At 40.0% G+C, this 72,089-nt stretch overlaps 3 protein-coding genes across 6 annotated transcripts in view; all 3 read right to left on the bottom strand.

Annotated features, from left to right (window-relative positions):
- Positions 1-18,665: 18,665 nt before the first annotated feature.
- LOC127354552 (vasorin) lies at positions 18,666-51,106 on the bottom strand. The gene is made up of 2 exons (XM_051384520.1): positions 50,846-51,106; positions 18,666-23,639 (listed from the first exon to the last, which is right to left on the bottom strand). The coding sequence occupies exon 2, from the start codon at positions 23,618-23,620 to the stop codon at positions 21,497-21,499; it is 2,124 nt and encodes a 707-aa protein (XP_051240480.1). The 5' UTR covers positions 23,621-23,639; positions 50,846-51,106; the 3' UTR covers positions 18,666-21,496.
- A 12,958-nt stretch (positions 51,107-64,064) lies between these two features.
- LOC127354565 (beta-1,3-galactosyltransferase 2) lies at positions 64,065-68,289 on the bottom strand. 3 transcript variants are annotated; one of them, XM_051384539.1, is made up of 2 exons: positions 68,139-68,289; positions 64,065-66,353 (listed from the first exon to the last, which is right to left on the bottom strand). In XM_051384539.1, exon 2 carries the CDS (start codon positions 66,346-66,348, stop codon positions 65,392-65,394), a length of 957 nt encoding a protein of 318 aa, XP_051240499.1. In that variant the 5' UTR covers positions 66,349-66,353; positions 68,139-68,289; the 3' UTR covers positions 64,065-65,391. The 3 variants fall into 3 exon arrangements, with proteins under 3 accessions (XP_051240499.1, XP_051240497.1, XP_051240498.1); XM_051384537.1 differs by lacking the exon at positions 68,139-68,289 and adding an exon at positions 67,046-68,090; XM_051384538.1 differs by lacking the exon at positions 68,139-68,289 and adding an exon at positions 66,714-67,039.
- A 1,534-nt stretch (positions 68,290-69,823) lies between these two features.
- LOC127354564 (beta-1,3-galactosyltransferase 2) overlaps positions 69,824-72,089 on the bottom strand; it is a 9,362-nt gene continuing 7,096 nt past the window's right edge. For both annotated transcript variants that reach the window (XM_051384536.1, XM_051384535.1), the window contains exon 2: positions 69,824-72,089. This exon is cut by the window's right edge and continues 1,361 nt beyond it. The gene's annotated coding sequence lies outside the window, so the exon portion shown is untranslated.

The raw sequence follows: 72,089 nt of genomic DNA, 5'->3' as shown, positions 1-72,089 counted from the left end.
TTGAGTGATGAAACTAGTCATGGAAGTGACTGTGGTGTGTATGTGTGTGTGTGTGTGTGTGTGTGTGTTTAAGAGACAGAGAGACCTGTGACCTCCTGTGTGTGGGAAGGGGAGCATGTTACAGTCTCACTGCAGTGAAGTAACATTCTGAGTTGCAGATGAGGCGTGACCAGACTGACAGCAGTGGGAGTCTTCGTTATTAACAGCAACCAATAAAGTTTTAGGTTTATTTTTTTCTGTCCTTCCTCGTGGAAGCTTTGCATTCACACCTTTACATGCTCACATATATTATACTCAAGGACATTTGTCCATCCGTTCAAGTTACGGACATGTGAAACTTTCTATGACTAACCTAAATAGATCAGTGGGGAAACATAGCGAATGCAGATGGTTTGATTTGTATGTGGGCCCACAAATTGTGTTTAAGTGACTTTAAAGTTGATAACTTGAGGTTTTTCTGAATTAATCCATTTACGGGTTAAAGTGGTTATATTGATGTGTATATAAGGTACAGTATTTACAGTGTTTTCCTGAAAAAATAGGAGATTTCATTTATAGTGTTTTTCTTTAAAAAAGAGGGACAATTCATGTGAAGTATTTTCCTGATGAAGAGGGACATTTTATTTTGAAGGTTTAAAAAAGAACATTCATGTGTTTATTGCATTTTCTTATTTCCTTTTAAACAATCATTTCTTTATTAAGTAAATAATTGAGACATATTTTTCTAAAACCTTGGGTTGTGTCATTTTCTTACTTACCTGGAAAGAGGTTATCATTTCATTCTGAGAGAGATATACAGACGCATAGGGTTATAAATATAACTTAAAGGGGAGTTCATAAGTAGGTTAAAAAACGTCTCAGGTGTGTAGAAATCCAAGATAATATTTTAACTGAGTTAATCAGGGTTAAAACTATTGGATAGATATCTGTAAAGAACCCAAAAGCCCTGCCCTTATTCATAGGACTATTGAGGGGAGCACTACATATAAAATTCATGTGAATCATATGCTATGGCCTTCACAGTCAGCAACACAGTTATGGGAGCTTTTAGACCAGACTGTTAGATGCTTATTCAATTTCTTGCAGAAAGATGAGAAGATGGTCACCGCAGTCATTTCTGTGTTTTAAGTGCTTAGCTGGAGCCATGATACAGTAAGCCAAACTTAACATAAAGACTATAAGCAGGGGCAAACAGCTAGCTAGCCTTTGTGAGCTTTAGAGATGTCAGTAAGCATATTTCTAAACACTGGACAAAGCCAGACTAGCTGTTCCCACCTGCTTCCAGTCTTACAGCTAAACTAAGCTAATCTCTTTTTAATTCTAACTTCATACACAGACAATACTGTTGTACCTATTTGCCCATACATGCCCAGATACATATCTTTATACATACATGCACATATACTCACATAAACACATGCTTTACATTCTATACACAATGGTTCCTATGGGAAAGGTGGTGGAGGTGGGAAATGGGGGGTTAGGTCTTTTGAAGTGGGTGGCCCTGTGTGGGGGTCCTGTCAGAAACAGAGGGACAGAGGTGCTGTTGGTGGTGAGGAGTGGCTGTTCGTCACACTGCCTGTCTGATTCAGGTTGTCAGGGTCATGTGACGGCTTGACCTGGCTGTTTGCCTTCACAGGGTTGACTGGGACTTGACTCCGTCTCCCAGACTGAAATTGATCCCCACCTCCGTAATCAGTGCCTCACACACACACATTCTCCCTACTGAACTTTCCTTCTCACCCTTCTCTTGTGTTTTCTCAATTTCTTTTTTTTTATATATATAATTTTCTTTTTTCATGTCTAAACAAATTTAAGAAAAAAAAAAGTTAGATGACTGGTTTTTAGTGCACTGCAAATATCTGGAGCTTTTTTTTTTACACAAAAAGTGTTTTCTGCTTGCATACAGACTGCAAGGGACAGCATCATATTTGCTGCTTGGAAATTGTCAAGTCTGACAGGGCTGTCACAGGTTCATACATGGGTAGGAAAATGGGCATTAGTATCATTTGAAAGGTGCCAAAATGAGAGGCATAATCTCATGTCACAACTTTAGTGAAACACATTCCAGGTTCTCTGGTAAAAAGTTAAAAGCACATGTTTGAACTATGCTGCCAGCAAGCAGAAGCAAAAGGTTATTCTTTGATATTCAGAAGTTCAATTCAATGCACATGTTTAGATTTTAGTTTAACCACTCTCATTTGTGGCTCTGACAGGTATCTACCCCATCACAAAGCTTGCTGAGCCTAATGGGTATTGTACAGTAGTACTTAGAGCCACTTGCTTAATGCTGAGAAAACATTTAAACAGGCATTAACATAAAAACCTGAACCACAATGACGTCTTTTCTTCATACAGAATATGCAACCGGTGGGTGTGGAGCCTTCTGAGCTTTCTTTTTTGATCAAGTAACAAAAAATACTGCAACCAGTTGTACTGTATCTTTTGCTCCTATCATTGAAAAAGCAGTCAGTAATGTGATTATTTGAAATAAACTACGAGCAACAAGTAAGTAATTCCATTAAACAAGAAACTTGCCCACTACATTTTTTTTTTTTAAATTGAGCTGATCTATAAATAACCATTGAAATTCAGTTTTAAGTGATTTTGTATTGTCTTTTCTGCAGCTTTTTTCTCTGTCACTTCGCTCTTCTCCTCTCAGCTTAAATCACGCACACAGATGACGTCTCTGGCCTCAGGCTCTAACAGTGGTGAGCCTTGAAGAGAGCTGTTTATGTTTATATATACAGTAACACACGCATATGAACTCATATTCAGAGTCCGTTGCTGAAATTTTGTCATGTTTTTTCCTCTCTTTTTGAATACACTAAACATGAATTACAGGAAGCCCTACAAACTTCAATGTTTGCCATGGGATTTAGGAGGGAAAAAACTGAGGAAAACAATCCAACGGGGGAAAAGCGCCCAACCCAGAGAAGCCATAAAAACTTAAGGATATGAACTTGAAGGAAACAGAAATATGAGTTTTAGATTATGGGGTATAAATTTAACAGGAATAGGCTACAGACCCAGGAATTGTTTCGTCATCTCTATATAAAACCTTCATTCACATGAACAAATTATGACAAGAACCTTGGATCACTGGGCAGGGTTGCCGTAAATCCATCAGCCTTTACACCTTAGATTTACAGCAGGAATACCCGGTGGAAAGCTGCTTCACTCCATCAATAAAACTGCTCAGTGCACTTTTTTTATTATTAATCCCAGGAAGGTTTCTTGTATGTTATAGCTGCTTTCACTATATGCTCCACTTTTACACAGTTTACACGCATTTACAGCTTTTAGGTGCCCTATTTTGATCTCTTGAAAACTCCTGACTAAATAAGAAAAGGATACTAACACACCATACTGTAGGAACACTGGCTCGCAGTTCCACATGCATCATTTCAAGTCATCATCCGTCCTTTTGGCGTACGACTAGATAAGAAAAGCTTACTAGGAGTAAAATTTAATTTGTGGGTGTCCTCATTTCTCTGTTATAGACTTTGGATAGCACTGTCCACATATTTGTGGTATTTTCTGTTAGATGGTACAGAAGTCTTCCTTTCCTATTTTCCATTTTCTTTGATTGTCTTCAGACGGCAGCATGGCCGAGTTTAAAAGAATAGTTCAACATTTTGGATAATACGCTTGTTCGCTTTCATCCCAAGAGTTAGTGGAGAAGATTGATACCACTCTCTCTCTGTGTTTGTACGGAAAAAATGTCAAAAACATAAGCTCGAGCCAACAGCCGGTTAGCTGGGCACGAACACTGGAAACACAGAAACAGCTACTGTAGCCTGTCTCTATAGGCTGTAAAGCTCACTAATTAACACGTTATATTTCCCAGGACTATTTCTTGGCCTGTAACATCAGTCAAGGAGCAGTTATTTCCATAGAGTCTGCCTTGGCTGCCTTGCGACTGGTCCCAGTCAAAAATAACTGAGCTTAATAGGAGCTAGTTGGTAAATTTTGTAGGCTAACCTTCAGATAGAGCTAGGCTAGCTGTTTTCCCCTCGTTCCAGTATTTATGCTAAGCTATGCTAACTAGGCTGTTGTCTTCAGCTACAGATTTTCCAGACAGACACAAGAGTGGTATTGAGCTTCTCATCTACTCTTTGCAAAAGAAAGCAAATGTGCATATTTGCCAGAAAGTCGGACTATTCCCCAAATCTGAGAATGAAAGCAAATAAGCCTTTTCCTGAAGAACGGTTTCGTTAAAGTCTAGGTTTTAGAGACTTTAGTGTAAAGATCCAGAGCTTATTGGCAGCTCTGCTGACTCTAAATCAATTGAAGTTTCTTCTCTGCAGCTGATCTTGACCTTTTACCTCCAAGGAAGGAGGAAGAGTAAGCTAAGAACTTTCCCCCATGAGCATCAACGTTTTATATAAAACCAGTTTTCTGTGTGATTTTGGCACCTTGAAAATGAAACATGTGCTCAAACAACTTTTTTTCCCTTTTTTTCAAGCTCAAGTTTCAGTCAGGTTTTAGCTTGTTTGTCTGTGGTTAATAGGAAATCAGCAGTCACATGTCCCAAATACCAGAAATAAGTTATTTTATTTGTGGCTTTGATGCAAAACAAACTTACAAATTCACAATACGTGTACATTTAAGGATGTTTAAACTTTGTACTGTATTTTCTAGAGTCTCTTATCACCATTTTTTACTATATGACTTAGGGTTGCCAGAAAATTTTAGCTGTGTTCGTCATCTGCTAAGAATGCACCATCCATCTACACAGTATCTTACCTGTTCCAGCTTCCTGTATTTTCTCTTTTGGCAAAACCCTTTATTGCTTCAGTCTTCTCCCATGAAATCCCCTTGCATTAATTAAGACCTGTATCATACACTGACGCCCACAGAATGATGGCTGATCCTCTCCCGGAGAGTTGGAAAGCTGGACTGATCTGACAAGCTCAGAGGAAGGGGGGAGGGAGAAAGAAAGAGAAAGAGGGAGACTTAAAATGTAATTTTCAAAAGCGAGTTTGATTTCATCCTGCAGGTATTTGGAAAGGAGAGAGAGCTCCAGGGATAAGGCTCTCCTTTGTATAAACTTTCCACTGTTTGAAAAAATATCAACCAGGAAAAAAAGGTCTACTTTAATTTCTGTTTAAGAATACTGGAGGAGCTGCGGTGGAAAGTCGGGGGCAAGTGCCGGGCATGGTTTTGATTAAACATTATGAGGTACTGCAGGGAGGTTTGCCAGAGCGTTTGCACGTTCCTAATTCCGGCCGTCAGTCACCACTCAGTGCTAGTATACCTCAGAGAATCCACAAATATACCTCTTATTCAGTGTCTTAATGAGAAAACCAGATAACAAGAACATTACTCGCAGAGTGTATTAATCTCATTGTTGAATTTAAACCACGCTGGGTGGAACAAAAAGCTCTTGTAGAGCACATGAACACAACTCTCAAAAGGATAGATAAGAAAGAAAGATGGCACTATCCTAGGATAGTGAATAGCTAGCTTATACAATTATAACATTAAAAATAGGTTGGCCAAAACAATCTCACAACAAGGTCCATTTGTAAGCTACTGTTCTAGAGCTTTCTAATGTGGAGGTTCTTGCTCAGCTGGTGGAGTTTGCCCAAATGTAATATAATTGTAACCAGCTAGGATAACTCCAATCTTGCAACACAACTCTGTTGTCCAGATTGTGAAGGTTCCCCTTTCATTGGCTAACACACTCTTCAGAGTAATGTATATGCACAGTTTTGTATCATCTTACCTGGAAAATAATCTTCATTCTGCCTTCAAATTATTGAAAGTTATACATTTGGATGTTTTTTTGAGGAGCTGTCTCATAGGATCTGGATCTAGATAAGAAAAAATGCATGTCAATGAACATTTGTAAATGCAAGCAGAAGGCATTGCAATTGTAAGGTCAACATCAGTCAAACCACATTTGGAGGTGATCTGGCTTTAATTGGATCTCTAACTAACTCTGTTGGATAAAGAGACCACTTACACCCATTTATACCTGACATTAACACGTAATAGCCTACCTATCTGGACATCCAAACTGGATAAGTTAATGAAGATGTAAATAAGGCCCTGGCTTTAATATTACCTCCTCTGACCTGGGACAAATGTCTGTTGGCAAGTTCACAAGTATTGCAATCTGATCACAATGTAGGCAGAATTGAGATAACGTGATTATTAATAGGGTGGTCTAAGGCCCCTGGATCAGATATTATCCAAATAATGTATTATACAGTGTGTAGTGGAGAGTGTGGAGAAATGAAGACTTATTTAATGTATCTGTATTTCTGGTAGCTTTTTTCAGAATAACTTCAGACTAAAGATAAAACATGTGGTTGGTTGTTGTGGATTTCCCCAAAAACATTGTGGACCAGACTTACCAATATACCAACAATGTGGCACAGATTATTAGTTAGTATGGTGTTGGGCTTCTTTCTTTATATAAGTCAGACATTCAATATAGCAGTGAGCAGTAGGAATAGTAGGGATTATAAGAGAGCAAGAGAAAGCAGTAGACAGTAAGGCAAGAATAAAGGCAAGGCATGTGAGTCACATCGGTTTTATATTCACTAACATTCAACAGTCCTCTCCATCTCAGAAGATTGCATCATGGGAGTTGCTGTTGCAGCAGTGGTCTTGATTAGCGAGCCTTGTGCAACACTGGCCCATATCCCTCAGTTAGCGCTCTAATCCATCTATTCATAATGCAATTTTCAAACGTAATTAAAATGTTACATAATATACCCTTTAGCTATTATAAAATGGTAGGTAATTAAGAGATCTTGGCTTACTGAGAGCAATGAGATAAATGGCACATTTAACACTGACAGGACCGGTTTTCTGTACGCAGTTTTTCAGTTACTGACATAAAACGGCATCCTACATGCAGAATGTGCACAAAACATCTATATCTGTTTGAGTGAACTCTGATGATGTCATGGGAGTTGTCTCAAATTGGGCTTGAGGCATAACATATTTTTCTGTATTTTTGAAAAAGCCTCCACTGTTTTTGGAGCTAGATTCATGCTTGAGATTAAAAGTCGGAACATCTTGGCCTCTGGTTTTGGGTTTTGATATTCACCCATCATCATTGCATGAATTTTTCCCTGAAAATGTACAGTTGAAACTTTTGCATCATTGACTCCTCAATATACATTTGATTTATTATTATATCTTGATTCTTGCACATTTATGATATCCTTTTGGATTTTATTTCGAAAATCCTCTACCTTGTAAAAAACTTAAACATGCTTAAATTTCCAGTCCAGAATTTAGTGGCAGTGGTGTAGTTGCAGATGTGATGTAGTTGCCTCGCCTCACCCTCCCATTCCAAGTGCGTATGAGAAACTACGATGGCTGTGAAACTCGCAAAAGAACACAAAAGATCCCATCTAGAGGCAGTGTTTGGTTTGTCCATTATGGACTACTGTAGAAACATGGTGGTTCAACATGGCGGCGTCCATGGAAGCAGACCCACTCCCCCTGTAGATAAAAACAGCAACAACAAAAGGTCTATTCTAATATTGCCTAGGTTTGCAAGTCGGATTCAATACTTGAAATGTATTCAGCGGGCACCCAGTTAGTTCAGTTGGTAGAGCTGGCAACCCATGTACTGAGGCGGAGTCCTTGCTGCAGCAGCCCAGGGTTCAAATCCGACCTGTGGTCCTTTGCTGCGTGTCATCCCCTCTCTCCCTACCCACCTTTCCTGTCTATCTTCAGCTGTCCCTATCAAATAAAGGCAATAAAAAGGCCCCAAAAAATAACTTTAAAAAAATAGATGTATTCAGGAAGTACACTGTAAAGCCATTTATGTACCTCATATTTTTCACATTATGACACAGATTTGTCAATTAGAAAACAAGATAATATGGAACAAATTTGAGAACTTGCAATCTGTAACAAAGCCTGGAGACTCTGTGGCACCAACACAAAGGAAGCAACTGTTTTCACTGAGCTGTCATGGATGATAGCATAACGAACATGTGCTGTGTGTCTTCATGTGTGTTGAAATCGCTGCCAAACAGTTTTGACTTCCAAAGAAGAAGCAGGAGATTTCCACTGAGCTTTGCTATAGTCTTTAAGATTAGGTTGTTAACATAGATCTGGTTTTAGCTCATGTCTGATGGAACAAACTTCTGTTTTTCCTGTTTGACTGCTTCGGTTTCTTTCACTGTCTGTCAGAGCTGAATTACACAGGTTTTGCTTATTGAGAATGACAGGCTGACAATCAGTGGAGGTTTTTTTTCAGACATGTGTTTACATGAGCCTGGCAGGATGATGTAGCTTGGGTAGGGCAATGAAAGGAAATTAATTTAAGGTCATACAAATATAGAAACCCACATGTGACCTAAAATGAGGTAAACCTATAATTAGTACGAGGATTATTTAAAATGCACTTATGTTTAGACAACTGTGGAGTTTTATACAATGTTTAAACCAAAATTTTATTGTAAAAACGTCTCACATAGCAGTTGATATCGGCATAAAGGGATACATGTTTTGAATATTTGAACACATTCACCCACAAATACACTCCTCTTCTCAAAAACACATCTGCTTCGTTGCTCTTTGTCCTGTGCAAACATTTCCTCGCAGATTTCTCCCAGACAACCCATCACCACACACAGATCTCACAACACATGAGGCCTGATTGTTTCTCAGTGTGACACTCACTCATATCTCCTCTCAGTGGGCTCCACACGGCCTGCTGCTGAGTTTTAATATTCAATCTCCCACCTGCAAGCTTTTCACTGTTCACACAGCTCACTGCTGATCCCACACAACCCTAATCTCCCTGTGTGTTAGGAGGGAGAGTGATGCAATGTGATTAGTTTGACCAGAGATGTTGAATGTGTGTGTGTGTGTGTGTGTGTGTGTGTGTGTGTGTGTGTGTGTGTGTGTGTGTGTGTGTGTGTGTGTGTGTGTTTGGCCTAATGCATTCAGAGAGAAGTTCAAAGTTTGTATCTAAGACTTATTTTGGTGAATTATTATTTATTGCATTAAAAAATAAAGTTAAAAATGTTAAACATTTTAAACATCACTGTGTTGGTTTTTGCACTCTCTAAATTTACTTCCACAATCTCCTACAAATTTTAAACCTGAGGCCCCTCAAAGTGAAGTTTTATAAAGCTAAATGCCTTTTTGTTTTCTGATCAAAGATAAGCCAAAGTAACATTATACCTTATTGTCAGATTCCTTTTAAATGTGTCTTAATGCAAAATAAAGAGAACCAATATGTCTTTTGGGTGCAACAGTAAATATGTTTTGAAAGAAATGTAATTGACCAGATTATGTTTTTAATTAACATAATAAAGAACCACTTTTAATGTATGTATCTTCCAAATCCCAAAATATTCATAGTATCTGCAAAAGGTTCATGGATTTCATTCATTTTCTTTATAGTGTCCTTTCATGTAGCAACTTAACAACAGTTTTTACGCTTGTTCAGGCATAGGTTAGACAAATGTTCTGGTTAAATACTAAAAAATAAAAAGAACCAAATAAAAGTGTTTTTGTAACCTAAATTTAACCAAACACAATCATAATCCATAAAGTCATCCACCTCTTACTTACCACATACTTTATTGGTTTATCAGTGGATGAATACCACTCCAACTGACAACTGAAAAATGAACATGAAATAAACACTTAAACACAGCAAATAAAAATCCATCTCCTGTATTTTTTTCCCCCTATATTCAAAAAATGGCATTAACTTTTGTGTAACTATTATATATGAGAACATAAACACAGTAACAGAGAAGAACACACAAATATATGTATGTGTGCATTCAGTGTGTGAGCATTCTTGTATCGTGTGTTTCTCTCACAATGGGAGCATAGCTGACCTTGTCTGTCTGGTCTCCGAGGTGAAATCATTGTGCCCTCGCCAGCCTGCACCTGCTAACCAAATCTGTTCCACACAGACTCTCACAAGATTAAACATTTCATCACACTCAGTTGCTTCAATAGAGACGGACACAATATCTTTTGTTTGACGAGAGAAAACTCATAACTGAGAGTGGAGGTCACTTGTTTGTTTAAAGGCTCTTGGGAACTTATCTATGTGAAAGGAAATGAGCTGCTGTATGTCAGTCAACAGGCTCAGAGTAGAACATGACATAAGTGCAGGTGTGAAATCTAACAAAATGTATATAAAAAGTGAATTATATTTTCTTTTTCTTGGTGATGCTCTCTTAATGTTCTCAACACCTCTTTCAGGATAGTTCAGACATCCTCAATTTTAAACATACAGGATAACATGGGAGGAATTACTGCAGGAAAGAGCTCTTTTTTTTCTCAGTAGAAAAATTAAAGACTATTGGAGACACGAGACACACTCCACCCAATATGAAACCTTACATTTCCTGCTTTCTCCTTAAGCTAAACTATTCCATTTTGAGATATGATTCATACACTAAACTTATATTCCACTGATTTTGCAAATTGTCACTCATTTTCCTCTCAACCTCAATTAACAACCATTCACCAGAGCCACGAAGAAACAGCCCAAACCATCTCCAGTAGGAAACAGTGAATCTGGAGAAGACAGGCCCAAAATCTGGTTGCAGAAACCACACTGAAAAAATATAATCCTCCCTGAGTTAAAAACTAATAAGGATTATGATGGCTGCCCCATCTCAAAAGCCAAAGTGCATAAAACAACCTGACAGGAGCTCATGAGGATGACTGCTCACATAAGACTACCCTGCACTCTCATTCACATTCTATTCCCTTCTCTTTGGGAAATACCATTATTCACTTTCTTAAGAGAGTTAGATTAGATCAACACTACTCTCTTATCTGTCTATTAAATGTGAAGCTACATCCAGGAAACAGTTAATAAATTACTTGATTAATTTAAGATTTATTTACTGTGCCCATGACCCTGTCGCTGGTTCACCGCTTTTCCTTCCTTGGAGTACTTTTGATAGGTACTGACACACCCCACAGGAGCTGCAGTTTTGGAGATGCTCTGACCCAGTCATATAGCCATCACAATGTGGCCCTTGTCAAAGTCGCCCAAATCCTCACGCTGCCCATGTTTCATGCTTCTAACACATCAACTTTTAAGACAAAACATTAATTTGCTGCCTAATATATCCCACCCACTGACAGGTGCCATGATAACCAGATAATCAGTTTTATTCACTTCACCTGTCAGTGGTCAAAATGTTATGGCTGATCGATGTATATATATATATATATATATATATATATAAATACTGCAAGCATCATCTTTCACTGGGATACAATCTAGTGGTGTCAGTAACGAAATAAAACTAGCTTTAAAATAAGTATGCTGAAACCTAAATGAAAGTTAATGTAATAGATTTTGTCAGTCCCTGCTCCATAACTGAACAATTGGCCAGTAGTCCAACACAAGGTTTGTGAGCAGCTGTGAGGATTCTACATAAAAGCTCTGCTTCATCTACTTTTGTCAGTTAATGGAACTTTTTGGGTCAGTTTTGAATGACAAGAAAAGAAAAGCTAAGAAAAGTTAAAGGGTCGTATGTGGCTTCAACTGGCAGAAGATGTGTGTGAATCAGTGGGGATGTTGGAGAAGAAATGAGAATCTAAACTCAAAGCCAAGTAGAAAATGTGAACATTAAATCATTCTTGAAAAAATCTACTGGGTTGTATCTGTCAATAATCTTCTCTTTTCCTACCATTACCCTCAAAAATGTGGAAAGAAAAAAGGTTGGGACAATAAAATGTGAATGTGGGTGTGACATTTTAATCAAGTTCAGTCTTTGGTGAAACAATAACTCAGTCCAGTGTAAAGGTCCACTCTTGTTGGTGCATAACACTTTAAAGTACTACAAAATATCCTAAAACTCTAATATAATGTAATATCACACTCCCAAACTGGAATCTGTTACAGAACTATTTCACTTTGATCAGCTAGTTGTCTTTGCTACAGTAAATAATTAAATATTGAAATACACCCCTTACAAACCAACAAAGACCATATCAAATGACAAATCATGTCTTATGTCCGTACCCCTCCTCCTCCCTGTCCTCCTTTCCCCTTTTCCTTCCTGCCAGGTCATGTCAAAACCTGCTTCACATCTGGCCTGACAAACACCAATAAAACAGGGTCCTTTGTTACAGGGGTGGCACTTCAATAACTCAATTGGTATCAATTTGACGAGGGGAGGGGAGAAGCCCCAGAGGCTTACCAGACATTTCCTGAGGAGGAAAAACAGAATGAGCTAGGGGAGGCGAAATAAGGGAGTGATAGAAGATAAAAGAATGAAAACTGAAAGGTAAGAAAACTTGGTCAAGTTTGATGTAACTTGTGTGTCACGCTGTTGTTGAAATGACTTTGGAAGCCCAAGAATGAGCAAGATTTAAAGAATGTCTCATAAAATGAAATAAAAACAAGCTGACTGGGATGACGAGTGGTAGAGAAAATTAAAAGCAGCAGAGAGGGAGACACAAGAAGGAGAAGGATATAAAGCAAGTAATTAAAGCTGACAAGGGGATGGGAGGAGTTACTGAAAATAGCTAAACACTCCAAACACACCCTTTCTTGTTGCTATAAGTGGGCCTAAAGAGGCTGGCCATGGCCTTTTCCTACCAGCGGTCAAAGGTCACCTGTTGAGAGGTGAAAGGTCAAGGGGAACAAGCCCTGCAGCAGTTACATGTTTAGAGAGGAGCTTTGTAAGATAAAGCTAAGATGGAAAGACTGAAAGGACTCCTTGAGAAGTTCTGAGTGCAACAGTTTGATAAAATGCTAGCAGGAAACTGGTCTGAATGCAGCTAGGTGACATATAGCAGTGTGGACGTTGGGATTGTCTTTCATTCAAAAGAGCAGAGTTCGCACCCTAACCTTACCAACTCCTCAGCCATAGTTTAATCACCAGAATCCCAAATTTTCCGTTATCCAAACCTTACTGTAGCTGCCATGCAAAGACATAAAGTAATAAAAAGTGACAATGTAAAAAATGTTGTCATATATATATATAATAACAATGTTCATGCACTGCAACATTGTTGAATAAAGAGAATAGTGTGGGAGGGAAGAAATGCGGTTGCTCATATCTCTCATGAGGTTTAAATCTTGCAACAAAATATATCAGCTTTGTTGGGCCTAAGAAAACCAATAATGTTGTCATCTTTAGTAGGAAGAATTTTAGAGTTTATTTTATTTATTTAAAGGGGTTTTACAGTAATTCAACCAAATTCATTCAAGAGAATGGAATTTGCATACATAAAAATCCCCCAAAATGAAGTTATGTGGCAAAATTGATATGTTCAGGGGTAGGACATCGTAGGTTTGCAAGCATTATCAGCACTGCGATTGCTCTCTGCATCTGTGTTTCAGACATGTCTGCACGCATGAATTGCCTTCCCATGCTCATGCATGAGTTATGTCTCTTGCACATTGTATGCCTGTTTGCAGCATATGGTTTACAGGCACGTATACCTCAGTATTAGTCTTGTCTGTTATGCTTTGCAGTAAAAGCATAAAAAAGGTGCAAGTCCCTCGTAATCCCCTCTCTGTGCAAGCATGTCATCTTCTATCACAACATGACCCTGCCTGGCCCTGAGGGGCTATTGTTGTGCCACAAAAATACTGAAGTCCCATAAACCCTTGGCTGCTGCTCCAAGGCCTAGAGTTCACTGCAACAACACAACTCCTCAGCTCATCTACTTGCGTGTTACCTCTGCCGCCACTTTCCTGGTTCCTGGTTTCATCTCCAGTTTGAAATTCCAGTAGTTCAATGACTCGTGTTTTAGTTTCCTCTTGATCTAGTTTAAGTAACATTCAAATTCTATTCTATTTTGTTTTCATTTCTGCATCATCACATTTCATTTTAGTTACAGTAGATCACAAGATGGCAAGAACCCCACTCCTCATACTTTCGTAAAATGTTTCATAACAGTTTCAACAATCTGCAGGATCTCGTGTGGTCCTTTGTTGTGCTGTGTTAAAGACTTTTCCATTTAACTTAAAATTCTGCTTCAGAGAACATGGAAGTCATTAAGGGCCATGGGTAAGAGGAGACCTTTGAGTCCATGGGTAAATGAATAGCAATTAAAGCTAATTCAATTAAACCTCGTATTGCATTTCAGAGAGGAAAAGCACCATCCACAGCTTTATCTACTGTGTTTTTCTCATGAGAATGAGGAACATGAGCTCTCAACCAAGACAATATGGGAAGCCATTTTGGAGAGAACTACAAAGTGAGCCTGCACTGTGTCTTGATTCAGTTCATCTCTTTAGGTGATTAATTTAGTCTAAAAGCAGTGATGTAAACACTTATGTGGCCATTAGTGTTCAGTCTGTTCCTGTTCAGTCTCAAAGGTGAGTTCCACTAAACTAGACATTTATACACAGAAAGGTATTAGTCAAGGTAATTTTCTTCTTGGGTGTTTTATTTCAATCTCAACCAGAATTATTTTGGGTCATTCAAGACAAGTCCAAATCAGTTAGAACAAGTCTTTATAAGCAAACTGCAATTTGTATTTCTTCCATATGTAAAACTAAGATCTAATTATGTCTTATTCATTTGTTATAGTTCCCAGAATTAAATAGGTTAAAACTGAAGGAATAAGGCTAGCATTATTCTATCCAAAAAACGCTTTAGTTCGCCTCTCAATACTTTTGGACTTTCCATGGTTCCTACTGATGACATTAATCTTTAGAAATGGGTCACAATGTATTTTTTTTTTTTTTAAATGACCAGTGTGTATGATTTAGTGGCATCTCGCGGTGTAGTTGCAGATTACAACTCCCTCGCCTCACCCGGTGGTAGTGAAAACGCAAAAGGCCCTATTTACAGCCAATGTTTGGTTTGTGCATTTTGGGCTACTGTAGAAACATGGTGCCCAGTTCCCTCTGTAGCTAAACCAGTCATTCTAAGGTTAATAGATCCTCCTAAATGTTACACACTGGACCTTTAAAGCAATAGAATATGTAACTTTGTTTCCCATTCCCAACCAATAGTCAAAGTTGTTGTTGTTGTTTTTTACCATGACCATGGTCGTTCTTTAACCTTAACCTAGTGTTTATTATTGTAACCATGACGACAAAGGTCCCCGAACTACAGCAAAGTAACCTAATCGTTTTAACTCAAACCACAATGTTTCCCTAACCTTAACAAAGTGCTTATTTTAACCATAACCACGATCCTAGCGCTAACCAAACCTTAAGCATAGCGTTGCAACATCATGAAAGTGGTTTATTTTTTTAACAGAGACAAATGATTTCATGCTCACTGTGGCGTCAGATCAGAAAATGCTTCTAAGTGTCATTCTAGACTGCACAGGCAAACTTACATATTTTGCGGTTTAATTTGGAAGACTAGTCGGAGGATTCACTGGGACTGGGCCCAACATGAGACACCAGGACATGAAACTTCAGCTCAGAATTTATACTTTCAAGATTAGAAATGCATTCCGGAAAAGGACCATAGATCTGTGTTATGAATTAGTGCCAAAAGGTTTAGTGCATTTGTAAATGATTTCAAACACTCTGAAGTATGCAATTCTCTTTTAACTGAGACATCCAAACTCTTTTGTGCCAGAATTTGCTCTTCAAAATGCATCAACGTCCAAAAGACATAAACCATGCTTTTAGCGTGTTAGCAGCTGTAGTAAACATTCTCTATCTCTCATTGGCCCTTTACACAGGTATTTCAGCATTGATAGTGATATATATTGCAGTACAAATGGGTTGCTTATGGAATTCATGGCTGTAATATGGTATGTTAGGTACAGTATGTATGCACACACACACTGAGCCGGGGGAGTTAAGAGGCTTGTAGGGTCCGTTTAAACCATTATCAAGTCCAACAATCTGTCTGCATGTTGGATTTCACCCCATTCACTCTTTCCTCCCCTCTATTTTCTCCACTCATTCCATCCATCCACCCCCAGCAAGCCCTGGCTGCTTTCATTACAACCAGATTGTTCAAATAAATCAAGGCTCTCCCCACTCCCCTTCCCCTCTTTTTCTCTATCCGTCTCTTTCTTTTCTCTCAGCACCCGGCAGCAGTCCATGGAGGAAGGTCTTTAAATGAGAGCCACATTTCGAGGCTAATGAGGTTGATGGGCTGTGAAGTTGGGGTTTCTTTGACGCTTTGTGGCACCAGTGTATGTTGTGTATGTATTGACTGCCTATATTGACCAGGTTTGTTGGTTCAATCCAGTAAAAACCAAAGATTTAAAGAAGTCTGAGCAATATTTGACTACATGGAGGACCAGGCACACTTTTAAATTGGTATCTTGGATTGTGAATGTGTTGCTGGGTCTTGTTAAGGGCTTTGGTAACTGAAGAACCATATATGACTTACTTTACACTGCCCCTGTGCCTGAAACTCCATGTCTCTGCTGAAACTACACCGCAGAAAGAGAAGGAAGAAAGTTTTTCTGTTTCTAGTTATAGTATTTGTAGTTTTAAGTCTAAATTTCACTAAACATATTGATGCTTTCATTATATAGTTCTGGGATGGGAAGATTCTATTTTATTTCAGAACAATTTCTTTATGTGTTATGTGTCTTTATTGGATAGGACAACTGAAGATAGACAGGAAAGGGCGAGGAAGAGAGGAGAGGACACGTAGCAAAGGGCCACAGGTCTGATTCAAACCCGTGGCCACTGCAGCAAAGACTCAGTCTTGGTAGATGGGGCGCCGGCTCAACCAGGTGAGCTAGACAACATCTAGTTTGTTTGCCAAATGCTAATGATAGAAATGTTGTTTTTTATCTCATTAAAAACTAGCACTCCACATCCATCCAGTTTACAGCTCATTTTGACTCTCACAGTTTTGTTTGTGCTGGACAGCATATCAATCCCCCTCTAAATTTAAAATCAGAAATTTTACAGACTTTCTTTGTAGTACAGACGCATTCTTTCTTTTACTTCATAAAAGTATACTCTACAAGATGTCAAATTGAGTGTCCCACTAGTGGCAGGTGGTGATTCAGTTTTTTTCCTCAAGGTTCGGCAGTAGTGATCCATGGGAAAGACTGTCTCACTCATATCTTTCACTAAGAAACTGATCCAAACAGTCAACCAATAATATTCCCTTTTATATCACTCTGTACTATTATGACATTTTATTGGGTTTATATTGACTTTTGTGTACACTACCCACTGTTTTGCTGAATCCTAAAAAAGAATTCTCCCATTCCTTACTGCCAGTTATAGTACGCCATCCGATGCCACACCCTTCAAAAGTGGTTCTTGATTTAGCAAACACACAAAAACAACCAAACAAATATGTTTACCCCCTAGTAATTTGCAGTGGAATTCACAATAATAATCTAAAAAACCTGCCCTCTGAGCCGCAGTGGCTGCTGTCGGTCATGCAGCTCTTTAAAGAGACTCCCCTTAATTTTAATCTCTTTTTCATTAGAAACTGAAAGGGTATAATCTGTTCTGTGAATATATAATTAAGTATTTGTGTTTCTATATCGACTTCCTGGGTATGCTCAACTGGCAAAGTGACCTCAGTAGAGTTTAGTTTAATTTAGTGTTTAATTCATGTCTTCTGAAGGCACTAGTCTTATTGAAGCCAACAGTTTATCTGAGATGAAGAAGCTGCTCTTTTTTAACTATTTAAAACTATTTAACTATTTCCATTGTACTTTACATTATGAGACAATATTGTCAATCAATATCATACTCAAAATGAAGTGGTTTTACTATACACTGGTGCAGTTTTACATATCTTTCATCCACTGTGAACATACCATATTCTTCAAACATGGAAAAATGCAATTAGGACACAGGGATTGCATCAACAGACTAGAAAAGGTTCAGTACACTGGGAATTACAGCAGACACTTTATCAGGAAAAGCACAGGCGTAATTAATGACATAATGGCTGCATGCCGTTCAGGTGTGTTGTTCCCGGAGCCCTGGCATTTTGCACGCAGGCTCACTGGCATGACTTACTGGGACACCTATATAGCATTTAGCCATAAGTAATGTAATTAAATACACCCATGCTTTTCCTGCTTTGATAACACCCATTTATATGACACCCATTAAATAAATTATTCTTCAAAGGCAGGTCTATTAGAAACATATTTTTTTAAAGCTCAGTCTGGACTGCAGCTCCATTATTTTATGTCAGAGCAGACCTACCTGAACAGTAAAGAAACAATTGTGTGTGTTGGTTTGCCATGGATACTGAACCAGGACTGTCCATTGGTTTATATCTGAATTCATAATGTAAATATTCACTTGGTAGCCAACATTTACCAAATGCCAATAATGCTTACAAGTTGTATTTCGTATTCCTCATTGTAAGTTCTTTATTAAAATGTACTGTGGGTGTGTAAAAAATGCTGAATCATTAAACAGCCAATAGCTAAAAGCAGCAGTCATGTAATGTCTGTTACTTGGAAACTGTTATTTTGTAATATTTTCCACTGGTATCTGTCTTTGACTATAAGTGGAAAATACAAAAAATCCTGTTGTGGTTGAGGTTAGTGTGGGCATGAGTGTAATGAGGTATTGAGAGATACATGCTGTGTGTCATCAGCTTCTGTTGTTCATGGAAAACCATTCTCAGTTTTTGTGTTTAATCTTTCTCTATGACAACATCCTTGTACATTCAGAACTGACTCACAGCCTCAAATGAACCCAAATCCCTCAAATCCACAAGGTAGAATAATTCTAAAGCCCTCACTATTGAGCACATGAACATAACTGCACCATATAAAACCATATAAAAGTGACTTTATTTTTAAAGCCAATGCCATTCTTGATGAGACACAAAATCACAGGCATTTGTAACATTAATTCAATTTAATACTGTTCTTTTTCTCAGCATTGCTTTTCTGGCAAACACATACACAAAAATGTAATTCACAAACAAAAAACAATAAGAAAAACAAGACATGTTTCCCTAAATAAAAAGGGAAGGTTCTGTAACAAGCACGTTGAAAATATTTCAAACATTTCCTGCTCCTCTCACTGTCGAAAGCAATACAGAGGGTCTTCCAGTTGATATATTGAGAGAGAGCAGATATATGAGCATCTGCGTCTATGTTTATACTGGAATATTGACAGAATGAAGAAAGTAGGAGTGTCAAGCATGGACTCAATTATAAAGCAGACAAACGTACTGTAGTAAGTGTAAGCAGAAAAAACAAGCGTGCACACACACACGCGCGCGCACACACGCACGCGCGCGCGCACACACACACACACACACACACACACACACACACACACACACACACACACACTCACACTCACACTCACACTCACACTCACACTCACACTCACACTCACTCACACACTAACTGATAACACACAGTCTTCCAAGCTTTTGGCTTAGGGATAACCAAGAACTGAGGAAGGTCTTTTTTTTTTAAATTCTGACTAACTTGATTACATTACATTTCATGTTTCTTCATTTTAAGAGTGTAATGTAATATAATGCAATGTCCTGTGAGGCAAAATAAAGCCTTGTTTGTTCTTGAAATACACATCAGCATGTAGCAAGAAACTACAAGATGTCGGTAAGGCTGTGCACCAATGTTGCTAAGGCACTTTTCTGTAAACCTATTTATACTTTGCAATTCAAGATTCTTTCTCGTAAAAGAAAAAGACAAAACACAAGAAAACTAACACTAAAAGTGACAATCTCAGCCCCAGGAAAGTAAAAAGAGAACAAATACATCAGAACCGTGCATTTAGCATGTACATTTCACAGTCTGCTTGGCTGCAAACAAGCAAAACAGTCTCCAAACACACACAAGCCAATAATCCCTATTGACCAAAACACACTAGATGGTTAGAGTGGAGGCACAAAGAGCCAGTGAGAGGATGTGAGAGGAAAAAAAACTCCGGGGGTACACTGTCTAGACCATATCTCAGAAACGATACTGTCAGCCGCGCCAAGAGGAAACTAATGCCTAAACTCCCTGACTCTTACAGCAAATTGCCTTCAAGCTCCTTGAACTTACTTTCTTTTCTCGGCACGCGTGTGCTGCTTTATAGGAGTGGGCTCTGTGGCAAAAGGCCTTTGAACACAGTTTTGGGAGTTTTGTCGGTCAAAAACAGTCTGTGGCTTATCCTTATGTAGTGTTGGCAGACCTGGCACAGAGAATAAAGTGTCTGACACTTTAAAGTTACATTCACTGGGTGAGTTCCTCAGACATATTTTGGTGAACCTCAAACAAATATATTCTGTACATGATGTAAAGGTAACAGAGTTTTAATTATTTATTTTTTTATTAAAACATTTAAAAGATAATTTGATTACTGTTTATTGGTTATTGTGCTGGTCTCAAGTATTACTTCGACACTCACTGCAAAAAATCTGGAAAGTTTTGGCTACATGTATCCTAAAATACAGATAGAAAATGATAGAATCCATGACGACTTAAGTCGTCTTTTTTGAGGGAGAACAATTAAAAATGTTTCAGCTCACAGCAATAACAATACTGAATGGAAGGCAACAGCAAAAAGAAAAAATACAAAAATCCATGACAAAAACAGAATATCATTATATAAGCTAGACAGAACAGCCTTCCCGTCACAGCACAGAACAATGCAGGCCAGGTCGATTCTCAATGGCTCTTCATTCAGTCCATTTATCTTTCACAGCAAATTTATCTCCCACGGAGCCAAAAGCTTTCGGATGTGTGGAGAGAATTATGGTAGATCTGCTGACACTGAAGAATCCAAGTCTGCATCTGAAGAAACTTAAAGTTTTGTTTCAGATTAGATTATGTCAACAGCAAAATATAAATTGTATACAGCTTTTATGGTCATCAACCTATTACTAAGCTTTGCAAAATATTTTTTTCAAAGTTTTGTTATTGCATTTCCTTATGCGACCATCAGTCTTGTGGCAGTTTATGACTGGGACACTGTAAAGGAAAATAAATATTTCTTTTCAGTGCAAGTTCTTTTCATAATCCCCATGGAGCAGTTGGAGTTGAAACCCATTTTGGGCGTGACGTGTGGTCGAGTCATCACACATCTGCATCACTGTTTTCATTCACACCACTGTCACTTCCTCCAGTTCTGTAGCCCAGTGTTGGGCAGTTTTCTCCATACTGTATCTCCCCAAATCCAGCAACAGGATTACAGCTCATTCACATAGTTTCTTTTATATAAACAAATGAGCCATCGGTTACAGTTGTGTCATTGCAAAAAGGCACTTCCATTTTCAGTCTGCTACTAAGACCCTTCTAGTCGATTGCACTTAGTTTCATCGCTTGGCAAGGTTTTATCACCACAAACTCTGCTAGATGACTTAAAACCAAATCCTGATCATTGTCCCACAGTGGTTTAGCACAATTCCAATATGCTGTAATCTTAAATTTATCATTCAGTAAAACAGATTATCCAGTTTATAGTGATATCATTTGGACAGCAAAGGATAGTAAGTGCCACTTTTCAAATTGTGGATATCTGAAATTGGAATGGAAATTAGATTTTTAAACACTACGTGAGCCATAGCGGGACCTGACATGTCCGGATGGGCAAGCCCACTCTGCAAAATCTTACAAAGTGTTTGTATTTCATTGCATCTTAGAAATATGATGGCTTCAGGGATGCCAAATTGTTATTTGATGGGCAGTGTCCTTGCATCAAAGGTACCTCATAGTCCAAAACCCCATTTTGCTGCAAAGATGGAGGTGGCTGAGGAGTGTGACAGCGGTCAATCTCAGGCTGTTTGTGAGGAAGTGTACCATTTCCCCCATTTTCCAGACAGGCCTTTATCCCCTCCAGTTCCATGGGATCAGGATCAGCTGGGCCAAGCTCCAGCTCCATTCCTGCCTTGGCCTGCCTTCTCTTCCGCACACAGATGATTGTCCCAGCCACAACGGCCAACCCCAGCACAAGTGCCAGGGCAGCCATAGCAGGGATGAGAGTGTATGTCAGCGGGCTCTGTGATTTCACCCTGGGCTCTAAGGATGTCAGTGGCACCCCTTCGGTGCGAGCCTCTGTACATGAACCTGTTTCTACAGAGCTGTTTGCCCTTGAGTTGCTTCTTTCACCCAAGGGACTGGCACAGACTGAGTAGGTACAGTTGGGTATCAGACCACGCAAAGTGTACTCAGGGTAGGTTGCAGGTACACGTAGGATAATGGGACGGCGGTCAGGCCCCGAAAGGTTGCGGTAGGTCAACGTAATTCCACGGATGTGTGGCCGTGTCTCGATGAAGCGATGCAGGTCAAGAAGGATGGATGTGGAGGTCACCTGCCGTGAGCTGATAGCATCGAGTTCAGCAGGCATCACAGGGGCAACTACTGAAACTTCTGTTTCTGAAGGTTTTGGTGGCTCCGGGACCTCATCCACATTTTCACAGTAGAGGCCAGAGGTTCCTGGGGGACACAGACAACTAAGTTCAGCCAGTGGGTCAAAATAACAAGTACCCCCGTTGAGGCAGATGTTTGGTGGGCAGATGTTCGGCTCAAATTCCCCACTGGTGGAGCTAGGGGAGACTGGAGGTTCTGGTAGAAGAACGAAGGGGGTTTTTGAGGGGATGGTTTCCTCACTGGGTGGAGGAGGAGGAGAAATAGCATTGGTATGTGTGGTTTCTGGAGATGTGGTGGGCATTTGGGGAACAGAAGTACTTCCAATTGGGGAGCCAATCAGCACTGTTGTGGTAGGTGGACACCCAAAATCTTTGTGCTCCAAAGCTGAAAGCATCTTCCCAGCATTAACTAGAGGGAAGTGACATCTGGTTTCCTCAGGCCTACCAAGATTTACTTCCTTCTCTTTTAGCCAAACAGGGAACCAGGCTAATGGACACAAACAGTTAAATGGATTTTCAGCTGCTGTAAGGAGTGTCAACCTGGGGAAAGTCTGGAAGAAACTCTGGGGAAATCCCTGGATTTTAAGTGAACTAAGATCCAGTTCTTGAAGTCCAGTCAGTTTCTGAAAGTCCTCTACCCTGAGCTCTCCCAATGGGTTGGAAGCCAGGCTGAGCTTGATCAGTCCTTTAAGAGAGTCCTGCTTTAGGGCCTGGGGAACCTCAGTTAAATGGTTTGTAGAGATGTCGAGCTCATGGAGGTTCCGCAAGGAAGCTATGAGATCTTCATCTACAGAGGTAAGGCCCAGAGAGGCCACCTTAAGCGCCTCCAGGTTAGGGGTCTGGAGGTCTGAGGGTCCCAGGGCTGGTATATTGTTGTAGCTGAGGTCTATAAGCAGTAGCCTGGGGAAATGAAGGGATGGCAGAGAGGTGAGTTGGTTCCCTTGGAGCTTGAGTTCCAGTAGCATCTCTAAACCACCAAAAGCTTCTGAATGGATGCTCTGAATACGATTTGAATAAAGATACAGCCTCTCCAGCTGGACCAACCCAGAAAAACTGTTTTTCGAAATATGGGTAATGTGGTTAGAGGACAGGTCTAAGTTCTTCAGCTTTGACAGCATCTCAAACACACCATCTGGAATCTCTGCAAGCTCATTCTGGCTCAGGTCTAGCATCTCCAACTCCCCCAGGCCTTTGAAGTCATCTTGTGACAAAGTGTCAATGCCATTCTGGAAGATGTAGAGATTTTGAGTGGTGGTGGGGACACGGGGCACAGTGTTGGAGCGTCGTTGAATGCAGAATATCGAGTCCTGGCCCTGGCAGGAACAGTCTGCTGGGCAGTCAGAAGATAGCACCAGACCCGATGAGAGGAAGAACAGCAGGAAGTAAGGCAGCATGGTGACGTCAGGCCTAAAACTGAAAGACATAAAACAGAGAAAAAAGATAGTGTTAATCACCATTCGCTTACTAAGCTGGTCATAGCCAAAAGTAAGGCTTTAAGTAGAAACAAAACTGAAACAAATTGAGACATAAAAAAAAACTGCAAATAGAGCGACTACTCACTACTGAGTAATAAATTAAGGTTATGTAAGAGGTATTTTTCTCAATCTAATTCCTAAAGCCTAATTCTATTTGCTCATAAATAAATGCCTGAGGAATTTTTCTTTATCCTCTCCACACATGTCCATACACTCATATTCAAGCATGCAAGCACACAGACATACAGTGAAGTATAATACAATGAATACAAGCACACGTTAGCCTGATAAACAAACCTTGGCTTCCACAGACACATACACGTGCATATAAACAAACAGTAACACTGACTGCTCTATCATAGTGAATTTGCCGTTTTTTATCCTTGATGAGCAGAAACCACAGGGATCACGACCCGTAGGCCAAGGCATCGGGTTAACACAGCCCACCCACTCACCAAGTGAGAAACCCATTCAGCCTCTTCCCTGTGTTTATGTCACAGCCCTTCGCCCATGAAACCCAGTCTGCAGTAATGCAGCTGGACGGCAGCACCACACGGCTACTACATACAAACATAACCAACACAAATATGCTCTGAGTGTGTTGGCACACACACACACACACACACACACACACACACACACACACACGTACACTCAATCACATCTCTTGACATATTTGCCGAATCATGTTACCAAAAACACGGGCGCCACACACAGGAATGCAGGAAACTTGAGGGGCAAAAGGTACTGAGAGAGGGATAATTAAGTTGGGTGACTTGCAGTGACAACTTAAAAAATATTACCTAATTCAGACAATTAATGTGTGCATGTGTGAGTATATGTTAGTGCTGAAAACTATAAATCTTCCTCTTGAACCTAGAGTCAGTTAGTCAGCACCTCAATATGAATTGCCATGCGGTGGCTGGATGGTGCATTGAGGAGTATAGAGGGAGTATTTCCTCCATTGTAAAATAAATGTTGTGATTCTATTCACTGTGCAAGAAGATAAACAATCAAAGTATGTATCCCTTTCGTTTCCTCCCCTTGTCTTGAAATACAATAGTTGTTTTCTACTTTAGACGTAGCCTCAGGTAGAATGGGATCGGATGTTCAAGTTATATAGACATAAGTGCAAACATTGCTGTGTGGTCAGCACAAATGATTTAGTAATCACAGGATCAAGTCTGGAGACTGTGACCTTTAACTCCAGACCAGTTGGAGCCCAAAATACTTTTTTTCCAACTCATTTGATTTCATCAGGCTTATTCTGGATAGGTTATTATAGTGTGACACAGTCCAAGAGTCACAAAGACTGAAACTTGAGAGAGACCCTGGCAGCAGTCAAAGAGAGTTCAACTCAAGGTGAAAAAGATATAAACAAAATTAATTCAAAAGACTTAGACATTTCATTTGGATACACATGAATATATAAAAATATAAAATAACATAGAATGGCAGCATTTTCAAACACTTTTCAAACACACTACCAGCTCTACCATGGAGTAATAAAGGATATACAAATGACTAATATGCACTGAAGTTAAGAACTGGGAAATGTTTTTCGTGTGTATATCAGGCTGCATCTTTGGCCTTTTGCCTTTCTCCAGTATTTTCCTGATCGCTTGTCATGAGTACATATCTGTGAATCACCCATTTTCCATCCCTATTTCCTATCATCTCTTCTTCCCTGTTCCCTCTGACTTAGTTTGTGTAAGTAAACTCTTGCACTTCTGCCCTTTCCAAGACTCCTGAGGTGGGAGTTGAGGAGAAACCTAAGATGTTTTATTAAATTCAGGAGCGTACCTCTGGCCCCCTGCCTCCATTCTCTTTCTGCCCTGTCTCCTCTATTTATCCCCCTCTCTCCACATAACATACAAGGTCAGAGCCTGGCTGGCTTGGCAGGAATTTACAATATTCCCTCAAAATCAGTCTTTATTAAGTACAAAGAGAAGAGAGGAAAAGGAAAAGGAAAGACTTGGACAGAAAATGGGGGGAGAGGGAAAGAAAAGAATAAGTAAAGAACGGTCAATTGAAAGAAAGATGACTGATATTCCGGAGGAAAAAACTGTTTTTTGGTGTTTTAAAAACCAAAATTGGGACTTCAAGACCAGCTAATATAAACCAGAAGCTGCCAAAGCAGACAATTTTGTGGTGGGGCTTCAGTGGCATATACACTTCAGAAAGATCAAACCTTTAAATCACATGACAGTCTAAACAATAAGCCAAAAAGCCATGCTTTAATTGGTTGTTTTCTGAATACTAGTTCTCAGCATGGTTCTAATGCTTTCTTTGTTTTATAGAAACTACAGCATAGTAACAAATGGGTGGCAAAAAGGCAAAACAATGAGGTGGAACACAATGAGTTTTGAGTGTGTAGAACAAATCTCTCTCAATCTGTCTTGTCTTGTTGTAAACCACAGACTAATGTCTGATAGACTCTTACGTTTTAGAAATCGGTTTCCAATTACAATTTGGTTTCCGTAACTACTTGTTGGTACAGTGTCTTTCTGTCTGGGCCAAAACTTGAAAATGGAGGGAAAATCTTTTTAGTTGTGAATGGACATGTCCTACGCTGAAATAGTATTTTTTTTTAATATATAAAATAAAGTTTTCACAGTTTATAAATCCTAAAAAGTAACAGTTTAGGAGAAAACCCAAACATTAAGCGCTTTAAAGTTCTCCTCAGACTAACTTTCCACTGAATGAAATCAGATCTGAATCCAAGTGACGATACAATAAGTAGAATATATTTTGAGTTAAATATATAAATTCCAGAAACAGATACTGTATAATAAAACATTTGCTCTCACATGTTCTCGAATGTTATCGTCTTCAAGTGTTAATGCCAGTATGACAGTGTTGCTTTTATTCTGTGAGAAAATAAGAGGAAATGGCAAAGCAGCTAATGTAAAAAAATGTCTGGCATCATGTAAAGTCACCAAACCACTGTCACATCAATCACAAGGGAAAGAGCTGTTATCATTTGCATGATACTCACTATACGGCATAAAGCTAATGCAAAGAACAATGCACAACTTGAGGCATACACACACACAATGAAGCTGTCTGCAGTCCGACAGCATGCTCCAATGACAACAAAGTATTACTGCTATGACAAGGCATTAACTGCTTTTGTTTGAGGTACACGTCAAAGCTTAAAGACACACTCTGCTCCAGAATCCAGATCTGTCGTTGTGTGCAGTCACTTAATGTTTACAGAACAGTAACAGAGTTATAATAATATAAGCTGTATAAGCTGCTTGTCATTCCTTTAAGGGTGCTGCTGCTGGCACATTGGCTAAGTGAATAATTTGATGACAGAGAAAGAGAGAGAGGAATGAATGGAATATGAATGAAAGAATAATTGTGTTTCGGAGTCTAGAAAGCATTTTTTTAGAAGGCATTGCTTTTGATTCTTACAGTTTTTTACAATTTGCATATCAAAAAAACAGTGAACATAACAGGTTTAGCCCTTGGCACAACTCTGGATATATTTTCTTATCAAACACTTGCCTGCAATTTCAAATCACAAGTAATCAGTGTATGTGGTCTTGTGGCTTTGCTGTTTCAAAAAGCCTGTGTCAGGACTTGCACTGGAGGTAAACCCTCTAAATCAGAGAAACACAGAGCTGTGTGCTACATGCAGCTGGGTGGTGAGGCAGAAACACCTTCAACCACAGAGGATAAGGATTCAAACCTCTATGACAGCAAGCATCCGCCCTGCTGAAGCATCCCAAAGAAACTGAATTCCTCCATGCTTCAGGACTACCGCTCTGTAGCTGAACCTGACCTCTGACCTCCCTGTGGATAGGGGTGGGACAAAAGACAAAAGTTTTCCTTCCAAGCTCAAAAAGAATCTTCTTAGTTTAGGAAATTTTAGTTGTACTGCCAGATGTCATAGCTCCTCCTATTGTTAATGCTACGTTCTTGATGAGTCATCATGAAATGTTTTTTAAATGTTTTTTTTTTATGATTTGTAGTGAAGCCAATTTTACACATAGTGGACTAATTAACTAACAAACTAATCACACATTGCATGATTTAAGTTTTATTTTCTGGACCTTTTTGAGAAAGTTTAGTCTTTAAAGTGCCGTAAAGTGGTATCACGTGCGGTATCAGAGTAGTTTTATGATTACAATTATGATACAGCCGCACTGTATTGGTGCATCCCTACATATATAAAAAAGTTGAAGTCTAAAGCTCTTTAGATAAGAATCCAGTGACAAATTTGCAGAAATTAACTTGTAGGAAAACATACTGAAGTAAAAAAAAACATTTATATTACTTAAATCACATCTGCTTCATTTAAGCTACACCTCCTCTATTTTGAAATTGGCTTGGCTTTTCGAAGGAATGACAGGATTAGTGGGAGGGAAACAAGGCCGCAGGAAGAGATGAAGTAAAGAATAAATTACTGCTCAATCTGTGCATGCCTATTTTAAGTACTTATCTCTTTTTTTAACATCTTGGACCTCTTCCTTTGTTTGATATTGACCGGGTACCCACATCAAGAAGCCAAGAATCCGCCACGCACCATATTAACCATAGCAGTCAAAACATAGGGTGCACTTTCCTCCTGCATTACACTACATTCACATAACTCGGAGTTGCAAAACCAGTTCTTTTTGCTCCTTCATAAATTGATAATTAAATGTGACAGAGTATTTTGCTGTTAAGACTTCACAGCACACAGTATATCCTCAGCTATTTGTTTGAGCGTAGATAAGGCTGCATGATGAAAGAGAATCAGTGCTGTCAAAATGACACGAAACAGGTCAACACGCACCCGAGACCTGCAGAGAGGCACAGCACACAGCCATGAACACACACACACATTCCTGCACATGTTCACACCAGCAGACACACACACACACACACACACACACACACACACACAAAGTCTACAACACAGCTGGATTCTGTTACCCACAATACACTGCAGCCATCTCTCACTGTGAGACAGAATGAAAGGCCCACATAAACCTTTGTCCTCCCCCGTGATAAGAGAAAGGTAGAGAGAGAGAAAAGAGAGAGGGAGACTAATAGATGATGAGTGTGAGAGGTAAACTGAGAAGGGAAAAGGACATGAGAGAGAGAGAAGGAGAAATTTGGTGTCTTAATAGCTGGTAGCTGAAGACTGCCTCCATTCATCCAAAATCTGCTGTAAACAAAGCCCGACTCCTCTAAACTTTTAGCGCATGACAAAAGCCAGATTTCAACGTGTTGTATATTCTTTCAAACTGAGACGAGGGGCGTCCTATAAAATCTAGTACAACTACTGCTACTCGACTAACTATTACTCAGGAAGAAAGGATAAGTTCGCTTAATTACAACTTGGATATTGTTTTTTGTAGGATTGGTCATGGTCTTTCAAAGACCAGTCTTAAGTCCAACTGGATCATGGGATGGCAGATTTGGCTTTTCAGGATCATGTGATCATTATCAAACATGTTAAATTAGTGGTACTTCTGCAGTAGCACAACATGAAATGTTGTCCTTATCATATCGTGCTATTGCTTTTCCTCCTCATTCCTGTCAGGGGTGAGTACTGAGACATCAAAGGAAACAGAACAACTCCTGTGGTTATAGCTTGCCACGCGAGGATGCTTGCTATTCTTCAGTTATTTACACTCTGTGCCAGTAGGGAGCATTATTAAGATGTGAGGGGACGCTGGAAATACTGGTCGCAAAAACAACCACAGTAGCTGCGATAAAAAAAGCAACAAAGGGAGCTGCTGGATCGGTTGTAAAGGTACAGGTGTCACTTTTTCCCACTGTAGTCCCACTAACACTGTACAACCTTATGGTACTTTGTCCTAAATCTGCTTTGGTGTGCAAAGAAGTGATGTGTGATCATTTTCAAGTTCCTTGAGAATTAGAATAAAAACTAAAAGTTAGCATGAGTAGTAACAACTGGGCAGACACAGACGAGTACAACAACTTACAGAAAGTTAAATGAAAACGATACTATGTTGGATGAAATCACCAAGGCAATGAATTTTAATCCCCCAAAATCAAGTAATCAAGATTTCCAGACTCACCATTTTAAGGAAAAGGGGCTATGAAGGGTTCAGAGCGGAAAAAGGAGGGAAAAGTACGGACAGTAGAGTCAGGAATGAAGGTAAAAAGAAGGAGAGAGGGGATCATAAATTGTGTTAGAAAGTTGCTCTACAGGGAGATTACTTCATTTTCATGGAGGAAAAAAGGGGACGTGAGTTAATAATACAAACCTTACCTCAACTCCCACACCCCCAGAACTCCCCAAAGTGGAATATCCTGTTACCTCATGCCTGAAAAGCTTACAAATAAAATCAGTTTAACAACTTCAATCTTTCTAAAAATCTTTGCCCCAAATGCTGTTAAGCAGATAAAGTAGCAGCATGTATAGTTGCAGTTATTTTGAGGCTGTGCTTAAACAGAGCAATGCTTTCATGTTAACATGCTCACAATGATCAGACTTGAATGTTGACATTTAACAGATATAATGTTATGCTAATTGGCCCTAAACACAAAGTACATTTGAGGCTGATTGGAATGTCATTAGCTTTGCAGCCATTTGGTCAAAAACAAGAGTGTTGGATATACACAAGTTTTGCCCTGATGACTAGATAAAAGTTTGTAAAATTCAGAGTCTGGGGTCATGATATTTATCCTGAAGCTATTGAGATATTTATTTTTAAAACTAAAAATGTCAACCTCATGGTTGCTGTAGATTAAAATTTAGGGCACCATCAAAGTCATAAGGATACTGGGAACCCTGAATGTATGTACACAATTTCGTGCCAATCCATCAAATAGTTCTTACTGAAAAAGGGAACAGTTTGACCTGATGGTGAATGTTCTTTCTAATAGTTGTCAAATGTAGTGGTTTCATTGAAATTAATGAGTAGACTGTATTTTTTATTTAGTGCTAGTGCTTGTTGTGGGTGATGACTTGTTGATGATTAGGCCCTGTGGTTCAATTGAAGTTATTCTTTACACAGGGCACACCAGAAAACCAGACATTCAAATGTTCTGTGCCTGCAACCCTTGCTAAACTACTTACTAAACACGGCAGTTTGGTTCAAATCTATGTCTCGATGCAATAATCAAAAGAGCTTTTACAGCAAACTTTTATGACATGAACTAAACAGAGACTGCGAGACATCACCAGCAACTTAGTCATCTTCTGTGCAGCACTTAACACCTGGGTGGTGACAACTGTGGTCTAGACTTGGCAGTGACAACTGTGATGTAGTCTATATTGGGACGAAGAGAGACTTGTGAGGACCATGGTATGAAATTGAAAAACAACACAAAGCTAAACAAGGTAAACAACAAGTTTTCTAACTTAAAATGATTTTGAATCAGACAGAAGGAGCGGTGTTTTGGGGCTTGTTGTGGTCTTCAATCTAGATGACAGTGAACCAACTGCATGCCTGCAGTGAGGCTAACAAAGCCAAACCGCCTCTTGACTCACAAGAGCAGAGCATAAATATGTCACACTAAACACAATAGACTGTGTGAGAGAAATAACAATCAAACACATACTAAGTATTAGCGTAAAAGCTCAATTACATTCACAATCTCCCTTTAATTGTCTTTAACATCTTTCTCCAGCTGCACTGAAAGCTCAATCTCATCTCGTCTGCTCTGTGGCATAACGTCTTTCTTAAAAGCCTATCATCTCATAAAATGCACACACCCATCCTTACACGCACACGCACGCACGCACGCACGCACGCACGCACGCACGCACGCACGCACGCACGCACGCACGCACGCACGCACGCACGCACGCACGCACGCACGCACGCACACACACACACACACACACACACACACACACACACACACACACACACACACACACACACACACACACACACACACACACACACACACACACACACACACACACACACACACACACACACACACACACACACACACACGGAGCAAGACCAGTCACTTCTGGAACAAATTAATAACATGGTGTGTGACAGGCCATCACCTCCGTCATTTGAAACTGCAGTAAACCGCCCTTGTCAGGCTTTCATCAGCGGCTGGATTGTCATTCCAATCCAGATCTGATTTGAGTCTTTCCCTACCTTCTGGATTTTTGTTCTTCTCCAACCAGTCCTTACTCTCTGCCTTTTCTTAACTTTGTCCAATGACTCTGGTCTCTCTCTCAGTCTCTGCTTGCTCCCTGGCTTTGTTGTGTTAACATGAATAAGTGTCCACTTGCTGAACAGTCAAGCTCTGTCATAGCCAGAAGTAGCTTCTACATACAGTACAAAGCTTCTTTAGCCTTCATGTGGAAGTCAGAGGTCAGCGGTCAAAGGTCGGGGTCAGGGTCAGGGTCAGGGTAGGGATCCAGTGTCTTCTACAACCATGTGGTTGCTTGTTTATAGAACAGCCTGACATCAGAGCTGAGATGAAGTATATAGTAAAATAAACCCTCACAACTAAATCAACCAGTTACCAGCTATTATATATATATATAAATAATAATATATAACTATTATAATAATATATAATAATAATTGAAAAAAGGGATGCTTGAATGTTGCAATCAGTAGACATGGATTTGAACAAAACGTAGAATGTTGTGCATACAATCACAGTGAAGGCCAGATGAACTGCTTAACCTGGTTACCCACAGTAGTTACAGTTTTGTTTTGGGCATATAATCATTTAAAATGTAATGACTGCAGTAAACAAAAGTGAATTACAGGCTAATAATTAATCTTCATTTGACAGCAACCTTGGCCCTGTGCTTGTTCTGGCTTCCTTAGTGACGCCTCTGTATTGAGATGTTTGACTCAGGTATGGCAGAGATGCCAGCTATGCTGCTACTGCTATGTTGAAAATGTAAAGTGACATTTAGGTGTGCTGTTGCTGCTTCTCAGACCTCAGTTCTTTTCTGTAGCTTAGGGAAATGTTGCTGGGGATCAACCAGCAAAATACCAGATCCAGCCTGTTTAAAACAGTATCTGTGTTTAGCTTGAGGAGTTTGTGGGCAAAAGCCAAAAGAGAGATTATTTTTCCTGCCAAAGTCATTCCAAACAGAACAGCAGCGACAGGTTCCTGGTATTAGAGTGTCAGTGTATGTGCTTCTACTTCTGCTATCTCTGAGCCATCAACAGGCCTTTCTCACAGCACAGATTTTGGCTTATGAGACAGGTGTAACTAATATCACTGATAATTGCTGCATTCCATTTTGGTATTTCAGTGCCAGGCTTCTGGTATTGTGCCTGCTGGCTCACTGGCAAACCTAAATGTAACAGAGCCATCACTGAAGTTATTAGTTACACCTGTGTTTAAACAAGTCACAATGTCCATTGTTAGAAAGCTCTATCAAACATGGCTTCGCCTTTGTGATGTTATACGAATATAAATACAGTATATATGTATACCAGAGGTTAAGTTGACACTGGAGTCAAGGACGTACATAGAAATTTTGAGAGGCTGTTGCTCTAAACAGAAATAAATAACCCTAACCCTGCTGCCTATATGTTAGCTGGCTAGCTAAGGTTGGTTCATGTGATAGCATAATATAGGGCAATAATGTGTGATGTAATGCAAACATGACAAGCTGCGCATATGATGCATTTGTGGAGATTTTTCTTTACAGGGCATCCCACTATTTATACCATTTGTCGTTAGTCATTAATACACCTGGAGCCCTTTACACAACAGCAACAAGTTTGGATGCTACAGTGCCACGTGACAGGGGGCTTTGTGTCGTTTTATGGTCCCATCTCTGTGTCAGGCACGCCTATCAAAAAGAAATAAAAGTTTGAATCTTCAGGCGATTTAATAAGGTCTAACTTTAGCATTTATGGGCTACTTGTATTTATGGTGCCTGTTGCTCGGACAACTTCAGCCTGGCCTTCTGCACATCCTTGGCTACAGTAGTGAAACTTCTGCGCAACTGCATCGGTACTTGTCCGGGTGAAGGGGACTTCTATTCGAGGAACCATGAGCACTGACCTCCCGCTTGCATTAGCTGATCGGCATCAGCTCATTCATGCTTCACCATCAGTGGGTTAATCTTCAGTCATATCTGTACAGGTGTGTGTTTACAGTCATTTAAACACTTCTCACTGTTGATTACTTCATGCCAATTCAATTTGCTGCCACAGCTCTTTAAGTGCTAAGCTTCTTGGTATTGTTGATTTAACAACTCTAATTGATTTAACAAAGAATGGTTATGTAAGAATTTATTAATGGGGGCGTAATCTCCCTGTTGCAGAGCCTTTCTCGCCACATATACATTTTTGCTTATAAATGTACATAAATGGTAAATTCTGTGATTTAAGTGTCTTTGACTTAAAGATAGTTTTCTAGACTCATTATATGTATCTTTAAAGCCTGGCAAACGTGTTACATGCACACCACATAAAACATTTTCAATGCTTTGAAACCTCCCTTGTGGTTGTCTTCTCTTTCATTGCCACACCTTTTTACTGCTAATTGCTGCTGCAAACTGTTAGCAGTCTCTGCAGTTGAACCCGAGATGTATCCTGTCATCCAATCACTTGTAGAGGTGCAACACAAAATACAAAAGGTCCTGCTCATCAAAACATTCCTCGACATTTGTCTTCTTTACCAACATCTGTGTGTACAGGGATAATAGGTCTAAAAATCTCAGACAGATGTTCAAATACAAACTTAACTTGCATAGAGCCAGTAGAGAGACTGGAGAGAAGAGAATAGAGAGTAGAAACACACTTACACACAAAAGGTCAACTCTACTTGAAAAGGAATTAACCACCCAATGTGGTATTTACTTGTGCCACAGTTAGGTACACAGCCTGATTCAGGATGACTTTAGGTGATACCGGTTTTTCAACTGTAAAGTTTGAATGCCAGCGATGAGGCGCCACAAGCACAGATAGGCTTTCTGCAGTAACAACTACAGCAGAGTCTCCAAAACTGTCACAAATATAAAGGTGTGTGTGTGTGTGTGTGTGTGTGTGAGTGTGTGAGTGTGAGTGTGAGTGTGTGTGTGTGTGTGTGTGTGTGTGTGTGTGTGTGTGTGTGTCGGTGCGTCAACACTTTGCTGGCTCCAAGCCTGTCCTGTCTGTCTGTCAACAGTTGGAAATAAGCATGTCACCTGTAGCCTATTCAGCTTCACACAGGTGTGCCAGCAGGCAACTGGCAGTAGAAACAACACTCTCAAACATATCTTTTTTTTTCCTTCCCTTCTTAGTGCTAGTGCAAATTTGTTTAATCCTCCTAGGGAAGTTATACATCATCCAGTTACTTAAACATATTTTCTGAGTACATTTTAAAGTCTCTACAGCAGAGTACAGCCTTAAATCAAATTAGAGTAGTAAGTGCACAAAGTCTAACATTTAGAGAGAAAATCTAAGACAGCTTTACCCCATAAATTATACTCATGTGTTTATAAAAGCTAAGGATACAAAATTCCCAAACCTAGAGTTGCTAAAAACTACCCATTTGTGTTAGTTTGGGCTGATTTTTGTAGAATAAAAGTACCAAAGCTCAAATGGGGAAACGTTTCACCTTGAAGCAATGAAGTGTATTATTAGTCCTCCCTCTTTGGCCTCGGATCTGTCAATTCCTGTTCTGTCACTTGTTGCTCATCTTTTTGAGCTGTTTACATCAGGAAGCGGCATCTAGCCTGAAGCTGAGATGTTGGCAGAAGCCCCAGAAGCACTTAATGTTCAGCAAAAAGCAAAGGTTCACAGAGGTTACAACCAGCCTTGTTTACCCTTGCAATAAGCCTCTACTTTTACTGCATCCTGCCATAATTTCTGTACTATTGTAAAATTATGAAGAGTGTGGTCTCGACCTGCTATGAAAAGTGCAGTGAGTTCACTTCTGTTATGATTTGGCACTTTATAAATAAAATTGAATTGTAGTGTTGCACGTTGCAGCTTTTAAAGACAAACACACTTCACTTGCCACTACTCTTCATTCCTTTATCTCTTCCTCCCTCCATCCATCCATCCATCCATCCCTCCTCCCACCTCCAGCCCTTATTACTGACTGATGATCACCTGCGGGACTATTCCCCAATAGGGGCCCCTTCATGCTCGTTAAGCCCAGCTGTCAGTTACCAAAGTGTGGCCTCTGGCAGGGTACAGGTTGGGCTGGACTGTGGGGGGACAAGTGGGGGTGGAAGGCGCCTTCCTTCCAATTTGTACAAGTCTAAACAGATACAGTATCTGTTTAGACCTTTACAGCATATCTGTACGTATCTGTCTTTTTTTAATACCATCACATCTACTTTCTAGCTGAAACTGATGATGGAAATTATGTTTAAAATGAAGCCCAAAGAAAGGGAGAGATAGCAGGAAAGTACAAAAGCAAAATTAAACTACATTTATATTAATTTGGTCCTTATTCTAATGGGAATTAAAAATAGACTTACCAAGCCAACTCTGAAGGAGGCCTGGTGGTTTACAGCGGCTATTACCAGGACTAGACTCCAGGGATAACGAAGACACAGTGGGTTCAGGCAGGGACAGGAGAGTCGTGAAGTAATGTTATTCACTGGTAGCACAAACAGCAAGGTGTCTTATAAATTGTAAGCACATTTGACGCAAGAAGCACTCAACTTGTGATCTTGGCGCTCCTTGACACCAATCTATTAGAGAAAAATAGGGACATGGGTCTGCCAAATAAATATTCTATGTTTCTATTAATATGTTTCCTCCCACTTAAGCCTGACTGAAGTATGCTATGTATATATAAATGCATGTCTACTCTTTTGATATTGCCATCTGAGTCTGGGGCAACTGTATGGAAAAAGCATGGAAATATGGGGACTTTTTGAGCTTTTTGACTTTGAGTCATAAAGTTCATACTTTTATCCATTATGATTATATGTATGCAACAGTCCTGCATGCTTTTACAAGTCATTTGGTGGGTGTTTTCAGCATACTGCATTGGATTATGTGGGGAATTACTTACAAGCTTTGCCTGTTGATAAACATTACATAACCATGTCCAAATGACCTCAATACAAATGTGTAAGATTGTAGTAGATACATTATAATATGTGTATTAGAGTTCATAATTTTCCTACTGAACAATGTTTGCAATAAAAATTGTACTTAGAATTCAGACTTTACCACAGCCTCGTCAGTAAGCTACGGACCGCATGCCGGCGAACATCTTGCATGGCTTGGTAATATCATGGGACTTCACCAAACCTTCTAACTAATTTGTGGTGGAAATTTACAGGCATGGCCGACGCGCACTGGAAAATCAGCAACAATCAATGCCGTTATTTAAAATCACACAACTCCAGATCATATTCGTCTCGTGCACACACCATGAACGCTGCCTCTGCAACACCCACTTTAATCCTTGACGAGATGCATGCACACACACCAACACACACACAAACCCAGACAGACCCAAAGACCTCTTACAAGCGTCCCCTGCTGCTGGATCACCTCATTAACCCACTGTTACGTCTGGCAGTGTGGATGGATTTACTGCTGAGAGACGTCTATAGGAACTGCCAGTAAGAACACACACACACACAATTATAATTGGATTATAATTGGCAAATGGGTTAACCATAAGAAAATTATGAACACAGAACAATGTATTAATTAGAGGCACGAACATTTATTGTGTGTCTATAAATGTATCCCTGAAGTAGGATGTTGTTGGGTGTGTGTGTGTGTGTGTGTGTGTGTGTGTTGGATTGGTGTTTACTTTGTCACTTATCTATTTACTTAAACTCCTGACAGATCCTTTAAAGTAAACACACAGACACACACATACACACACACACACCCACTCTCATTCTTGTCTCTGCTGGAAGGGGAATCAATTAGTGCAAACTGAACTGCGTGTGTGTGTTTGTTTGGCTGGGTTAAAGCCAGTGACCTCGGCTGGTTCATGACCCAGAAACAAAGGCAGCATTTTACACAGAAACAGAAAATCAGATTTTTTTTAACTCTTTGTGGTGCTTTTCAGTCTGCTCCCTCCCTCACTTTCACAAGACCAGGCCTAATCCATGCCATTATTTTCCCTGCGTGAAACCAGCTACAGACACGTAAAATGTGTCCTGGGAGGGTAACTCGGCTGAGAAGCCTTTGTGTTTGTAAGAGAAGGAAAATATGGAACTAATTTTAGTTTGCACAAAGTTCATCCTGTGCTATTTGAGCAACATGTCAATGCCAGAAAAACAATTTTCCCACTAGAATCGTGTGAAGTTTGAACAGCACTACTTACTTTTATCTGGAAACCCGACACTGACAAAAAAAACTCAACATTTTATGCTGACTACAGTTGATGTTTACCTGAACTCACAAAACGGCATGGATTCAGAGCACTGATGACATCACAGGACACACACACACACACACACACACACACACACACACACACTGGAGTGGGGCTTATCTCCTCAATATTAATCAAGACAGAAACCAGGCTCTCTCTCTGTTTGCACTTGCCTCACTATCAGCAGTGAGAAACATTAAACTTGTGAACATTCACCTCAAATAAGAGACAACTTATTCACAGTCCTGAGTAAACGGACTGGGAGTCTAATGTGTTAGGTTGAAACTGTACTGGTGCACAAAGAGCAGCTCAAATAACCCCAAAAGTGATTTTGTTGAATAGGGTCAAAGGTCGCATTAACACTCCATCTGGCTCCCTTTGTTTGTTTTCTTTTTAGGTGTGATGATTTTTTTCTGCCCCTGGATTTCAAGATTTATTTGTTCTCTATTGTTTTGATATTTCATTGTTTTAAGACTCAATTTTGAGTTCATGGAAGAACAGTAGGACAGAATTTGACTTTGTGGAGGCCGACTCGTCTGACCTCAGTACACGTGTGTTTGCACGGCTATTCAGTGACTTGCTAAACACGCTTCCAGTAAAGGTTGAAGACAGCTGAGGTCAAGATCTGAAACTGAAAACACTAGTGGACAACAAACTCAGAGACAGTGATAACAAATCACAAAAACAGTTAGACCAACGTAAAATGAGTTAGTTCAGCAACAACGAAACTGATTTACAAAAGTATAGTCGATTTGTCAAAGTATGACTTCATTATGTTTCATGTCAGGAAGAAACAAAGTATTATCAGTCAAAAATCAAAGTTCTCATAGAAAGTATAACACAGACATTAATCTAGCAAACATACACATTAAGTCCACAATAAAAAAAAAAGAAAGTCAACACTTACAGTACAAATTTTCGAGTTGAGAAAGTGTGTCCAAACTGGTAGACTACTGTGCTTAGAATGATGTCATTAGCAACATATTAGCTCCACCTAATATATTAGCTAGTTACAATATTAACCAGTCGCAAATGAACCTGTGGACAATGATGAAAAAGTTGTGCAGACTTTTTTTTGCAGCCTGTGTGTTAGATTGCAGATTAACATTTTACTTGTGTACAGGTATTCGACAAGCGTCTCTGCACTCCATGTAGACTAACTGGACTCTGAGGAAGAGAAATGCGAAGGAATGGCGACGATACGCTCCACCGCAGACCAGGCGCTGACACACGACTCTGAAAAAAAGCCCCGAGGCTTGTAGGGATGTTGGGAGAGGGAATGGGAAGAAAAATGATGTTGTGTTTGTGTGGACAGAGTGTGTATTCGTACTCAGACACACACACACACACACACACACACACACACACACACACACACACACACACACACACACACACACACACACACACACACACACACACACACACACACACACACACACACACACACACACACACAAGCCACAAGTGACCTCATTTGATTTTGCACTGATAGCATAAATAATGTTTGCCTTGTTGAAACCCTTTACTGTTCAGAGAATAATATGACTCTGCTGTTTTTTTATGTATTTTTGAATCCTTTTTGGTTTGAAATGTTCATTAAAATACATTTACAGAGGAGCAGGATAGAGTGAGTGTGACCTTTTCACAAGTACTTGTCATAACCACCAAAATGTTACCAGAAACAGTTCTTTTTTTTTAAAACTGTAGTTTCAAAAGGAGCTGAAATGGTCCAGTGAAAGCGTTGCCATGCTTCTTTCAGATTCCTTTGAAGATAGTATCTGTTCTGTACGATTTCATGGGAAGATGTGTGAGTTTTAACTAGTTCTAACATACTGCGGCTGAGCTGAACAACAAATAGGACAACCAAACATGGTGCAAGTTTCTGAGCATGTGCAGTTCGGCCGTGTTAATCACAAGTGAAAATCTGTTAAGAGATGGAAATTACATAGATCGGAACCGATTTCCTCACATTAGCTTTGACCAAATCAGCTGTGAGTAAACACACAGGTATGCAGGCCCATAAAGCTGATGTATGCACATAAGTAATACAGGTTGCTTTAGTCACATAGTTCCCATGGATCAATCACAGCTCAACCACAGCTAGTCCACAGAAAAGAACTTAAATCCCTCTGCAATATCACCCTGACCTTATTTTGTTATTCCACTGCTTTAAGTTACAGTTTTCATGAAATTAAACTACTCGATCTTAACATGTTTTAACACATTAAGTTCATCCTGTCATTTCAAACCTTCATTTTTTCCTAGTCTTTCACGTCCACTGTACACCAATTCAGCAAATGTGTAAGTAAGTCCACAATGTCTAGTCATTTTAGATCAGGACGCATGCACTAGATATGGTTTTTTGATCATAAAAGTGTATTTCACAGTTGGTCTGCTTGAGTTTGTGGCCAGACTTTATGTGGTTTTCATTTCATTTAAACTTTGCATATGGTATTGTTGCTTCTTTGAGGGTTTGGTAAGAGCATACGTTTACTAAAAACATTTTGCAAGGGCATAGTCAGCCACAGAGATGGCTAAAACAAAGAACTGGTTAACATCTCTATAGGCTTAGCTATTCGTCATGCTGCCAGTTATGAAAATACTCTGTCTCAACTGTAGGGACGTCACTGAGTGAACTTAGTTTTTATTCCATGTCCATGGTTATTTGCTTACTCAGCTGTCCTTTGTGCCGACCCAATTGTGTTGTTACCCCTTAGCTGACACACTGCACTCCATTTAAATTTGTCCTTTGGCAGGTATTGAGGCAGAGGCAGTAATATGATGGAAATCCATATAAAACAACAACTAATCTATCACCTTTAGCAATTGGCAAACTATGGGAATTACAACAAACTCTGTGGCTTGCCTCACATGCACACACACAAACCTTTCCATCCCTTTGAATAATGGCAGCAGTCAGATTTTAATGAGCAGGGAGTTTAGTGAGGGCCAGATGTCTTTGAACAGACCAACAACTCAATCAAACCCAACACAGATATATTAAGTTCATTTTCTGCTATGAGGCTGTGAAATTGCTCCATCAATCTTTGCTACCTCAGTTTGTTTAATACGTCCCATCTGCTCCAATGAGAGTAACAGTCTGGTGTTTTTTGGCCTCCTGAGAGGCACGGAGCAGTGATTCTGCAGCTGACTGACCTGCTGACTGCTTGTCTTGGACTTGTATCGGTCTGTCTGTGTTTATGGAGTGTCTTGGTTTAGCTAGCGGCCATCGATAATGCACTGGTAGATTACACATGACGGACACAAAGAAATAAACACTGCCTCCTCTATAAAACTTAAATAAAAATAAGGACTCCAGCAGGAATCAGAGTACACATTTTTGATAGCGGACCATTAAATCAATATCCTCTAATTACTTAAAGTGTTCTCTTCAATTAAGAATTGTTGCACTCAACCACAACAAACAATTATTCAGTAAAATATGTTGCAGGGACTGTATGTGGCAACCCAACATGGTGTTTGGCAGCCAATACCTGAAGCACATAGTTCTCAGTCCGAAATCACAATAAATCTGTGGGCCTTATTAAACCCAAGTGGCCCATTTATATTGTCCATGTTTATTTTGCTCTGCATTCAGACAGCATGATGTGTGCAGCTAGCTGCTTGTTGGCTTGAGTGGACAAAAACCGCTAAACAATGTGGCAACAAATGTAGCGTCTAATGTAGCATTAAAACGGCACAGTAGAAACTATGTGTGTTAGGATAACTTAAAGCATATTGGACAGAGTTTATTCAGTAATCTGAGCTCACCTGAACCATGAAAAACAGCTGCTGGCTTGCTACTAACTCGTTGTTAAAGGTCCAGTGTGTAGGATTTAGTGGATTCTAGCAGTGAGGTGTCAGATTGCAACCAACTGAATACCGCTCGCCTTTCAAGCGTGTAGGATCAAGTGATTACTCATGAAACTACACTAATGAAAACATATCTATACTTAATTTCTGCCAATATATCCTCCTAAATGCTATACACTGGACCTTTAACTGACACACTAGCAACAACTAATTCATAAATAATAATAAATGTATAGTTTCCCTAACTAGTTGTCTTCAGTCTCTTTTTTTTTTTTTTTTACACAAATACACCTAAACACATTCACACACAACAAACACTTCCACTATTCACTCTTCTCCCCACCAGCGTGCATTAAAAGCTGCTGCAGCATAACTTTTGATCTGCTTGCCATCTCTTTGAAGTGGCTTTCAGTTCTCATCTGTGAACAAGATGTCCAAATTAAAAAGACCACAGGCTCGCCCACAGCCACAGTTTGCTAGGCTGGGTTCAGTGGGAAGAGGATGTGTAAAGTGCAGCGTCAAGTGCAAAGCAATTCAGACGGATGCTTCATCTAAAACGGCCCTGACTGAGACAGCTGGAGGGAGAGTTCATAAATTATAAGGACCTTTTTTTTCACCAGATAAACCAGATTTGTCTGTACGATTAGTGTCTCTGTGTTTTGTACTTTTTACCCTAATGCTAAAACATGACCACACTAAAAGCCAGTTGTCTTCTTCCTAAAAACAATTTGTTCTTCACTCTGCCAACACGCCATGTGTGGATGATGAGTAAATAATGTGAGCCTCGTCAACTCAAAACAACTTTAAAGTGTTCACACTGAACATTCACAACCGTTTGAATATTTTTGTGGATGTTGTTTGCTTTGTATAATTACTCTCTTTCTGCACGTTTTAATATTTGAGTTCCTGTTTTACTGCAAACCAAACATTGCAATGTCACCCACAAACAATAAATAGGAGTTTTGCCCCGTCTTTGCCTTTTTTCACTGCAGCACCAGAAACATTCTCACTTCCACAGTAGTTTTATTTGGATACTTTGAATTATATGGATAATTTAGCTCTCTGAACTTTTTTTTCTCTTTTAAGTTTCAATGGGCTCATTGTTGCAACAGTGGAGACAGATGTTGTCAGGCTAGAAAAATATCAAAAATATATTGTGTTAAAATGTCCAACTGGTCAAAAACAGACAAGTTAACTTATGGCTTTGAAACAAAAACATCAAACTTATTGATTATAGATATTTTACTGTACTAAATACCCGCACTAATAATGCTCATTTATCTTAGCTGACCTCAGGAAACCTCCACTTTCAAAATGCCACAAGCCTGACGAGCTCTAAGTCAACTGTTGAAATCATGACCCTAACCTGCTCTCATCATGATAAACAAGTGAATAACAGTTGAAAATCTTGCACAAGCCTGAACGTGCTGGTTTGAGCTGTTTGTCTTTCAGTGGTGGTCCAAGCATCATCAGACACTCGGCTTCAGGCCCAATGGAAACATACTCTCTCAGTAGGGCATATTTTTTCTTATTTGGGTGATCTGGATTGTAAGTTTGACTCTAATTCAACACTCCCTCAGTACATCTCCCTCTCTTTGCCTGTGTTTCTTCTGCTTCGTCAGTTTCTTGTCGAGGTCTTTGGGTTGATTGGTCCCCCCTTTGACTCCTGACCCCTTAATCCCCTGCCAGCTGCAGCGAGGCCTCCAAGGAGGACTGTGAGTGTGTGTGCATGCACGTGTGAGTGTGTGTGTGTGCGTGTGTGTGTGTGTGTGTGTGCGTGTGTGACAGAGAGAAGAGAAACGGTGTAGAATCAGTGTGAGAGTATGTATGTAACTGCATTCTTTGTTAAAATTCCGTACTGTCTAGCAGTTTCATTGACATATGTTATCATGGATGTGTGTGTATCTTTACATATGTGTGCATATCTTATCTTCTCAGCAGCAGTGCAGCTAAAAGACTGTAAAAAGGACTGTCAGTTAAACAATGGACTGCAGAGTATTATAACATGAGTCAGTATGGCGCGATTGGCCAGGAGTGTTATTCCTGTTCACCAGTGGACAGTATGTGTGTGTTTGACTTGTGTCATGTCAAGTCAGTCACAATTTTCACAGTTAAATTTGTTGAGGAACAGGTGTGGTGCCACACCTGTAGTCAAGGCTGTAATTCAGTGACATAACATTAAGTTTTGTTGATAGACCTGTACTGTAGCACAGCTTCTTTTAGTCCTTTGGGATCAGTCGCACATCTTGTCTTATTGAGCAATGAATATAACTCTCTGCAATCTATAATTTAGTTTAAATTCATCCTCTGACATTTGATAGAGAGAAATCCTCAAATTAAACACTCAACAGCCATGCCTGTGGTGATGCTCTCAGCCTCAGTTTCTGTTGAATCTTTAATTTAGACCAACTCATCCACCTTTATGCCCTTCCATTGCTACTCATCCAAATAGTACTAGACTATAAATGAAATCTGAATTACTCATAGCACAATATTCGATAACTTCTTAATTCCAATACAATAAAACTGAGAATGGCTACAAAAACCAAAGACATCTATCAGCCCAGTCAGTTCAGAACAGAACTCCAGAAAGAAGGAAAAGTTCATAACAAACACTGACTCATTTCTGAAAAAGGTTTATCTTTACATTTATCATAAAGGCCCAGTCGCAGCAGTATTTCATTTGTGGCAAAGTTTTGTGGCAAAATCAATTCATTCCAATTAAGCATGATCAGTGGATTCAACGTTTTTTTCGCTGTCTACATTAACTGTTCGACAGCATTTTTATTGGCTACATTTGTATGTGAAGCTGATTGGAAATGTAGCAATTTAACACTTTTGAATTGAACAGTTACATGTAAACATGTGCGAGGTCCAAGGTCCCCTGGTAATAATCCTGTGCAAATAGGGCTTTAATCCTGTTGGACACTTTTAGTTTATCTTCATTAACGTAACAACAAAAATACAACTGATTCAAAATGTAAAACAAACTAAATACAACTGATTCAAAATGTAAAACAAACTAACCAACGAAGACTTGTTGCATCACAGAAGCAGGGTTTGCATGTCAACTGAGAGTAATGGGGAACATGATACTACATGTGCACCTGAATGCAGACACACATAAGCACACATTCCCTTAAACTTACACCTGAGGCAAGTGTGGTTTAATAATCTTTCACACGTCCTGACACATACGACGTGCTACACACGAGCATGGACCTCAGCGCACGCGTCCATGGTAACCAAGTCTGCTGGTTAACTTCTGTTTGTCAAACTGCTTCTCTCTTCACCTGTTGTGCCTTTGAGTTGTTCAGGACATCACAGACCCAGACCTTCACCCTTTGAAGTGCTTTGTGAGGCCCTGTAGCCCCCAGGCCACTGTCTACTTGCAGCCTGTGTGTGTGTGTGTTTGTGTGTGTGTGCGTGCGTGCAGGGGTATGAGGGCTGTTGAATGGAGATGAAAGTGTGTATGTGTGTGTGTACAACCAGACTATATGCCCTCAGGAAAAAAAGAGAGAGGGGCTCAGAAAAAGGGGGCTGGAAGGTGGGGTTCCCCTAATCTACCACCCCCCACCCTCCACACCAATTCAAACACAGACACCTCTCCTCGCCCTCAGGTAGTGGTATGGCTGCTGGCAGAGGATTGAGGCGGAGGGATGTGTTATCTTAAAGACTTCAGACAGATTAGGTGTCAAGTGAAAATATAAAAGCTTTCTGTATATACAGTCCCTGTTTCTCTGGACTCTCACACAGCATATAAAATATGTTTTAATGGTTTACACGTTTGTTAAATTGATTAATTCAGATTGGCTGTTATATTCAGGGACACTTTTTAAAGCTAAAATGTGTTGGATATTGAGATATAAGACACAAAAAAAATACTAAACTAATGAAATAAAAACATTAAAAAATGTCAGATTTAATGTGGATGGCACTCTTTATGCAGAATGAGTGCCAAGCTTCCAATAAAATCTAAGCCCCAAAGAAGACCTGGGCGCTATATTGAATAATTCAATAAATACAGTTTTTTAGCACAATGTCTAAAATGTATAAATTGTGAAAACTGAGGTATTACAATGTGGACAAAAAGGTTAATATCAGTCAAAAACGGAAAGTAATGACAGCTGGCTACATTAGCTTATATGACTCATGACAGTCCCGTTGTGACTCCAGGTGGGTAGCTGACTCTCGTTGTGGAGCCGACTGAACAGTGTGCAGATTCTACTTCCATCAGTCTGTCCCTGCTTTGAAGCCAGGTAGTTAATGTTTGCAAGCTAGCTGTCTGCAGATATCAGGATGATGGCAAAAGCAGATGAATTAGGGCTGCAGACTTTTTGGCTGGGTTTGTGCTGAAACGTATTATTACACAGGATGTCACTGCTCTAACTAGTAGAAGCGTCTGGCAGTATATGACAGTCTATAAATGTATGCCATAACCTGTATTTTTTGAATATGTGTGTCAATGACAGCCATGCCAGTGGAACAGGTCTTAATTATTCTTGCAGAATTGTCTAGCACATTAAGGTTTATAAAATGAAACATTTCAATCATGTTTAAATCTTGCTGCATTTTGCAGAAAATAAAATTTGTGAATTGTCCCCAGACTTGATTAATAAATTGGCTTATATTCTGCATTATGTGTTATCTTTGCATCAAGACAACTGCTTTCTCTTCTGATTGCCTGCACTGTAGTCAGCACCTACTCAAACCTGGTGTTCACTACACATCATATGTTTAAGATTAAACCAAGGTCTAAATATATATTCTGCACAAAGTGTGTACTTCTTTTAAAACGTCCTTAAGGGATATGAACTGAGGAACAAACTGCTGATATCAGTTTATCAAAAGGTTAATCATTCTCATAATCTCAGTTTGGTATTCCTGCTCTGGGTAATCTGACCACAGACCTGCCGTTGGAGGCATCTTTCTGTCCTGGTGCCTCCTGGTACCGCAGAGGAATGTTATGAGGAGTCTATATGTGTCACGCTCTTTACCTTCCTACTGAACCACTGTGTTTATACAACACACTGTGAGGATGAGGGGGGAAGGTACTTAGAGACACGCTTCATGGGTTAGTAAAGGAGTAGCAACCCCTAAACCCTCCCTGGGGGTGTTGGGGTAGAGGCGGAGGGTTGTGTTATAAGAAAGTAGAGGTTCCCCTCGGGTGAGCATGTTGTAGGTTTGAGTGAAGAATTCTTCTGGTGTCAAGAAACCTTGTAAAGATGTAATGCGAGTCTTTTTATGTCGCTGAAAACCGAAACCAAATTTAGCAATATCTAAAAAAAAACTAAAAGAAAAAAAAAAAAAACTAGCTCCAAAAAAAAACTGACATCATTTAAATAATGGTATAGCAACATCATGTTTAATCTATGCATAACTATAACTTTAAACTAAAGGGTTTTGATTTTGAAGTCTGATTCTCAATTAATTAGTAATTGAAGACACTTAATCAAACATAAATTCAAGAACAACAAGAAACATTTTCTGTTCATCTCATCTCTGTCTTATATCACTGCAAACTGTCTTTGGGTTTTAGACTGTTGGTCAGACAAAACAGGCAAATCAAAGATGTCACCTTGGGGTCTCTGGAATTATGAATCATTTTTTCACTTATCAAGACATTAATCAATAATGACAGTGATAGCTGCACCTTTGAACAAGGTTAGTTGGTCCTGGAAACTGCAGCAGGGAAACAAACCATCGTCAGCATACGTTATCAAGACAGCTTGGTACTGTAAATGGTTTTAGTATGGTTGCAGAGTTCCAGGTAGGCCTGTTCATGAGGGGGAAAATCGGCCCCGAGCAGCATAATGACTGAACTGAGCAAAATGATTTATCAGCAGTCAGAGGCTTGATGCTGGACGTCCGCTCCATCTGCGTGGTCCCCCCTTCCTTAAACGATCCCAAATGAGCGGACAAGCAGCTCGGCCCACCCCACCTATACATCTGCAACAACGCGGCAAGATTTCTTCCACTTGATTTTACGTGCAGTTTGATTTTGTGCTTAAAAACTAAATGATGGATACACCAGACATTCTTCCATGCATGATTAACATCCACTTCCAATGCAGGAAGTTGTGTGCCCTTTAACAAAGGATAAAGTAGAAGTGTGGAGGTCGGAGTGGTGAATGGGCGTGTAGCGTGTCTGACTTGCATACGTGTCCTACAATCCAAAGTGTTTGCCCTTTTTTTAACAGAAAGTGTAATCCCCAACTATAACCAAAAGTTCTAGTTGCCTAACCCTCGCTATATTTGTCTCTGTCCATGATTTTAACCTTAACCATAGCATAGTTGCCATGGCATCCACAGATATTGTATTGTACATAAAAATGGAATCAAGGGTGAGTATCAATGTTCTGTCTGGTAATGGAGTTGAGCATCACAAAGATTTGACTGAGAGTGAGAGTGAGAGTGACACTCTGTTCCACATAAAAAGAGAAATCCAGAGAAAATATTAGGCTAACAACAGAAAACCAAGATGGAAAACAGATCGAAGAGAAACCAGAACAAGAGAGCAGGCGGGTGAGCCTGGAAATGAGCCTCTCTGCAGTGGTAAAAATGTCACATCTGCAGATGTCAAACAAAGGGGATGTGGAGAACAACAGCAGGAAAAAAAAGAAAACATGTTGCCATCAGTGCTTCTAAGTAGTGAAAGTTTAAAATAGCAACTTGTTTCAGGAAGCAGTACTTCATTTACAAGTGTCAGAAAATAAGAACCATCCAGATGCGTCACCGACTTTATTCCCATTAAAAATCTACCCAACCAGCGGTACAGTGACCGAAATCTGACCCGAAGAGAGGCGGTGTGTGTGTGTGTGTGTGTGTGTGTGTGTGTGTGTGTGTGTGTGTGTGTGTGTGTTTTGTAACATCAGAGCACCACAGGGCACACTTAAACCCCACTAAGAGGAGGGGCTTTAAGTTGGTGTGGCTGATAACAACCGAAATTTCATCTCTTCACACACACACACACACACACACACACACACACACACACATATAGAGATAGACTATACAATCCACAACTCCATCCTCTTCACCTTGTACCTCTTAACTTCCTTCATGGGGTTATTAACTCCCTGATTGGGGAGCTTTCCTTCGGGTTTGCCTCTATTTAGTTGTCATGGTGGCATGACCCGAACACTTATTAGCTGACCCTTGGGATTAGTCCAAGATGGAAACGGGGGGAGTCTGGGTTAAGCCTTCACCTCGAGGTGCTCTCTGCAGCATCTCACAAAAACCTTAATTAAATTGCCGAGACACCAAGTCAGGAATGTTTGCTTTGCTCTCGCTCTCTACCGTACATACTTAGGTCCATCCCTCTTACTCCACCTTTCTTTGCTTTTCCCATACTCATACTCCACGCTGGGTTTGTTTTTCTGCCTGCTCACCAACCAATATTAATTTGGAGAGCCCTCATTGTACTCAAACTCCTCATGGAGCCTGCAGACAGTGAAAGCAGCAAGTTGCAATGTAAGGAAAAGACAGCAGCTCATTGTCGGCAGATCACTGTCAAGAGTTAGATTTCTTTGAACAGCTCAGCCATGCATTACAAACTCTCCCTCGCATATTGCTCATGTATTAGAAATGTATACCACCAAGTGCAGGTTTACATGAAGTCTAGACATGAATAAAGATCACTCCTGTACTTTTATCTTCTTGTCTACGTGTAATGTGATCGGAAAAGGTTTGGTTTTACTATACTGTAACTGCACAATCCACAAGTGTACTTAACAATGACTGCACGTGCAAATACCACAGCTTGAGCAAATTATTAGTTCCATATCAGTGATTATCCTCTAAATTATTTTTTACATTAACTGATATATTGCTCATTCTTTAAAATGACATAAGACTGTGAAAAATGCCCATCACAGCTTCGCAGAGAGGTGAAGTCTAATTTAGTCTGAGCAATGGTCAAAAATAAATAAATGATATAGTGATACAAAACAAAGAAAAGCAACAATTCGATATCCTGGAAGTGGAAATGATTAAATTCTTGATTAAAACCTTAAATATTTAGTCAATAATCCAAATTGAAGTTATCAGCAAAATAATAATTCAATTATCTATTTCTCAGTGCCAATGTGTCACCTAATGTGTCCCACCAAGAGACCAAAAATCAGAGATATTCAATTTACAGCAACAGAAAAAAAAAGAAATCCTCACATTTAAGAAGCTGGAACCAGAAAATCGATTAACTGATTAGCAAAATAGTTGTGATTGATTTCTGTCAATTGACTAATAGATTAATACACTCTATAGAATAGAGTAAAATAGAACATTATTTTTAACCTACAAAAAATGACATCTGCATAAATCAAAACACCTGAGTATATACATGTGTGCAAACTAAATTCACACAGAGGTAACAGTACATGCAAACCCCATAAAGTAACCACAGACAGCCTATTTGTCCCAATGGGGATATCTTGATTTGTCTCCGGGGATCAGCAGCCAATCATAGAGATTAAAGCCTCCCATCGGAGGTGAAAACACACAGCCAGAAGTGAGAAACCATGGAGGGGCAGATAACGACCCCTAATCCGATACATTCGACACAAACACGGTCTGAGGCAACGACCACGATAAGAGCTAATCCTGTCTCCACGTATCTCTGCAGGGAAACACACCTCTCAGTGTCTCCTCTGTCCGTGCGTCCCTCTGAGCGCGTCTGGCCGGCAGATCCTGACCCGAGATAGTGACCCGTGCGCCGGGAGAGGAATGCGAGGATACGCTGACAGTCACCGGCCACAAGAGAAGCTCTCACATGTGAGGCAGGCTGGGTAAAGGCATTTAAAGAAGCTGAGGCTGGATCAATTGTCAGAGCCTCTCAGAGTGTCAGAATAATCGATTCACTATGTGGTTTTAATCGATAACACAGCATCTCAAAGGCAACAAGAGGAGGGTTTATCCTAATGTAAAAGGAAGTAAAATCAGGTTAATCCCTACTGAGTAGCACAGGGAGTTATTGCTCTAGTCAGTCATCCGCATTGTGCACTTCTAGATTGCGAATTTTAAAAAAAATCACAGTTCAGCTCTGGTTCGAGAAAAAGCGCAGGGCGAGCTTACCTTGGTAAAGTAATCCAAAGTCCGCGGGAATGCGTTCGAGCTGCTTCTACCCAAACTTTTTTATCCTCTTTGTCGGCGTGTCCCTCTATGCAAGCCCCTTCAAAAGTGTTCAAAAACTTCTTCTTGCAGAGTTCGCGTCCGCACGACGTTCAGATGAAAAGGTGTATCACTGCAGCACACTCGCTCCGCTCCGTCTGTCAGAGGTGGAAACCCAGGTCCGCCGGCGTTCAGGGACGCACAGACTTTTCAACAATAGCGCTCATTCAAGTAGAGGAGGCGAGCACTAGCTGTGGAAGTGGGAGGTACCGTGTGCAGCCGGAGCGCGCGGTCGTGCGCGACCCCGAGGCAGGCTGCACCTGCAAATAATATCCACAGCAGGAAAGATGGTTTACTCCTCACTTCAGAGATGATGTGAAAAATAGATGACACTAACTTTTGGACAAATGCAATTCACAAATTAATGTTACTATTCTTTTTTTTTTGCAATCGTTCCATCTCCCTAAATTGTTTTTATATTTGATGTTTCTATTTATAAATTGTGTGGCACTCCATACAACGGTTGACAGATGACTCATTTTTTATTTGAATTGATTTGGTGTTGTCTTCAAGGACACCTGAATCACCTGCATTTTGGTGCAGTTTATTAAAGGAGCTCATCTCTTTAAAGCTGCATCAATTGATTTTTTGGCCACTTGGGGGCGGTGCAACAAACTATAAACATAACATTGACATCTTATCACATTATAAAGTTAGTAATACGGTGTACTTTCTGTAACAGTCGCTAATTTACACATCCAACAAACACTGACCAACATTGGCATTTATTTAGAGTTGTGTCTCTGCCCCCCTGGTTAATGTTACGTTTTATAATTAACCTCCAATCTCTGGTTTGGTCTCCACAAACTCTTGAGGGTAATATCTGACCTTTTAGCTGCTAAATGCTTCACTATATATTCACCAACTACAAAGCTGAGGGGTAATTCTCTGTGGGTTTGTCATGCAAAATTTTTCACATTACATGTGGTCATTTGATCTATTGTAAATATATAAACATTGATCAGAACAGCTTTAAGTTTGTTTTTGGAATGCTGCAATCCAAACTCAAGTGATACCAGATAAATGATGCCTGAAAATGCAGTTCTCTGTTTCCCTCCAAGCTCACTGTAGAAAGAGATTTGTAAGAAGTGAGATCTCTAATCAGCTACAGGAAATGACCTCGGGTTTTATGGGTGTAAGGGGCCAGATCTGAAAGCAAATAGTTCCATTACACTTGGAAACTTGAACAGAAAAAACTGAAGCTTCATTTTTCTTTATTCCCGACCAACGTGAACACCAAAGAGGGCCAATTACAACGAATAACACAGACATCTGTCATGTTTAGCTCAAGTAACAAGGAAATTACTCTACTGTTTTGTTTCCACTACTGCTACTATGGCGAAGATTTCCAAATGGATGGGAGAGTACTTAAGAGTAATAATTAAATCAAAATGGCGAAAATTGAACAAAGCATTTTATGATAAAGCACTAAAAAGCCAGAGGTTCGATCACCTAGAAAGAGTCAATGTTTCCTGTTGAAGAGAGCTTGACACTGAACGTGCTGACTCACTGTCAGTTATTCTAACTTCACTCAAGTCCCAAAAACAACCTTGTGTACATGTGTTTAACAGTTTTAACTACCAAGCCATACACTATAGCATTCAGGATAAAAAGAAAGTAGTCCTTTTCACCAAATTTGCTCTTTTAGGATTGTAGGATTTAGTGGCATCTAGCAGTGTAGGTACAGATCTCAGCTCCTTTGTTTCACCCTCCCCTTCCAAACGCAAAGGAGAAACTACGGTGGCTGAAAAACACCATCTACAGCCAGTGTTTGGTTTGTCCTGTTTACGGCTACAGTGGAAAAATGGCGGTTCAACATGGTGGACTCCATGGAGGGAGACCTACAGCGTCGTAACAAAAACATAACGATTCCCATATTCAGGTGATTATACACTAATGAAAATATATTTCTGCATATGATATTTCATTTCTGCCTATAGATCCTCCTAAATGTTGCACACTGGACCTTTAAAAGATTTCCATTGCAAGTGTGTCACGAAAGTTCACCCACCCATTACATTTCTCTTTATTTACAGTTCAGTCTCCCAAGTTTGCATTTCCATTTTAAGCCTGTGTATTTATACACAGTCTTGGGAAAGTTACTGCAGGTGCACCACTAACCAAATACTTCCGCCCGTCACCTAAGCTGTTAACGAGCTGTGGACGGAGACACTAAGTTCAACTGTGGGGCTGTTCTGAAACCTGAAACTCTCATAGTTTTCACCGGCCCACAGCCTGGCAAAATAGGTTTAACTGCATCACTGACAGTAAAGACTTATCTAAGGGTGTCATACACACACACTCACACACAAACACAGCTAGACAGACATTAATAATCCAATAAGGAATAGAGGAAAAACAAGTCGCACAGATGTTGTATTTAAATACATATGTAGTACATGTGCAGCTACGCAGATGTCTACACACACACACACACACACACACACACACACACACACACACACACACACACATAAACACTGTGAGACTTCTGAGAGTCTAAAATGAGACAGTCAGTCAATCACATCCCAACATGCATGAACACTGTCCAGATGAAATCTACCTGACTCACACACAATAAAGACACAAAGAAATGGGATCACAGTTAGCCAAATGTGGTGTGTTTAATTTAGCAGAAAAAGGCTTTAAAAACTTTGTCTGCAAACGTTAAACTGGACATGAACCCATAAGAACAAAGCACATTGTTTTTCTCTACATTCTATCTAGATAGCAGTCAGTAAAACAAGTCAGTTGTAGCAATGTGATCACATTAGTACATTTGGTACATTTAATAGATGCAGTTTGAGTCTTCCTTTACCATGAGGTACTTCTTAACTGAAGATGATGCACAACCGCATATGTTTTTTTTTTCTTAAATAATAACACTTAAGCACTAATCAGATTGCTCCAAATTAATTCAAATTTTAACTCTAATGACCTGTGGTACAAAGTGCTCACTACTTAAATCCATCCATCCACCAGACATTGGATTTTAGTTGGATTCCCCTTGAAATCAATCACATAAGTCAGAAGCAGGTTTACAGTAATGACTTATGTATGTTACTGAAAATAAGATCACTGACCGTACAGTGAGCTGTAAGGAACATTTAGAGATACATGAGCACACTAGATGCCGTTACAAAACCAGGGAATGTACCTTTAAGGGAGTTCGGTGTGTTAATATTTGATCATTGAACCTCCATTCTTCTTCTACTGTACTTGGCTACTATCAGTGGACTGAACAAGGCCAGCTGGGCTGTGGGATCAGTCCCATTAAAGAGCTGCTTTGTTTTATGTGTGTTTGCGTTCCTGCGTGTGTGTGTTTGCGTGAGTGTACTTGCAAGGTTGAGAAAGAGGAACACATTTTGACAGGAGTGCGACAAAACAAACACAACTACCCCATGTTTGACCTGCTGCTTTACAATGAAACACTAAAGTGGGATTTTCTCATGGGAAGAAATCAGTACATCAAACTGATGGGTTGGCCACTGATTTGAGAGAAGGTTTCATTGAATGTATTTAGTCATTTATTTAGTCTATATTTTCGGAGTGCCAAACTGAAGCTGAAATAAATGTGGGGTTTGTATGGCTCTAAAAATGACAATGTTGGGCATCACTTTGGCCCAGACTGAAATATCTCAGCTACTATTTGATGGATTGCAATAGACTTTGTTACAGATATTCAGTGAGGATGAATTTTACTGAGTTTGGTGATTTTCTGACTCTTCCTCTAGCGCCACCATCAGGTCAAAATGTCTACAGTTCTTTGATTTATGACCAAATAATGATATTCCCATCAGCCTCAGGAGGAGTTTGTTCCAGATCTGCTCTATTTCCTACTTCCACTTGCTAATCAGTGCTCCTATTAGCTGTCTGTACCCGGACAGACAACTTGAAAAACAGGGGGAATTACTAGTGTAGGAACAGGGAACCCAGGGGCCAGAATGTGGGACAGAACCAGAGCAGAGTGGACCACTGGAGGCCAGCTGCATCACGGTGGCTCCAAATACGACTATTATGACTTTCCTGGTTGTTCACACATTCATATCATAAACATTCTACAATTACTCGACTAACCCTAACCCTTTTTTTAACAACTACTGGTAGACGAGGGAAACATTTAGTCGGCGGAGTATCTTGGTAAGCTTGAGACTACCAAATAATATATGATGGAAAACATACCATACATATATTTTGCAGGTGGGTGGGGGTTGTACTGGGGTTACTAAAGGCCCAGACACACCAACCCGATTATTGGCTGTCGGACGTCGTCGGACAGTCAGGCGAGGTTGGTGACTCGAGTCAGTTCGGTGTGTCCCGTGCCGTCGTCAGTCGGCGTCGGCGTTCATTTTGGCCGATTCGACATGTTGAATCGGCCAGTGGCCGTTGGCCTCAATGACCAATCTGATTGGTGGAGTACTAGCCCTTGATTAGCGAATCACGAGAAAACCGGAAGTGACGATGGTAAACATACTACGCCAACGCCAGTATCTTGTTATTATTAACCATCGTATTTTCCGTTTTCAGCAAGTAATGACAATAACGATCCTTCTTGACTACTATCAACACTCTCTGATGGAAACGATGACTGACGACAGCGTGCTCTGTGTTTACTAGGTCTAGAGTGATCCGTCATTTCCGGTTTTAATTTTTTTGGGCGATAACACAGATTAGCGCCACCTGCTATTATGGGAACGTATCATGCCTCGCGCACGCGCAGAACGTACGCTCCAGTCGGCGTCGGTTTAGTGTGTTCGGAGGCACTTTTTTGACCGACTCGGGGAGATGGGAGCCAACTGATCAGTCCGACTGCTGTTCTGCCGACGGTCGGCTGTCGGGTTGGTGTGTCCTGGCCTTAATACCAATAGAGACCCAAAAATGTTTAATTCTAGCGGGACGTAACTGTCAATGCAAATTCAAGACATACAACATTTCCATGCAAAAACAAATAATTGTATACCAATGTGGTGTGGTTCAGTGTGGATGACTGAATGTGGCTCCTGCAGCAAGAGCATCAGAAGAGGACTGCTGTCAGGGTTCGAAAGTGGGAGTGTTTCAGTCTGAGTGTTTATGTGATTCACACAGCCGGGGCTAGGGAAGGCTTGACCCTTCACAGACCTCCCCAACACAGCGGAAATGACTACTGTCAATGTAAGACCCTCGCCGTTCTCCTTCAGTCCCTCCCAAACTCCCAAACTTTTCAACTGTTGCTTTACAGAAATGTAAATAAGACAGGAAAACAAAGTAGGATAAAGCAGAGGGAGTGTTAATCTTTGTGTGTCCTTGTATACTTCAGGGTGAATGCTGTGTGTGCGTGTTTATGTGTTTGCATGCAAGCATGCACTTGTATACTGCACATTCAGTAGCTGTGTGTTTTACAGCATTGCAGACATTGGCAGAGTTCCTTTAATGAGGGCTGGTACACAGACTGCGTTTCGAGAGAAATTGCTGTGGCGGAGAGGAAAACATGAAATAACACAAAGGAATTCAAGCCTGGAGTTACTCTCCCCAGGGGAGGCAGTCAGACTCGCTGTTTGGTCCTGAGCCAGGAACACTAAAGGAAGACGAGAACAGCGTCCATGTCTTTTTTTAAATTCCCCTTTCTCTGTCTTTTAACTGCTCTTTGTGTCTGCCTCTCTCTGCCTTTACTGAAACAAGCGGTCTTATACAGTTCTCTTTCTTTTTCCTCTTTAACGCACTGCTGCCTTTCTTCCTCCATATCTCTGTGTGTGTTTAAGAACATACACACACACACACACACACACACACACACCAAGTTTGGTATATTAATAGAACTTTTCTTTGCTGATGATGAAGTTGCCACCTGTACCCTGTCACAGCCACAAACACACACACCTACACACACACACACACACACACACACACACACACACACACACACACACAAACACACACATACACACACAAACACCCCAGGCCAGAGAGGGCACATGCGTGTGTGGTATGGGAGTGGCAGGATTCCAGTAATACTGCCTAAGGAGCATTCCAGGTCATTGCAAAGCAGTCAGTGCATTTCATTTATGTATAAGTACTCATTGTGATAGTAGAGTTCTAAAATAAACAGTTGAAGGTACTGTCCATAAAAGACCACAGTGGGATTTATTTTACTTTTTACACTTTTGCGTACCTAACATTACCCATTCCAAAACTTTCCGTAATGAAAATTGAACACTTTACTTTTCATTTTTCACCCACGCACACTTACACATCGATGGCAGAGAAGCTACCATGCAAGCTGCCGGGCTGACCAGCAATTGTAATGTCTTGGTCAAGGACGCTTTGACATGCTCTCTGTTATGGAGGAGTGATGCTTCAAGAGAAGAAAGGGGGGAGGAGGAGGAGCAGGAAAGAAAAGAGGCAGAGGGACAGAGGTCAGGAGGGAGAGGATATGATAGACACAAGAACGACAGAGGGTAAGAGAAATGGGGAGGCATAGGGGGAAGCATACGGAGAGACAGAAAGCAAAGAGGGGAGTAGAGAAAAGATAGAATAAAAGCGAAAGGGAAAAAGGTAAAGGGGGAGTGGGAAGAAGTGAGGGAGAAAAACAACAGGGGGGTAAAAGGGAGGTGGGAGGGGGATGACACAGCCATGGGAACCCATGTTTGGTCCATGCTCCAGACTCTGCAGTTGTTAGCCCCATCAGTGTTGTTGTTTTGTTTTCACACAGCCTTCAACCTCGCAGTGTGGACCACAAACAGATGTTAATGACGTTTCTCACAGCAGTTTCTACTCAAGAGTCATCAGCACGGCTAATGAGCTGCGGTGAGACGTTTTGTGAGGATGGACGCCATCGCAAAAGTAACAAAAGCTGTAACAAAACTTCAGAGGCAGAAAAGCTTACAAGTTACAAAAACGGGTAGAAATAATAACATAAAGACAGTAGAGGGAGCGTTGTTCAGCTGATTCATTTTAATACTGACCAACAGATGCACAAAACAAATCAATCTATGTATTTCTAATGTCATTGTTACAATAATAGTTGAGTGAATAAACTGCCACATATGTCAATAGAGAAAAAACACCAGCTGCAAACCACAAATTATATTGAATAATTATAATACTTTCAATCCAGGCAGGATTTTTCTTAGATGAAATCATTTTGAAATAGTTCCCACACCCATATAAAAGTCACAGCTTAGTACAGGTTAGTGTGGTAACAGGTTGGGTTAAATACCATTAAACGCACTTAGGGTAACAATTATCTTTAAAATATATATATAATAAGTGTTGTAAACTGTAAAATACAAATAATATAGTACATTATAATTACATATGGGTGACAAATGAAAGATATCTGATCATCATCAAGAATCTGAGTAAGGTGTTCGGTAACCACAAGGAGCCACAGTAGCTTTAATGATCCTTAATGTAGATTCTCCAAGTCTGGGACCTTACTGCAGAAAAGTTCAGCGGTTAGCATTGTCGCCTCACAGCGAGGAGGTCCTGGGTTTGATTCCCAGCTGGGTCCGGGACTTTCTGCGTGGTTTGCGTGTTTTCCCCAAGGTTTGCATGGGTTTCCTCTGGGTTTCCAAACAATCTATACATGTATACTAAAGTTGACATCTCAAGTCAGTGCCCTTGATCAAGGCACTGGCTTAGGAGTTGATCCCCGGGCGGTGCACAGTAGATAACAGGTTAACAGCATAGGTTTCGGTGCATGTGAGAAACAAACCAGTATTTCAGAGGTCATAAAGCAAAGATCCAGACAAGAAGCCATGTTTATGTAGCAACAGAGCCTTTGCACATACTGTGGCTGCTGTATGCTGAAGCTGATGAGGACACCCTGTTAACTACATGTCAGGAACAAAGCACCCATGGAGATATCATGTAAAGACGTGACGCAGGTGGAGACTGTTGACAGTGAAAACAACTCGAAACTACTATTAGACTTACCACTACCATTACTGTTAATGCTACTGCTAATTGGCGTGCTGCAACAGCTACTATTAGTGTGAGTATCACCACTCCTTCAACTATTTGATAATGATACACTATCAAAAATAACAACTCAGATTACATAAGTGATATGGGTGTTGCTTCCTGCCATAAACACAAAACACTTTCAGGCCTGATATTTGAGCATTTCTTTGCATCTAATAGCAGAGCAGCTTCAGCAGCTGTGTTTGTTTTAAGAGAGGAGAGAAGACGTTAGAGAGAAAGCTGGAGGAAGAGGCCGTGTGTGCCATTATGTACGCTTGTTTGATTCTGTGTATATACAACATACGTCGACTTGTGACATGTTTGTGTGTGTTTTTGTTTGTGTCTGTGTGCGTGCGTCGAGGGAGCGGACCGCGGCATGAGGCCTCGAGCAGCCGGGGCCGCTGGTGGTTCTCACAGCCCACAGAGTGAATCTCTGACAGGGATCGTGAGAACCTGAACGCCAGGGGTCCTTGTGGTTAAGAGGAATTTGACAAAATGTAAAGAGAAGAAAAACAGCAGTGTTCATAGATGTCAACAGCATAACAGACTGGGAGGAAGACATTTGATGAGGCTGCTCAGGCGACTATTTTTGGATCAAGGAAGGGAATCCATGCTCTTAAGTTGTTACACCTATAGACAAATCTTTTGGCTGCTTCCTGTTGAACTCATTGACAGTGGAGCATCAAACTGGTTAGTATCCAGTGGTGGAAGAAGTACTCAGATCCATTACTTAAAAGCAGGGTAAGCGATTCTGAAGAAATCCAATACCATGACGAATACCATGGTATGGTGTGAAATACTCTTACTGTTACAAGTTAGAGTGCATTCAAAATGTTACTCGGGTAAAAGTGTGTAATCAGGGAACTGTACCTAAAATATTAAAAGTAGAAGTACTCAAGGCAGAAGAAAGCCCCCAGCTGTTATACTTTGATATATTATATCATTAGATATTATATATATATACTCACTATTAACTAATTTGTTATGACTGCAACTAATGAATATTTTCATTATGGATTAATGTGCTGATTATTTTCTCCACTGATTAATGGTCCATTGTGTAGCATTTTGTGGCATCTTGCGGCGTATTGTAAGTCTCTCGCTTCACCCTACCCTTCCAAGCGCAAAGGAGAAACAGTGGCCGCCCCTATCTAGTGCTGGTGTTTGGTTTGTCCCCTCTGGGGTACTGTAGAAACAGTTCAACATGTCAGACTCCATGGAAGGCAACCCCCAGCGTCAGTAGATTAAAATGGTTCATTCTAAGGTAATAAAAACATACATATGAATATTATTCTAAAATATATAATATATAAAGTATAATAATAATATCCTAAATGTTACACACCGGTCACAATTACCCAGAGCCCAAAGTTACACCTGCACAATGTTTGTCACCAAACCTCAAATTGAATAAAAATAGACTCAAATAAATTAAATAATAAAAAAAGAACAGGAGCAAATCCTCACATTTGTGAATCTGTCTTGTACTTGCTTATTTTGTTAAGTATCTATTAACTAAAGCTGCCAAGTATAAAGTGGCAAGAAAAAATACTAAAGTAATTTGTACTTAAGTACTACATGAGTAAATGTACTATGCTTCTGGGACTTTTCTCCATGTCTCGTTGCTCCCAGTCCTGGTTGATCAAGCTGTTTTCCAACAAGAAAACAGTATTCGACCCAGAACTGTAACCAGCAGGACGTCTGTATTTCTGTCTTTTCCCACACCTGTCTTCATTCTCTCATCTCTCTGTTCTCTTGCTCTTTCTCTCTGTTAATCAAACGACACTGTCTCCTTTCCCTCTTTCTCCCTGCGTCCTTCACCTCAAACTGCAGCTTTTCTTGTGTCAGCGTGAGGCTGTGTGTGTTATTTATGGGCTGGTGAATGGAAGGAGATAGTATGAGACCCAGAGCTTGGCCTCTACCCTTCCACTGTCTGCTACTCCTAAATCACCACCGAGTCTGGCTTACTTTCACATTAATGGTTTGTTCATGTTCTGTGTGTGTGTGTGTGTGTGTGTGTGTGTGTGTGTGTGTGTGTGTGTGTGTGTGTGTGTGTGCGTGTGTGTGTGCGTGTGTGTGTGCGGGAGACAGAGAGAGAAAGAGAGAGAGACAGACAGACAGACAGGCAGACAGACAGAGAACAAAGCTGCTATGGACACATGTTAAGTTGGATTTTTGTCTTAAGATGTGAGCTACTGGTATTAAAGTATTTGCCTCCAAAGTAAAAGCAGCAAATTGTTTAATAATGCCATATTAATTTCTAAGTTAACGTAGAGTTTCTCTCATTGTTAATGTCCTTCTTTGTACAATATTGGAATAAATGTCCACATGTTGGTTTACAAACATTTCAAACAGACTGCTCTGAAACTGATCATTTTATTGGCCAAATAAAACCCCACAGGCTCTGTGTTTGTGTCAGCAGAATAGTTCCATTTACAGTAGACCAGTGATTGATTTGATCTTGACTTAGAAGGCCTTTCACTTTTTTCCTGAGTTTCTCCTACACACTTTGAAGGCTGAGCTGTATTCAAATGGTTGCAATCTGCAGTACTGGATGACACTAAATCCCACACACTGTAAAGCAAACATAGTTTTTCTATATTTTTTTTTTTTTTGGCCTCTTGGGGACAGCACTAGAAAAAACTGCAAACACAGCAGTGACATAATGTTAACCTATAAAGTTGTGGTGATCATGTTAGCACAGTTATTATAATAATGGATTATAATTCTCAGTGCAAATGAGCTTTGCTTCACTCAACTTCTGTGATTATTTCTGTCTTTAGAGGAGCCACAGTGTATTTGTAATAAATCTATTTCCCTCATTATAAAGGTACACACCTGTAAAATTAGCTGGTTCACATAAAAACCAGCATTATTTTGGGCACTGGAGTAGCTGAAGACCCCTGTTCCAGTCTTTAGAGTACATATAGAGATGGGTGTGTAAGGTGGTGGTGGTGGTGCTGGTGTGTGTGTGTGTGTGTGTGGGTCCCTGTGGCAAAACAAGACCAGCTGAAGTTTATGACCCTGCAGTGTTGTCTGTTTTCTCAGGGTGACAGAGAGGACAGACGGTCTGCAGGGGGCAGACGAGGGGGGGGGGTAACATTACAGCAACACCTGCAAGGTCTGCGGGTAAAAAGGGAGAATACTGGGTGGGGGGGATAGATGGTAGAATTCCTGTTTGTTCTACTTGTGTGTTACTTGTATGAGAACTGATCAATGAGATTAGACGTTTGGGTAGTTAATAGCCCTCTTAATGAAGCCAATCTGGATTTAAAATTGAAACAAAATACATAAGAACATATACCTTTGTGCCACTGTCCACCTACCTTAACAATACTGGATCATAAGAAACAACTTATGTCTCAGACCTGTACTGCCGATTTTCCATCTGCCAGCACCAAATCAGTGAGAAAAGTTTTAAGATAAGGAAAATAAATAATGGCCTATCCCTGACCTGCTTCCACACACACACACACACACACACACACACACACACATAGATATTACATACAATAAATAATACAGGAATCCATCAACTCAATCCCGTCTGAGAGCATCAAAGGAAGAGAAGAAGATGAGCAATTTCCTCTGTAGTTGTGGGTGTGTGTATAAGCAGTGTCTGTGTAATCTCTGTGAGGATTTTGTGTTGAAATAGCGAGACAATAAATGGGCCTAACGCAGAGGCAGCAGACACGCACATAAACAAACTGGTGGGCACAGACAGGAAGTAGAGGAGGAAATATATTATGTCTGAAAAAAGAAATTGTGGTGTTAACAACCATGTGCCAACAACACAATTATGTTAAAATAAGGTACTAAACTCCAAACTGTGCATGGAATACACAGTGTACATCACAAAAGATATTCATTTGCCGTAATGCCAATGACTGAGGAGGATCTTTGATGTTAGATGGCAGCAAAACAAATAATATGTGGATCCAGGGTTTAGGTTTTTAGCATCTGTGTGATTTATGCAGGCTTGCAGTCACCAGGAAAAGGGAGAGCAGGGCCTTTGACTGTAGGGATCCTCCCTTATCTGACAGAGGGAGAACAGATCATAGACAGCTGGAGATGAATGAGAACACATGGGAGAGGATAAGACTGTTCATGCCAGAGATGAAGAGACAGTAATTAAGCCAAATAAGGTTCACTGTTCCCTTTTCTTTTTTAGGTGAAGACTTAAAGGTGGGGAGAGAATGACGATCCAGTGTATATGTGTGTCTATCGTTTGGTAACCGTACATTGATTTATAGTGACTAAATCTATAGTTCAGGCTTTTGTTCTTTAGTCAGTCTGCAAGAAAGGCCTCTACTCACATCACATTTTAAGTATTTCATGCGACCTGCTTATCAGTTCCACATCCAAGTATTTGCCTGTATTGACTTTATAAGCAAAGTGTCAAACAAATAAAACAGAAATGCTTTCTGAAAATAAGATTTCGTTTTTCCTTTTGACATCTCATGCAGAGTGCACACATTTTGCAAGTTAAGAACAGTCAGCTTTCATTTGCACCCATTTACTTGCTTTGGTGCACTGCAGTTTACTCTCTTTGAAATAAAGCGGTGTTTAATCAGTTTTGTATCTGTTTGGAGGGGCTTTGTCACCACAAGCTGCATGATTTTGTTATTTAACTATATGGTACCTTATTTCTCTGTATTGCCTCTACTGAGCTGGGCTAAATCTGACTATCATGGGAAATTGAAAGTGGGACGCAGGAAAAAAATCTTTACAGTAGTTGCTCTCATCAAGGAATAGTCATGAGAAGGGCTCTTTCTATAGCAACACTGATCAACGTAGTAAAAACTAAAACACTCTCATTCATAGTAGAATAAGTAAAGTAAGGTGTGGTTTTATCAGTTCCAGTATGAGTTTACACATTATTCAAAAAGGATCTACATCCTAAACGTGTTTACAATGATGGATATGTTATTTTTGAAGGCAACTGCAACACATGGACACAACTGTTCCTGGGAAATCCTGAGAATTTGATCCAGTAGATTTTATGTGCTGTTAGCCTGCCCTCTTCTGGTGTGAGGAGTTACTACAACTGTAGAAGCTTGAAGATTAACTCCAGTGCTGTGTTTGATTACAAAGTAAATTAACTTCTTTACAATCTTATATCTTTATAGTATAGCATTAAATTGCCAATACATAACACATCACATCACAGTTGAGAAATGCCAATCATATTACACCTTTAACTCATTAAGTGACATGAGTGGTATCATTTGACTTGTAACAGGGTGTGACAGTATACTTTGTAGCAGTCGGTCAGCAAAACACAACATGATTGAATCCTTGAGGACATTTTTTGTATTTTGAAGAATACGGACTTCGGCATATTAAAATTTGGATACACCATCGACATATATGAAGATGGACAACATGACAGTGCTGCAAAAGTAAAGCCAAAACATCTTGATCGCCCTCTGGTGGCTGACTGCAGCACAGCTCGTAAAGCCTGTTGCCTCCATTTTAGCAGATGGAACATGAGCCAAACTAAAAAGTACACGTCAAATAAATTTTTTTCAAAGATGGTTTATGGTATTTTAAAGATTTAGAGATCTGAATGGTGAAAGATGTCAGTGGCTGTATCTGGGATATTTTGGCTTCATTTTTGTACAGTCGGTGGAAGTGGAGGTGTGACGTCCATGTTTTATATGTCGATGGGCTACACCAAACATGTTTTTACATTCATTTAGTTTCATTTAATCAGTCTCAAGACAGAGATTGAGATAAAGATCTACAACAACATGAACGTGAGAAAAAAAATACATATACACAACATCCCAAGACAATTCAGTCACAGAAAGCAATCATCACCCACACATGAAAACAAAATAGTCAAAGAACTGTAAAGGGTCTTAGGCCCTGGTTCTGTGGCGCCTGGACCCCTACAATCCAAGCTACAGTAGGTAAAGGAGAAACTATAAACAAAAGGTGCCAGAACATTCACTTTCAAATTCTAGCTGACACGAGTGCAAGAGGGTTGCATAAAGTAAGACATGTGCTAAGGAAATTAGAAAAATAAGTTTAAGGCGACCTGCGGCGTCAGGCAGATAAAAATGTCTCATTCTAAAGGTAACAAAAACATATTCAGATTCCTATATTCAGGTGATAATACACAACTGACAATATACCTATGAATATTATATTCCATTTCTGCCAAAATATCTTCTTAAATATTACACAATGGACGTTTAAAAAGGAAGAACAACATTATGCTTGTATGTAAAACATGTAGAGAATCAGTCTGTTAGTGTGAGAGCTGATACAGCTCAGGAAGTCGATTTGGGTTCAAATCCTTAAATATGTTTTGTTTTTTTTTATACCAAAAGACATGCTTCTGTCCAACCCAGAACGCAGGTGCTTCCAAGTTGTCTGCAAACACATAACAAAATATGCTCTATTTCAATTTATTTAAAATATATGTCAGATTCAGGTTACGACAGTATCACCCCGCCATCAAAAACTCAAAAGTCACTCAGTCTTGGTAAACCTGACAAAGTTCAACACTTCGCCTCTGGCTGCCTGCTCCTCTCCCAGTAACTCGTCATCTGCGGGATGCTTGTTGTTGTAACAGCGATCACTTTCGAAAGGCTGCAGCCGCTCAGAGGATGCTGCGGGTCGACAATAAACATAGTACTTTCAGGAGGGTCGGTGGGGGAAATGCCCAGGCGTTTTAGGCACATACCCAGGTAGACGTCTTCGATGTAGAGAGGTTTAATCTGAGGAGAGACTCCCAGGATCTTCGCAGACAGGTCCATGGACATGACGTAGGACATGCCCAGAGGATAGGGAGGGTATTCTGGCTCAGCAATCACATTTCTCGGCATGTAAAATTTGTTGAATGGGTTTCTTAAAACTGGGCTGTGCCACCACACCAAACCTGTCATGTAGCTTTGTTTGGCAGTGCTGGGATCCAGCAACAGTTTAACCAAATTCTTGACATGGAGTAACATATCTGAGTCAATCTTTATGACATAGGAAGCCTTCACACAGTGCGCAACCAGCCACTCCAGCATCATCATAGTCTTGATGGTCAGATTGCGGTAGCTGTCCTGAAAGTCACTCTGGATCAGGTCATGGTGCTGCAGGTTCTCCTGTATGAGCTTCTCCTGCTGCTGCTCTGCATCAGCTCCCCCAGGTAGGCCCAGGATGAAGAGCGTCTCGACCAGCTGACCCAGAACCAGTTTCTCATTTCCCCACGTCTGTCGGATGGCGTCCCGAGCTGCCACGTCCCCGGGTGCAACCGGAACCATCAGGACCAGGAAAGGAGTTGTGCTCTTACACGTTGGCGTGTCATCCATGATGAACTTGTAGTTTCGTGGATAGGCCACATAATACGGCCCGGGATCATCCAAGTTCCCCGACTTCCAGTCAATGTTGAGATATATAAGCAAGAGTAATGCTCCTCCCAGGAAGCAGATAAAGATGTGCTTGAAGCGTCTCCACCCGTTCCCCATTAAAACTACACAGAGAAGAGAGACACATTATCACATGATAGCAGCACTATTCTCAGCAGGTATAATAATGATAAAACAGCAACACACAATCTATCTTATTTGATTAAAAAACTAGATTTTTGTGCTTTAAAATTGAAATTACAAAAGCAGTCAGAAAATGTTGCTCCATATGAAAGCTAATCAGTATCATTTTAAATGTTTTGATACTACGTCCAACACCAGAATTTAGTTTTATACCAATAACATCCTTTTCAATATTCAATATGCTATTTTGAGAAATACATCAGGTTTATTCAATAAGGCCATTTTTCAAAACAACTGGAAAGTTTTAAAGTTTAAACGCTACGTTTCAGTACAACACTCACACTTCAGTCGGTACCCATAAAGCATTGCAGTGTGACACCAGGTCCGATCCTGCACATGTACACCTGAATGTAAATCAGAGCGATACTGGATGACAAGCTCCCTCAGGCCAAAATCCTCCGCTATGTCAACAAAACCCACATTTCTTTCGTCTGAAGCGAAGCTGCCATGCTGCTCACTTTAAGGAAGTGACCTGGAAACAACTTCTTCTTTTTCTTTTACTTTTCATTGTCTAACTGTACAGCTACTTACTGCTATCCCTAACCCTATGTGTGTGTGACATATGAGAGCCATACGGAAACATAAATGTCTAACAGTGCAAACTCAGCCTCACCAGCACTCCACCAAGCCCCTGGCAGTGAACAGGGAAATAAGGCACTTGCATCCTGTTCATGTTCGACATGAGCCTGCGCACAATGCATGCTGGTTAGACTGCTGTCCGACTTGACGCCGACGTGCTCCGACGTCATGCACACGTGGGCATCGACAACCTCACCAGATCGAGGCGGCCGCAGTTTATAGCACCAGTCGCCGTCGACCCAGAGCATGATGGGAGACGCTGGCTGTCGCCTGATCAAAGAGCTGATTGGCTCCTAGTTTTGACAACAAACACCACGTTTTCCTGATGTTCTGCGTGATTTTTTATATTTTAACTTTAAATCGTGGCTGTGTGTCATGTTGTGCGGTGAAGTTTTAATCTGTTAAACAGATCGATTTATAATAATCCTAATAATAAAGTTTTGTTTTATCCATACACGAATCTGCAAACTACAGATCCAAACAGTAAGCAAATATTCGTGTGACTTCCTGTTAATTCTTTGAAGGTTGCTGGAAACTGACAAGATCGCAGCTTTTTGTCACCCCCTCCTCTTCCTCTTCCTCCTCTTCCTGCTGTTGCCTCCTGATCTCTGCCACTTTCCAGGCGAGGCGCAGTTTATCAGGAACCAGCCTCATGCAATAGCTCCTCCTGTGCAGAATCTGGCCCTTTTTACATGATGGACCCCGAGTGCCCGTGTTAATTAATGTGCATTGTCCCTCTTTTAATTAAAATAAACATGAACATGCAGTTTAAAAATGTATATTAGGCTAATCTATTTAGGGTATTATTCTATACAGCAGAGGAAACTCATTTCTCTAGACAACATGCAAGATATTTAGAATAAAAGTGCACTACCAGCTGAAGTGCTCAATAACTATTTTAATATTTTAAACTTTCTAAGTGTCTGCAGAGTGACTGATGCTGTGTATTCAAACAAATACTGTCCCTGTACTCAATGGGCAGAGGTCACCATGGGCCTGACGTCCGGTACATGTCGCCTGGAAAGTGGACGAGACCAGGTGGCGGCAGGAGGCGGTGACAAAAAGCTGGACACAAATCTAACCGGCATGCATTGTGGTATATTGTTTTTTTCTTTACCGTAACTTACCTTTTTTAGTTCCGTGCGTCGCTTCTTAATAAAAAAAACACTTCTTGTCAGACCATATCAAGGCAGGTTTCACGGAGGAAACCAGAGACGGCGGCTATTGTACAGCTCACCTTTACCTGAGACTAAGCCCCGCCCACCTCAGGCACCAGTTCCCCACTTCCTCCTCGTTGAACTGCCAGTTCAGCTTCATGAATCTGCCTGAACCTGTTAGAAGTTCCTGGGAAAAGCCCAGTGAAACCCGAGGCAACAATAGGATGTGAGGATTAGTCATTGTTTTATTGACATTAAAACAAGATCTTTTTTTTTTTTACCCCCTTACTGCTTTCTGGAACTGTTGCAAGACCAACTAACTATATTATGTTGATTGAGTTACAGTCCTTATTGTGTTCATTTGCATAATAGATAGTTAGTTATCAGAGTTTAATTAGTTGTGTTAAGTTAAAGCAGTTAATTGTTGGTAAGAAATGCGTTAAATAGACTTTTGCAGCTGAAATACCAAGAGCCTAAGTCTGCTGTAAATGTAAACCAGAGAAAAAAATGGGCTATTGTCTGCTGATGTGGGCTACAAATCCTATCCTTTACTCTATAGTTAAATAATTAGATTGTTTTATAAGTCTGAAATTGGAGTGAATGCTGTCACCCAATCATAAGAATTCAAGGCTAACCCTAACCTCAACCCTAAATAAGTTTACTGTTACCTTGCCAACAAACCTTCAATTATTATTAAACTTTTAAAGCCAGAAATGCAGTCAGTCTTCAAAAATCCAGCATTCACACCCCAATTTTGTCTTTGTCTCTAGTTTTTCTTGTTTTTTCTTTGATTCTTTTTTCCCTTTTGCACAAAATGCTAAATTTAAAAAAAACATCAAAAGTTGGGACTTGACTCCAAACGTATTTCTCAATAGATTTATCTAGAAAGCGGAAATATTTGTTGTCATGTGCACCTGAACTAGAGCCCACCAGAGTCCTCTGTAGGTGTGTAAGTAAGTATTCGATAAATGTAGAGAATAAGATAAAGAACAAAAATAATTTGTGTGTGTCTCCATGCCAACTAACTAATTTAACTTACTTAAATACATCTTAAATTAATGTTTTGACTGGTCACCAATACAATGTGGATAGGATCCGGTTAGGGTTAGGTCAATAAATGTTAAAACACTTTAATACTAATCCTAATCCCAAACACATTTCCAGATTAGACCAAGGATTCTTAACAAACAAAATAAATATAATAAAATAAACTTGAACTGCAGCATTGTGCCACAAACCCCTCATTACTAAAACTAAAGCTGGCTTTCTCATCCACATGACACCCAACTGTTTGTAAAACTGTTGTGTAATTCAAACATGGCACAAAGGCAACATTATCCACAAAAGGCACCGGTGCAATTTAAGAGAGACCGTATAAGACACTTTAGACCTTGAATGAAACTTGATATCCTGTCCACAAACAGGAGGTGAAACAGTACACCCTGATGAATTGATGAATCATGAGAAAATAACAACGGCATACAGTTTGTTAAGAGGCTTTGGGTGCCCAGAGGTTAAGATAAATATAGACCTTGTGGATGTTCCAGTCTCCCCTGATAATACTGAATGATAAACAACATTGTCAGATGGTTAGACACATTGTTTTGCATCCTCCCTGGTGGCACGATAATACAGGATTCTGTATACAACTGAGGTTCATCAAGTTATTCTTTTATTCAGTAAAGTGAAGATTGATTAGAAGAACAGTTTCCCACATCATACATGACAAAAAAGAAAAAGCAAACAAAAACAAAATCAATGTAGATTGTATTTATAGCATGTGCAAGCAACTCATTGCAAATTCCCATTAGGTCTGATTCACACGGTTTACAATGTAATATAGAACCAGTAGTGTTGTAGCTTGTCTCCTTTTTCAATAACAGTTAACCAACTTCCCGCTTCCAAAGTATTTTTACCTTTACTATAGAAGGAAATGTACAGTTTTAAAAAGACAATAACACAATCACACCTTGTAACCTTTAAAATTATATCATTTCATAAATGCAGTGTACAGTAAAGTAAAAAAAAAAGATATATATGTATGTTAAAGTCCTGTCTCTTTCTACTGTCCTGTTGAACAAAGCAAAATGCTGTTGTTTGTCTCTGTCGACGTGCATTCAATCATGAGGGCAAAACATTTATTCTCACATTTTCCTGACACAATGATCTGCATGTGCCTTTAAGTGGCACGTCACAAGCTACCCGTGACAGTCAGTTTAGATATGGTGGCTGCCAGTGCCCTTATTGTCGTTATTCAGTGATAAGTCATCACCTGCCCTTTGGCACACGTTACATAAACTCACTATATCAGCATACCATGTCTCTGAATGTTCTTCAACATTTTAAATGAACCCAAAGGACTTTCAGAAGTATAAATAGGAAGTTTGGCCTTAAAAGTCAAACAAGTATCTGCCATTCTCAACATTCTTTCATTCAGTTATTACAAAGGATCCAAAGTATTTGATGATCTGCACGAATGATAAGGGACGTACATTTCTTTGTACCTGTATGGTCTGAGCCATTTGTACTCTGCCCGCATCAATCATAACAAGACACATCTATGTTAGGGATTTCTGGTTTGCATCCATGAAAATATTTCTTCTGCCCACTCCAATTCAAGTTCGGAGCACTATATAAATACCATTACACCCCACCCACATTGAAGTTGAACAGTATGAGGGTAAACTACGATTTATGGTTACAACACAAACAGGGCAATTAGACCTCTGTGTAAAAAAAAACAAAATTTTTTCTTTTGTTTGGTAATGCGTAAAGTGCTTTTTGTTCATTCAACAAAAATGTAACAATAAATTACTTCTCACTGCTCTCATACTGCAACCTCCTTCAGTATAAATATATCCCCCAAGATATGCGAATCAAAACAGACTAAACTGCAGGTTAGACCTGCAAATATGTGTATACACTTACACACGCCAAAGTAAACTTCAGCAGGGTTGAACTATTATACTACTAGGGTTCAGGTCTATCTTCATCCTATAGCTACTGCCGTACCCACATGTACAGCATAAGAGTTTGTGGTTGCTATAATTTAAAATTATCCAGAGAGCGTTTAAGCATCTCAGGCTATAAGCCTTATCCTGGGTTTGATCATATGTGTTTATATGGAACATGAGAAACTTTGCTGTCCACATTCCAGCATTGTATAATATTGGTGTGCTTTGATTGCTAAACACAGCCTCTCATTTCCCTACCAACAGAGAATGCTCAGAAAAGTGGATGCAGTACTACAAGCACTGTCAAGGTTTCTGAAACCAGGGGGCTGTACTACAAAGAGTTTAACCTACTCAGATTTATCTTGGGGTTATCATGCAAAGTCCAGGTTGACAAACTGATTGCGCAACACATAATTGTCATTCTGCTGAAAAAAAATAAAAAATAAATTACAACCAGGATATTAGTGCAAATGTAAGGTCACTCACCTCATTCAAATCAAAAACAATGTAGTAAAATGTGCATTGTTTTATGAATATTACATGTTTTTGTGACATGTTGTACAAATTAATTTCACATGCATTTAATAGTTTGGCTGCTTTAATAGTTTAATTTGAAAATGTTTCATTAATTTGCTAAATAAACAGTAAAATAATAACTTTTACACCTCTCTGCCAGGGGTCAATGGCTTGTTTCCTTTTCTTCAAGTAGTCTTCCTTTCTCCATGCAGCAACATGCAGTTCATAGAAAGTGTAGGCACTACAGTGGTTGAGGCATTCATGTCTGCCTTTGTAAACGTAGGTACAACCAAGATATACAACAGTAGATTAACTGCTCATCAAACCCTTGCTGTACAGCGACATTAATGGTCAAAAGCTCCTCAGGGTACCTTCAATTTCAGTCACACATTTCCACTTCACTTCACATAAGAACAAATAAACATTCCCTTCATATTTTTTCCATTGGCAA

Source organism: Dicentrarchus labrax, unplaced genomic scaffold, assembly GCF_905237075.1.
Source record: "Dicentrarchus labrax unplaced genomic scaffold, dlabrax2021, whole genome shotgun sequence".
NCBI lineage: Eukaryota > Metazoa > Chordata > Actinopteri > Moronidae > Dicentrarchus > Dicentrarchus labrax.
The sequence above is the reverse complement of the archived record's forward strand: the minus strand, read 5'-3'. Positions and strand labels throughout refer to the sequence as shown.

Excerpts from the sequence above, each read along its gene's own strand:
- LOC127354552 (XM_051384520.1), bottom strand. The coding sequence starts at position 23,620 with ATGCTGCCTTACTTCCTGCTGTTCTTCCTCTCATCGGGTCTGGTGCTA.
- LOC127354565 (XM_051384537.1), bottom strand. The coding sequence starts at position 67,259 with ATGCTCTGGGTCGACGGCGACTGGTGCTATAAACTGCGGCCGCCTCGA. Across the intron at positions 66,354-67,045 it reads AGGGGCTTGGTGGAGTGCTG|TTTTAATGGGGAACGGGTGG; the intron begins GTGAGGCTGAGT and ends TTCTCTGTGTAG.